The 72,089-nt window shown below is 40.6% G+C and overlaps 1 protein-coding gene across 1 annotated transcript; it reads right to left on the reverse strand.

Moving 5' to 3' along the window:
- Positions 1–3,498: 3,498 nt before the first annotated feature.
- On the reverse strand, positions 3,499–57,842 carry LOC109899534 (cadherin-10). The gene is made up of 12 exons (XM_020494856.2): positions 57,439–57,842; positions 48,855–49,207; positions 21,339–21,633; positions 19,140–19,259; positions 18,335–18,502; positions 17,518–17,705; positions 15,875–16,134; positions 14,563–14,699; positions 14,082–14,203; positions 13,881–13,989; positions 6,714–6,962; positions 3,499–4,631 (listed from the first exon to the last, which is right to left on the reverse strand). The coding sequence occupies exons 2-12, from the start codon at positions 49,068–49,070 to the stop codon at positions 4,138–4,140; spliced, it is 2,358 nt and encodes a 785-aa protein (XP_020350445.1). The 5' UTR covers positions 49,071–49,207; positions 57,439–57,842; the 3' UTR covers positions 3,499–4,137.
- Between the last annotated feature and the right edge of the window lie 14,247 nt (positions 57,843–72,089).

The following is a 72,089-nucleotide window of genomic DNA, read 5'->3' on the forward strand; positions in this document are numbered from 1 at the left end:
TGAGATGAGAATGTTAGCTAACCATGGAGACTTCATGAGTAACCATGTTGTGTCGCCATAAGGAATGGCACTTCAAAGAGATAAAACATTATTATATTGTAAAGCTAATCATGACCAACCCCACATGTATACTTCAAAGTTTGGACTGTGGCTTGGACTACTGTGGCTTGGACTGCTGCTTGGACTGCGGCTTGGACTGTGGCTTGTGCGGTGGCTTGTGCGGTAAGTAGATTATATATTTAGTTAAACTCCTTATTTATGTTTGTAAATCTGAGTACTCTGCATTGTCTGTGTCCTCTTAGAAAACATTTGCTTTCTAGAACCTTAAAGGGTTATTTGGCTGTCCCCAACAGTTTGAAGAAACCTTTTTGGTTCCATGTAAAACCCTTTCCACAGAGGGTTCTACATGGAACCCAAAAGGGTTCTACCTGGAATCGAAAAGGGTTCTACCATGAACCAAAAAGGGTTCTCCTATGGGGACAGCCAAATAACCCTTTTGGAACCCTTTTTTCAAAGAGTTTACCCACCATGAGGGAATATGGTGCCATTTTGGGACACATCCACTTGTTATATTGGATATGATTCCACTCGTTTCAAAATATGCATAGAGCAACATTATCCATAATTGTGCTTGGACTAAACAAGTAGGAAGTTAATGTTGAGTGTAACCTCAGAGGGAAGAGAGAGAAAGATAGCTGGAATGTAATACATTGGATGGGGGGAAAATAGAGAACTAATTCATCAAGAGAAAATATGTCCACAAAGGGAGAGCTGTTGATTATCTTATAAAATACCTCCCTTATCAGAGCCCCACCTGTTTTAAGCCCCACATTTTTAGCAGCAAAAAAATAGCTCTGATAAATTATATATTTTAAAAACAATTGGGGGGGCTTGCCTATTTTGCATGTTATTTTGTCATTAATGCGTGTCACAATATACAAAAAAATATATATAATTGAGTAAATAAAGCAGCATACAAACATGGTGTTTCAGCCTAGCTCAGTGCTTTCTGTGGTGGTGGGGCAGGCCAGCAGAAAATAGGAGCATTGTGCCGTGATTGGCTCAGTGTTCTGTCACTCATGGGGACACTACGTCACAAGTGAAAGTCCTTAGTAAAAGTAGACATCGAACATTTAAGCCCTTTGGGTCCTGCCATAGAGTTACATAAAAAGAGCCCTTCCAAGAAGGCTCAAGATCATTGGCCACAGATAAAATGGCGTCAAATCCGTTGTATGTACAGTAGCTTTGATTGGAGATGTAAACATCTTACTTTCAAAATCTTAGCTAATAGTCATCATCATAAATCTGTCGTATCTTACTATCATTAAATTGAAGACTCTCTGTAATTATTATTACACGATCAACTGATTAATCATGTAACTAGGAAGTAGGAAGTCGGAAAAATATTCAGATTACAAAGTTATCATTTCCTAAAATAACTTTTCAAATATTTTATCTGATCAATTAGTCTTCGAATTAATTAATTATTTACTTTACCTCACGTTAGTCTCATTCCAAACGTCGTAAATCTGCACGTACCTAGTCTTCACTATGAGTCATCCATACATCAATTGTCTTAAATCATTTATTTATTACTAACTAAGTAATTCACAGAAATGCACAAACAAACATGGTAAATGTGTTTACAAGAAATGATAGTAGAATGTGCCCTAGTGGGCTAGACAAAAGGGGAAGTGGGGGTCGACTAAGAAGTCACTACAGAGTTAATAATTATAACAACTGAAATGCTAATCCTTTACACATGAACGCTCACTCATTCGGGAACAATTGCAATCAATATATATATTTACGCTCAGTGTGTTGTCTTGATAGCTGGTGAAAAGTTAGTTTCTTTTGTAGAATTGTCTGTCTCTCTCCCTCTCTCGCTCTCTCTCTCTGTCTTGGTTAGAGGGGATAGTTCAGAGTAACATTCATTCATTTGTTATAGAATGGATGTTTCGGCGGTTGTCGTTCTTCGCGTTCAATGATACCGAATTCCTAGCTGCAGACTGGGGCATGCCACACCCAAAGAGGGCAACATCATGGCAAATATTTTTTTATCCTTGTCATAGGAGAAATAATGAAGAGAAATTATAGATAAAACGTATCAGTGCTCATCGGCCATTGAACATAAACATTACACAACAAGTTGCAAATTCAACAATCAGTGGATTGGAAGGAATCATTTGTCACGGATCCCCCCCGTACTGCTGCTCATTCTGTTCACCATTTCCAGAGGTTGACGTCACCGGCCTTCTAGGCTGCACTGAACTGTCATTACGCACACCTGGTTCCAATTCCTCACTGGTTGTGTTTGTATAAATATGCCCTTTGTTTCCCCAATTGGGTTGTCGATTATTGTTCCCATGTCCGTTGGTTGTGTGATTGCCTATGCATTGTCTCAGCCTGTGCTGCGTGTTTTGTGCATCGTGTATTACGGGTCTTGCCCCGTGTCGTTCTTCGAGGTTTACCCTCACTCTTTTGTTTAGGTACATTCCAGTGTTTTGTATACATGTTTGTTTTGGCTGTATTAAAAACCCAGATTATGTATTCCTGCGCCTGTCTCCAAATCCTTTATACCAGCGTGACATCAGTGGCTAACTGCAAGCATTGGAAAGCAACCACTAATGTTGGCCCGCTATTCAGTGGATAATAATTTGGTCTATTTTCACCCCTTAATTTTGCCTACTGTTCTAACTTGGTGGTGCACATATAGCCTGTAACCTGTTTTAGAGAAATGTAAACATTGAATATTGTAAGAGCTTTCATTGTCTGCTATTATGCCTCCTTTATTTATCCTACGGTTTTGACGTGGTGTGCAGGGAGTACACTGTAAGAACGGCCCATGTTCTGAATGCTGTCGCTGTACATTTCAAAAGTTCTGAACAAATAGTTATATTGACTATGTCCTTCGTCGCACGCTTATTAATGTCTTAATCGAAATTACGGATTGCCTCTTATCCGCTTGTCGTCCCATTATGCCATAGTTTGTACATCTTAATTGTCAGTAGAAACCACATTTGTTTAAGCAAGTCAGCCATATCAGCTATTTGAATGAACAGCTATTTGAATGAACTATTTCGCTGCCAGACAAGTCTCTGCTGATAGCCAGGTGTAGCAGTTGTAAGGTGTTCGGACTCTGCTGTTGAGACTCTGCTGTTGGGACAGCTTTATGTAGGCCCTAACAGTTTGTGGGCACATTTGTCACTGTTATAGTGCAATTCATGTATTGTTTAGTGCCGTGTTGTGTAGTCGCTTTGCTGGCATGCATCCTAAATTTTTTTATTTTTTTGCCACACCAAGATTTACATTCTAAAATCACCACTGGTTGTAGCTCACGTACAGTTTCATGTAGTTCAGATGTGGCCATGTAAGATTTACAATATGCATCATCTGCTGAACAGCAATGCTACCAAATTCCACTGATATGATGTATCATTGTATATTTTATAGAGGCCAAGGCATGGACTATGCCCTTATCTATGGAAAAATAGGGAAAAAGTTAAGTGTTTTTGGGGAATTTTTATTAATAAAATAAGTATAAAAATATAAATATAAAACAATATGACTTGGCAATCAAACAACATGAATTCAGTGTGTAACAGTTACCCTACAACGTACACGTCCTTATTACATTGTACACCTATGATGAAATGTATCCACAGTTTGACGAATAAACCTTACCAACCGTTCACATGAACATTGTTTGTCAAACAAAGATAGTGAATAGGATATAGTATGTCCATCATGGAAAAACAGTTCATACATGTAATCTATTTCAAATGTAATTTGCAGGAAAAGCTTTTTTAACATTTTTTTAAACTTTTTTTCATGAATATGTTTTCCCATAAACATTGATAGTATACAAGACTACTATCTCGTTCCTCAGTTACAAAACACATTGTCCACACCATTGTTCACAAAATGTCCTAAAATTCAAAGGCATCTTTACTGATTATACCAAAAACAGTAAAACTGTGAGAAATGTCACCACCAGTGTTGAGTGTAATGTTCAAGTCTTGAAATCTACTTGACCATTCATATGAATCAATGTATGGGTGGCAGGAAAGTGTGTGAGAGAGATTATTGAGACATGACGTTGATGATGAGCTGCTTTCGTATAGGCCTAATTATGATCTAGGTTTCTCTCGCCGTGTCCTTCCCTATATACATATCTGCTAGTTTTTTGAACGGGGGTCCCCAGTTGCTGAGGTAATCGTACTCCTGGTCCCCCTCCACACATCCTGACTCCAGGGAGCTGAGGGACTCGGCTAGCGAGCCGCTCCCCTCATAGGCGTAGGTGGCCAGGGAGTCGTAGGGCGGCGCGGTGGGGTCCGAGTCGTTCTCATGAAGCCTCCCATGAATGAATTCTCTGACGTCTGCGTTATCCTTTATAGGAGATGTCCTCTGGAAGGGAAATAGCATCTCTGGGATGATATCCCTGCGCAGCTTGTTAGCGTCCATCACCTCTGGGTTGCGCAGCGTGCCAATATCAAAGGCCTGGGTGTCCTCCTCTCCGCCCCCTTCATCGTTGTAGCTGACGACGTTGTCTCTCACATCCTCTTTGGAGATGATCAGAGGCTCCTTCTTCCTCTGCTGCCTCCTCAGGGCAGCGAACAGCACCACGATCACTATAGACAACAAAGAGAGAGAATAACTTGAGTATGAGATGGGAGAGGAGTGGGCTTCGATACATGTGTCATGCATTAAGGAGATTCAGAAATGCACAGAAGAGAGAAAGACGCATTTGCTATCAGTGATAAATCCGCTGCACTGCCGCGGGCACTCACCTCCTTTTATTAAAGATTCAGCAGAAAAGATTTTCTTTCTCTTTTCCGCTTAACTTCACATTCACTGTAGAAAAGCTGTAGCACTTGAAAGAGTGCCTCCTTTTTTCTCTCTCTCAAGTCAGACTACACTTACACACATGATTAAATGCATCTTACCATATTTTCATTTCTGAGCAGGACTTTTAATCAAAACTTGCCAGCATGAGCAGAAATTTGCATCCAGAGAGTGGCGCTATGAGAGTGTGGGATTTTTATGGGGTCCAGCTCATTATTTTCATGAAAAAGCACCAAAAATAGCTAAAATAATTCCAGCCAGTGTTACTCCCTCCTCCTCCTCTTCCTCCTCCTCCTCTTTCCACCTCTCAGCAGGTGCTGTAGTGCTCTACCTGCCTCCCACCTAGGTGTTAATTATAAAGCTCTCTCTGCAGGAGGGGCTCTTTAGAGGCCCTGTGACCAGAACTTTCTGACTGACCCATGCTGTGGTTTTGGGCGGTTTGGGGTGGCGAAGAGGAGGAGAAGCAGGAGGGCAAACCGTTCCAGCTCAGTGCTTACTGCCTGCCTGCCTGTCTGTCGGAGGCACAGTAGAGGTGAATTAGACAGCCTGTCATAGGGGTTCAAGCGAGAACCATTGGATAATGAGCAGATGTCATGATATTTCGCTCAAAAGGCAAGCATGGGGTTCAACCTTCAGCACTTCCAATCTGAGTGAGCCAGAAGCCAGAGCTACAGTTGAGCTCTCTTCAGTGTGAGACAGACAAGTGAAGGGAGACTGTGAGGAGGAACAGGCATGCAGTGGAAGAAATGTCAATACTTAATTTGCTAGCGAGGAATCAGTTGCTAGGTGAGGATGCAAACATGATTCTAGTTAAGTGGAGATCATAAAACAGGTGTTTGTGAAAGAAAGATAGCATACACATGAAGAGGTGAACACATCAATAGATGAGCTGGGTCTCTGCAGTATCGCGTGAGGAGGAAAATTAGCATACACACTCAGGCACATTAGAACCTGTGTAATATTGTGTATAACACAGGGCTAAGGGCTGTTCTTAGGCACGATGTGAAGTGAAGTACACAAAGAAAACTCAGTGGATATGTATGTTGCCGTTAGGTCACTGTCATGACTTTTAATGGGATAATTGAATTGATCAACATCTTAAATAGGCTCCTCCTGTATGATGCTGCTTTGGTGCACTGGGGTTATGCTTGGCCAAGTGCAGTACCAGGTTCAAAGTCAGTTTTTTGGCCATTACTTATTTATATACCCTTGAACATAAGCACTACATATTTTAGCTTTTTGCCGTGGAAAATGACATGCATACTTGCAGTTTTGCACTGTGTGCTTTTACAATACTGCATTAGCTCACAAAGGGGGTTGAAGTGGTGCTTCAAGGAAGTCAGGAAATAGCATGTGACCTACTTTAGCACGGAAAAACACAAACCTTTTTGTCAAGTGGATATATCCACTAATGAAAGCTTTCATCCCGCTACGCCATTTTCATGAGGAAACACACTGTATTTACACAAGCAACCAGCAAAGTATGCCTCAGCGAGTGGTCCTACATTCAACTATCTTTAGTTGAAGAATGATGATGAAAGGAATACACACAAAGAAGAAGGAGTCACAGGAGTAGCACAGTGGATTTAAGTGCTGTCGACGGACTTTGTGGCTACAGACCTGTTCAGGACAGTGCAGTATATTTATTTGTGGTAGAGTCCAACACAGCCCATAATAATTACCTCCACTTTGTAATACGTGAATTGGATACTGTGTGTTTAGACTTAAGAAGATTACTTGAGTGCTCTGACTCTGATTTGGGTGTCTCCCAAATGGCACCATATTCCCTATACGTTTGAACAGAGCCTTATGGGCTCTACACAAAGCCGTTGACTGTCTGTACCAGTGTAATTGATAGTAATACTTACTCAAGAGGATAATGACACAGAGCAGGATAGCCACCAGGGCTCCAGTGCTCAGCCCGGCAGACAGCAGAGCCTCAGTGTTGCAGGACTGCATGTTCCCCCGGCTGTCGCAGGCACACACATTCACAGTCAAAGTGCTGGTGCTGCTCTGGATAGGGTAGTCATTGTCCGAGATCACCACGGGCAGTAGGTAGGTATTCATCTCACGCCGGCTGAATCCTGCCCTCCGAGTCAGGATCCTGGCTGTGTTATCTAAGGGGTGGATTGCAGAGGAAAGAAATAGAGGATTCGAGAAATTAAAGGTAGTTTGTAATGTTTTGAACAAATGGCCCCCCTAAAGCTTGTATCGTTCCAGCTCCATAGGTTACAAAAAAGTACATAATACATCTCACACCATCACTGTAACAAATTGCTGTAAATTTACAGCATCAAATGTACAGTTAGCTACTGTAATTATATATGACAATACAGTACTGTAAAGAGCAATGCATGTTGGGGGCTCAATGGCATTCTGCTACGCTACTGTAAAATGACATGCAGCCAAAACAGGCCTTTTGGGATATTTCAAATACAAGTCTGGGAAAAGACCGATTGGAAAGAAAATGGTTCCTGCAGAAAAGAGAAGACTAATCAGCCTGTAGGCTCACCAAATAAACAGCAAAAAAAGAAATGTCCCTTTTTCAGGACCCTGTTTTTCAAAAATCATTCGTAAAAATCCAAATAACTTCACAGATCTTCATTGTAAAGGGTTTAAACACTGTTTCCTATGCTTGTTCAATGAACCATAAACAATGAATGAACATGCACCTGTGGAACGGTTGTTAAGACACTTTTAGCTACAGACGGTAGGCAATTAAGGTCACAGTTATGAAAACTTAGGACACTAAACAGGCCTTTCTACTGACTCTGAAAAACACCAAAGGAAAGATGCCCAGGGTCCCTGCTCATCTGTGTGAACGTGCCTTAGGCATGCTGCAAGGAGGCATGAGTAATGCAGATATGGCCAGGGAAATAAATTGCAATGTCTGTACTGTGAGATGCCTAAGACAGCGGTGTGTCACAGCATCATCGGACTGAGCTTGTTGTCATTGCAGGCAATCTCAACGCTGTACAGTACTGGGAAGACATCCTCCTCCCTCATGTGGTACTCTTCCTGCAGGCTCATCCTGATATGACCCTCCAGCATGACAATGCCACCAGCCATGCTGCTCGTTCTGTGCGTGATTTCCTGCAAGACAGGAATGTCAGTGTTCTGCCATGGCCAGCAAAGAGCCCGGATCTCAATCCCATTGAGTACATCTGGGACCTGTTGGATCGGAGGGTGAGTTCTAGGGCCATTCTCCCCAGAAATATCTGGGAACTTGCAGTTGCCTTGGTGGAAGAGTGGGGTAACATGTCACAGCAAGAGCCGGCAAATCTGGTGCAGTCCACGAGGAGGAGATACACTGCAGTACTTAATGCAGCTGTTGGCCACACCTGATACTGACTGTTACTTTTGATTTTGATCCCCCTTTGTTCAGGGACACATTATTCCATTTATGTTAGTCACATGTCTGTGGAACTTGTTCAGTTTATGTCTCAGTTGTTGAATCTTATTATGTTCATACAAGTATTTACACGTTAAGTTTGCAAAAAAATAAATGTGGTTGACAGCAAGAGGACATTTCTTTTTTTTGCTGAGTTTATGTTATGAACTTTTACATATGCCTATTGAGTGAACAGTATTGTCTCAGAAAGTAAAACAAGGGAGAGGCTTTTGACAAAAGGGCATCAGCCATCGCCGGTGAGTTAGCTGCGCATCATTGGGTGAGTCAGTGAAACTGGAAAGCTTTTTTAGGACTTCAATTTCCTTCTCATATTGTACAATACACTGTATGTGTCTCCACACACCTAGGCATAGGCTATTGATGGATTCAAGACAAGGTAGTTTTTATTGATCTCAGTTTGTCAGTGTCTAAGTAGGCTGTAATTTCAGTTGTGAGGTAATAAAAACAATTCTGCTAAAATCTTCAATTATATAAAATGATGTAAAATTGCATGAAATCCAGTCATAATCCGGTTCCTAGGCTACAAACTTTTTCCCCAATGTGTGCAACTTCTGCAAGCACCTCTACCCTACTGCTCTTTGCCAGTCCGCAAAATCTATAATAATGCTATTATAAAGTTTTTTTTTTTTTCATGCATTCTGGTACCTCAAAGCCCCCGAAGTCAGCCCTGATATGTGTAGGGGACAGATCGGCGAGGCAGTAAATCTCAAACCTGTAATGGTTGCGTGTCCTCTAGATCTGTTTTTCCCTGTAGTCACTGCCAGTTTAGAAGCCTTTGTTAAAGTCTCTACAAGTGCAAGTAATATAAAACACCAAATATGAATTGGTGTGCTGCAATATATACTGTAATTACATATTCAATATTAGCAATTGTTGTGATTGTATTACAATACAATTTAACAATAAAGTACTGTATTGTATTTGCTCTATATTTACAGAAGCATTGTGTAAATGATGGTGCATTGTGGAAAAAAATGTGTGGGAGGGGAAATCGCTGGCTTAATAAACATATTTTGAGGCGTGCCTTGTAAAGTGACTATATTCACCCGTTAGTAAGAATGCTGTACCAACTGAACTGACATGCGGTAGTTGTGTCTGAGCATTTTAATGTGCATAGGAATGATGGTAACTAGTCTTAAAATGTTACTGATTTGCTAAGATATAATGGCTTGCAAAAGCATTCACCCCCTTGACATTTTTCCTGTTTTGTTGCTTTACAACCTGGAATTTTAAAAAAACATTTGGGGGGTGTTTGTATAATTTGACTTACACCACATGCTTACCACTTTGAAGATGCAAAATATTTTTTCTTGTGAAACAAACAAGAAATAAGACAGAAAACGGAACTTGAGCCTGCATAACTATTCACCCCGCCAAAGTCATTACTTTGTAGAGCCAACTTTTGCAGCAATTACAACTGCAAGTCTCTTGGGGTATGTCTCTATAAGCTTGGCACATCTATCCACTGGGATTTTTGCCCATTCTTCAAGGCAAAACTCCTCCAGCTCCTTCAAGTTGGATGGGTTCCGCTGGTGTACAGCAATCTTTAAGTCATACCACAGATTCTCAATTGGAATGAGGTCTGGGCTTTGACTAGGTCATTCCAAGACATTTAAATGTTTCCCCTTAAACCACTCGAGTGTTGCTTTAGCAGTATGCTTAGGGTCATTGTCCTGCTGGAAGGTGAATCTCCATCCCAGTCTCAAATCTCTGGAAGACTGAAACAGGTTTCCCTCAAGAATGTATTATTTATTTAAATTATATTTAGCATCAACCATCATTCCTTCAATTTTGACCAGTTTCCCAGTCCCATGGCCTATGAAAAACATCCCCACATGATGTGGCCACCACCATGCTTCACTGTGAGGATGGAGTTCTCGGGTTGATGAAATGTGTTGGGTTTCCGCCAGAAATAGCGTTTTCCTTGATGGCCAAAAAGGTCAATTTTAGTCTCATCTGACCAGAGTACCTACTTCCGTATGTTTCGGAGTCTCCCGCATACCTTTTTGCGAACACCAAATGTGTTTGCTTATTTTTCTTTAAGCTTTTTTTCTGGCCACTCTTCCGTAAAGCCCAGCTCTGTGGAGTTTACTTCTTAAAGTGGTCCTATGGACAGATATTCCAATCTCCGCTGTGGAGCTTTGTAGTTCCTTCAGGGTTATCTTTGGTCTCTTTGTTGCCTCTCTGATTAATGCCCTCCTTGCCTGGTCTGTTTTGGTGCCATATTTATTCAATTTTTTTTATAATGGATTTAAAGTCTCTGATATTTTTTATTGACCAAACCCTGATATGTACTTCTCCACAACTTTGTCCCTGACCTGTTTAGAGAGCCCCTTGTTCTTCATGGGGCTCCTTGCTTAGTAGTGTTGCAGACTCTGTGGCCTTTCAGAACAGGTGTATACATATTCAGATCATGTGACAGATCATGTGATACATAGATTGCACACAGTTGGACTTTATTTAACAAATTATGTGACTTCTGAAGGTAATTGGTTTCACCAGATCTTATTTATGGGCAAAGGTGGTGAATACATATGCACACACCACTTTCCCGTTATTTATATATATATTTTTTTTTAACATGTCATTTTTTTTATTTTGTGTATGTCCATTACATGAAATGCAAATAAAAATAAATTTAAATTACAGGTTGTAATGCAAAAAAATAGGAAAAACGTGGGGGATGAATACTTTTGATGAATACTTTGGGGGGATGAATACTTTTGCAAGGCACTGTATTTTTGTCTGTTTTGCATTGTGCTCATTGCAAGTTTGGAAGCATCTGTTTAGGCCTCTAGAAGTACACGTCATATAAAACAACTAATAATCATACATATGCTGTAATTGCAAATATCTAGCAGACAAACTGCTTGCAGCAATCCCATGTAGTTACTGTAAAACACTAATATTATGATTAAAGTAGCACTTACTTTCATATAGTAGTCACATCTTACAGTATTTTACTGTAGCATGGCTCTGATATTACTTTAACCTCTACGGGATCGATGTCCCCCCGCGGGACGGTTGAGCCAATGTAGGATATGGGGGGATTAGCATGAGGTTGTAAGTAACAAAAACAATTCCCAGGACACAGACACATCTGATACAGGCAGAAAGCTTAAAAAGATGTTACTCTAACTACACTGTCCAATTTACAGTAGCTATTATAGTGAAAGAATACTATGCTATTGTTTGAGGAGAGTGCACAATTGTGAACTTGAAAATGTATTAATAAACCAATTAGGCACATTTGGGCAGTCTTGATACAACATTTTGAACAGACATGCAATGGTTCATTGAATCTGTCTAAAACTTTCCACATACACTGCTACCATCTAGGTGCCAAAATCTAAATTATGCCTGGGCTGGAATAATACATGATAGCCTTTTTCTTGCATTTCAAAGATGACGGTACAACAACAAAAAATGATTTATTTTATAAATTTTACCAGATCTAATGTGTTATATTCTCTTACATTCCTTTCACATTTCTACAAACTTCAAAGTGTTTCCTTTCAATGGAATCAAGAATATGCATGTCCTTGCTTCAGGTCCTGAGCTAAAGGCAGTTAGATTTGGGTATGTAATTTAGGTGAAAATTTAGAAAAAGAGTCAGATCCTGGAAGTTTAGGGCCTAAAGAACACTGGTGGTAAATTATTGTGAATATTAGAATAACGCACTTGTCACTACCCAGATGTGGGCAAAGATACATCAAAAAGTATCTTTCAACAAATATATAGAATCTTGAAGAGCAATGTATTATTAACTACTACAGCATTCTCAGTAATGGCTACAGAGATGTTTTACTTGTTATGACTGTGATATGTGTTTATTTATCAACCTTAGTTTAATGCATTGACTGTAAGTCAGTCTGGACAAGAGTGTATGCTAAACGACCAAAATGTGAAAATGAAAATTTGCAAAGCACACTGCTTGGTATTATTCTAATGACTTCCACTCTCAAATAATTTTATATTTTAATAAAATGTGGCCTTATTTGCGGTCAGAGCTCATTAGAATAATACCCAGCATTGTGCTTTGCAAGTGTTTATATTTACATGTACATTTTGGTCATTTAGCAGACACTCTTATCCAGAGCAACTTGCAATCAGTTCATTAAACTAAGGTAGATAAACATAGCATATGAATGTAACACTGTGGCAAGTAAAAAATGATGTTACTGTGTATGTTGTTGTAATTAAGCAGACTACCTGCAAGTCTATGTTGAAAGAGATAGATGGGATGGGCTGAGGAAAACTGAGGGTTGGGATGTGGATTTGGAATTGGAGACAAGTGGGAGTGGAGTTGCTGTGTGGGAGATAGCATGAGGGTCAAAGTAATAATAATAGATAAAAGCAAAATAAAACAATATAAAAAGTACATTTAAATGACACTGAATGACGGCAGTGTTTTTACAAATAATGCCGGTTTGCCTGAGACTGATCCCGTGCAGGTGTTTGTACACATGCATATCCACACACTCTCATTCAAATAAACATATACAAGAACACACACATACATATAATAGTGCCAGACATGCACGCAAACATCTACTGTAGGCATTGCTGTTACAAACTTCAAAGTGTTTCCTTTGCTGCAGCTGTACATAGTCTATTGGTAAATAGCCCACCCTTTTCACCTACCTCATCCCCGTACTGTTTCTATTTATTTACTTTTCTGCTCTTCTGCACACCAATATCTCTACCTGTACATGACCATCTGATCTTTTATCACTCCAGTGTTAATCTGCAAAATTGTAATTATTTGCCTACCTCCTCATGCCTTTTGCACACATTGTATATAGACCCCCCTTCGTTTTCTACTGTGTTATTGACTTGTTAATTGTTTACTCCATGTGTAACTCTTTGTTGTATGCTCACACTGCTATGCTTTATCTTGGCCAGGTCGCAGTTGCAAATGAGAACTTGTTCTCAACTAGCCTACCTGGTTAAATAAAGGTGAAATAAAAAATAAAAAATAAAAAATGATTCCAGTTGTCCTTGATGTCCTTTGTTTTAAATGTTTTATTTTGATTTTTGCATTGTTGTTTGCTGTTTTCTTCTGTCTTTTCCTTTTTCTATTTCGTTTATTCTCTTGGTTGTTGGTGCATTGGGGGGTTCTTGGGGGTGAGGAATGGAATTACATTTTTTTTTTCCTGTGGGGGACTGTGGGAGTGGTCTTGAATGGTTGAGTGACAGCTATCGGGGAACTGTGGGGTGGTTCATGTGAGCAGGGCATTGACCCTGGATGCTTCTGTGTGTCTCTCTGAATGGGAATCTGTTTGATGACTGGTATGATGTAGTTTGAGCGGCTTCAATGCAAGTATATTGTATGTTTCGGATATTCAATAAAACCTTTTTTTTTAAGTCTATGTTTAAACTTGAAAATACAAGATACATAAACTATTTCAAAATAAAATATAGGTACTTCAGGCCATTGATATCCAAATGACAAATAAGTCTTGACACATCTATATCAAATAACAGAAACGTGTTGCCAGTACAAAAATTACAAGACATCTTTTTGCAGTGAACAGTATGAACAGATAATGGCCAGATACAAATCATTCACTACTTGTAAATGCTACTAGTCAATAAAGAATTACAGAAGGCTAACGTTTACCTTCATTGTCAACGATAGTGAAGTTTGGATTGGAGGAGCTTATGCTGAAGACAAACTTATGTCCAACAAGGGGCTCATCTGTGTCAACCGCACTTATCGTCTGAATCAGCTGTGGATAGTGAAACAAAAAGGCATTCGAAAACATATGTACTTTCTTCAGGCTTTTCCTCAACATTCTTAGTATTATGATGTCTACTTTACCTGTCCTGATTGGACATTTTCACAGACAAATGTCTCGTAATACATGGCAAATTCAGGTGCATTGTCGTTAACGTCCAGGACCTTGATGAACACTGGGACTCGAGTGGTTTGGCGAGGGTTACCTAAACAAGATGTTTGAAGTGTGTTAGCAGGCCCATACAGTAGACCCCTCAAATTGAAATCTGGACCTTGAAGCCAGTTCCGCTGCTTTTAAAAATGTCTTCCCCTCTAATAAGGGACTGATTTAGACCTGGGACACCAGGAGGGTGGAACATATGCAGATTTGTTAATTTTTTATTTAACCAGGCATATGTGAACATGTGCAGCTTTTGCATCCCATTTAGGTGTCTTTGTCTATTTTCAAAAGTGCATAAATGTCTCTAGCATCAACAATTTGTGTAATAACAAAGGCCACAAAATTTAGCATACATGCACAATATTTTTTGCCAAGAAAGTAATAAAAAGAGGATGTTTATCTTACTTATTTCAGTTGCAACAACAGAGATGTTATGCCATTTTGACATCTCCCTGTCAAGGCCTTTCAGTGTTGTAATGGTGCCGTTAACAGAATCAATGTTGAACAGTCTCTCCAAATCGGTATGGCGGTCAATGGAGTATCTGCATAGAGTAATACAAATACATCATGTTTGATTGTGTAAAACTGTCCCTCATTTTAATTTCCCCATATTAATCGAGACATGATTCAAATCAAATGAATCATATGGACATGATGTTTTGCCCCAGACATAAAGCTGTAGTTCTTGTCTCCTGTGATAAATTCCATCCATACCATTCATTATGTTAGAGCATAATAACATAGGAGTCTATTAAAAAATACACTACAAATCACCTAATGTTGGCCCGCACAGTATGTATCATTCCTCTCCTTCTATTTCCTTTGTCAGGAAATAATGAGTACTTATATACCGCTGTCTCATTTATCATTGTCAACTTATATATTCGACTGACATTCCTCATTGTGCTGCACGAGCAGAGACTGGCATGTCTCCATGTTGGAGAGAGAGACAGACGGACGGACGGATAGATGGAACGGGCAGACAGACAGATGGGCAGGTAGATACACAGAGAGACAACAGACAGACAAATACACAGACAGACAGGCGCCATATGTGTGGAACAGCGCAGTGTGAATCGATAGAGAAAATTAGGCTCTTTGACTTTGTGCCGCTACCACACTGAGCTAGCTTACATAATTCTGTGGAAATAAACAGTGTCTGTATTCTCTTCACAGTGCCGTCAACAAGGAGGGACCCATCAATAATTAGCTTTTCTTCCAACCACCCTCTCTCCACACTGACACTCGGATACACTGATGGATTCGATTAGCAAAGCAAACCACATTTCCACATCCAAAAATGTAATGGTTGTTATAGACTTATTACCACACCAGGAATTGTTTATTTGTATTGCTACCTTTTATTCTTTGTTTCTTACACCATAATAGTTCATTAGGTTATGAAACAATCAAATTACCTAAATTAAAACATCTTTATTCAGCGAGGGAACATCTATAAACAATCAGTAAGTCAACTAATCAACCAACTACATGTAGTCAATCAATCAATCAATCAACCAATGAAATCCTGTGGATTATATGAATTTATAACAAAGATGCTGAGCCAGATCAGTTCAATGTACGGTCTGAGTCTCAACTGGCACCATACAACCTATATGGTGCACTCTTTTGACAAGCGCCCTGATGTGCCTGGCCAAAAGAAGTGCACTGCATTAGGGAATAGGGTGCAATTTGACATGCAGACACAATTACTTACTTGACTGAGTTGTTGTCAGCATCGGGGTCCCTGGCAGACACCACACCAACAAAGCTGCCAGCGGCTGTGTCCTCGTGCACCTCAATGATATAAGGGTTCCTGCTAAACACTGGCGGCTCATCCACATCCTCTATCGTCACCCTCACCATGGCGTCATCTTTGAAAGGAGGGTTTGGACTGTACATGAACCTGGGGTCCAGATAGGTGTTAGTCACCTCCACTTTGAATGAGTACGTCCTTTGTTTTTCATAATCCAGTTGCTATGAAGAAAATGAAAAAGATAAACCATCAATAATTATTCAATAGAATTAATTTACTATCATAACTGAAAGTAAACTGAAAGTTTATGCTTAAGTTGATAACCTTGGTCGATTATTGGTTGAAATAAAACTAGTGAATGAGTAAAGTAAAGCGGAGCTCCCCTACTTATCTCCACAGCTTTATACCTACTGTATCTATGAGTTTTGTTATACCTACTGTATCTATGAGTTTCTTTATGCCTACTGTATTTATGAGTTTCTTTATACCTCCTGTATTTATGAGTTTCTTTATACTTACTGTATCTATGAGTTTCTTTATACCTACTGTATCTATGAGTTTCTTTATACCTACTGTATCTATGAGTTTCTTTGTACCTACTGTATCTATGAGTTTCTTTATACCTACTGTATCTATGAGTTTCTTTATGCCTACTGTATCTATGCGTTTCTTTATACCTACTGTATTTATGAGTTTCTTTATGCCTACTGTATCTATGAGTTTCTTTATGCCTACTGTATCTATGAGTTTCTTTATACCTACTGTATCTATGAGTTTCTTTATACCTACTGTATCTATGAGTTTCTTTATACCTACTGTATCTATGAGTTTCTTTATGCCTACTGTATCTATGAGTTTCTTTATACCTACTGTATCTATGAGTTTCTTTATGCCTACTGTATCTATGAGTTTCTTTATACCTACTGTATCTATGAGTTTCTTTATGCCTACTGTATCTATGAGTTTCTTTATACCTACTGTATCTATGAGTTTCTTTATGCCTACTGTATCTATGCGTTTCTTTATACCTACTGTATTTATGAGTTTCTTTATGCCTACTGTATCTATGAGTTTCTTTATGCCTACTGTATCTATGAGTTTCTTTATGCCTACTGTATCTATGAGTTTCTTTATACCTACTGTATCTATGAGTTTCTTTATACCTACTGTATCTATGAGTTTCTTTATACCTACTGTATTTATGATTTTTTTTGCACACCTTTAGATATAAAGGACTGCTATCAGGGTGTCATTTTTAATCTGAGCCTATATATACAGTATGTACGCACCGTCTTCTTTTCACTTAGGCTCTCCAATTTGCATAATTGGCCGAGGCTCTGAAAAGTATGGCCCTGGCTAAGAAAAGAAAAGCTAAACCTGGTTTTCAAAAGTCTCAAAGACTCTTTATACAAATTCCCAGAAGGAATAAGGGTCTCTTGACAGTGAACAGGATTAAGTACTTTCATGAAGATGATAATAATAGAAGATGGGTTTAGTTTAGAGAGAGGATAACTATATACACAAAGTGGTATCTTGTGATTTGAAGCAGTTGGGTCATAAGCAATTAAAACATGAGAACATTGTACTGGAAGTTTAGGGCCTACCTTTTTTACCCTGATAACGCCCTCCTGTGTGTTTTGGTCGGAGATGATCGTGAACATATCCTGTCCGTCTCGGTCGACGATGCTATACTGCATCTCAGCATTCCGCCCCACGTCCGCATCGTTAGCCTTGATCCGACCTATGGCTGCTCCTACTTCAGCCGACTCCAGAGTGCTCAGACGAAACGTATCTGAGGAGAAGAAGAAAATACGATAAAAAGAATTGAATAGAAACAGAATAAGCAACAGAGTTTTATCCCCCAGATTCTTTGCACCCTGGGACGATGTGATTTGATGTGTATTTTTAAATGTTTGTTTATCTACGTCTCCTGGGGGAGAAATATATATAAAAGGTACTCCACTTTCAGCTTCAATTAAGTAGCGCAGATTTTTTATAGAGTTTGTCTTGTGTGGAAATGTTCCGGTTTGTTTTGTCATTAGTTGTGGGACTCCTTCAGAAAGGATTATTATGTACAGATTGTTCCCTTTTCGACTCTGATGCCAGTCCTACCCGTAGGCTACGTACATAGCACAATATCTGCCTTTTAACTGACGAAGTTTCAGCATAATTGTAGTGAATGGGTTATTAGTTATGTCATAACCCATTACTCAAAACCAACTTTTGACAGAGGTCAAACCAACACTGACTTAAGAAAGAGCTCACAGGATATCGTCGATGCATGCCAGATTAACAATTGTCGTCTCAGTTTAAAAAAAATTGCACAGTGATAGTGAAAAGAGAGCACATACATGTACAGCACTTTTTGTCTCCACGAAAAACAGAATATCAACAACGATGAGAAGAGAGAAGGTCTCTTACGGTTAGCAAAGCGCGGTGGGCTGTCATTCTCATCAGAGAGGGTAATGCTGACTGTGGTGGTCCCTGATAACCCACCCATCTGGCCAGCCATATCTTTAGCCTGGATCACAACCTGGTAGTTCTCCTTGGTCTCCCTGTCCATGTTAGGCAGGGCTGTTCTAATCGTGCCTGAATGAGAAAACAGACTATTATCAATATGACTGGTCAGGTTTAACTTGAGATTAAAATAATTTACAAGGACAATATCTACTTAATTTAGAGTAAATACATTTGAATTGCCAGTCCTCAATAGAATATGTGCAATATATCACAAGAATGTTGTAGTTATCAAAAGAAGGTATCAAAAGCCGAACACTACTGTAAAGTGCTATCTATAACCTAAAATGATTATTCGGCTGTCCTCATAGGAGAACCCTTTTTGGTTCCAGGTAGAACCTTTTTGGTTCCATGCAGAACCTTTTCCTCAGAGGGTTGTACATGGAACCCTGACACTGAAAAGGGTTATCCTATGGGGACAGCCAATGAACCCTAAGAGTGTATATTAACACACCAAGCCATTGAGTTCACAGCAGCCATTGTATTCACCCCCTATTAAAATATCCTTTCCAGGTGCCATCTGACTAACATAGAGATAGAGAGGCAAACCATGAATAAGCTCAACTCACTTATCATTCCCTAAACAAACACCCCATACTGAGTGCTGTTTGGTCTCTGTTTGCAGAGTAGAGGAGGAGAGATAATATACACACATGATGGCTTCTTTCAAGTGTTTGCATGCCCATTGTGGGTGTTGTGATTAGATTACCATTGTCTGAATCCACTGAGAAATATGGTTGACCCTGTAGAATACTGTACACAAGCTTGGCACTGTTCCCATATGTTTGATCATCAGCATCTGTCGCGGTGACTTGAATAACTGATGTGCCTGTGTAGGAGAAGATAGAGAACTTACAATACATAGCAAAGTATAGATAATGCACAAATTATATAATTTGGTGCGTGCTTCTATTTGTCCTATTTCACACATGTACAAGTGTGTATTAGTATATAATTGGAAATGTGTTTCTTGCATATCCCAACTCTCCCTGAGATACCCTCGGAGAGTGGTGCACGGCCATGGTCTGCCATTATTAACAGCGACCCTGGAACAATTAGTGTTAAGTGCCTTGGGTACATCAACATATTTTTCCCAGTTATTGGCCCAACAGTCTACTCGCTAGGCTGCCTTATCTCTGCATCCAACATAATGCACATCCATACATTCACGAAAATGTACATAGCTATACAGAGCAATTACTAGGAATGATCTAGCATGCATATAATAAAGTAATTATAAGCACAATAACATTTTACAAAATAATTTGAACTGCGATCCAGCTCAAAGGGAGGTAGAAGTTCTGTGAGGCCTTGTAATTTATGTTGCACAGTACCTAGTTAACCTTGCCTAGGGAAATATGAACAACACACAGCTCTTGTCATTATAAATATAGCTAAAAATAATAAATTCCCCAAAAAACATTTCCACAGAATGCATAATAGTCATCTATGAAAGGGACGTAAATTGAGCTGAAATGATTCAAGCTCTGCTAAGGGTGAACAATAGAGTACAGTTTTACATTTTTTGGGGCAAAAATGTAATTCTTGTTCTAATACTAAGCCTCTAGGGGCTGGTTTCCCAGATACAGTCCAAGACAAAAACTCATGTTCAACTGAAATTCTCCATTGAAAGTGCCACTTAGTCCAAGACTAGTCTTAATCTATGTCTGGGAAACTGGCCCCTAGAGTGTGGGTTCATAGCCCTTTGTTGTACTTACATTGTCTAGCCACTGCTCAGATTATGGTGGCATGCCAAGTGACATCCTATTCCCTATGTAGTGCACTATAGGGAATAGGGTGCCATTTGGAACACATTTGTCCTTGGCATTCGGGAGACCTCTGCAACGTCCTGGCTAAGTCTGACTATCTTCAAGCATACTAATGACTGCAGGAACAGCTGTCTGCAATGAGAATATGAAAGGGGGCTACCTGCTGACTCTTCACAGATGCCTGCTCTGACAAACCAGTTTGCACCCTCTAAACACATGGGATGCATCCCTATGGGCCCTGGTCAAAAGAAGTGCACTAGGGAAAGAGTGCCATTTGGGATACAACCATGGGCAGTTTGTTCATCTGTTTGGTGAAGCATTGGTGACCGTGACCAATGATTTGGTAATGGCTATGCACTTCACACACAAGAAATCCCATGATAAATGCATCACTCTAACATTACCGAGGGTATGTATGAATGCATGAATAACAAATTAATTAAATAATGATTGGAAGAAATGGATGGATTAATGAATTAATTAACAGACAAATAGAAACTGGAAGCATCAGCCTTTGAGGGAAGTCTGCCTGTTAGCACAAGTGGTTTACAGTGCTTTTACTGTACAACATTTACTTATACAGTACACCTTTTCACAGTGCCCAACCCAGAGCTTGTTGAGTCTGATCTTCAATAAATAATGGTTGGTTACCTCACAGAAAGACACATATTCAATGCATATTACCACTGCTGGATGTTTTAACCGCAACATCCTCTCTCTGGAGTCAGCCAGCAATTCAATCATTATGTGAACACAATAGAGAACCATTATTTTTCATATTGGCAAGTAAGTTTTACTTCAATGGTGATTACACTTTCTATTAATTTGTAGGCTCATGATTGGAAATTGATTCCAGTTCTCCTGTTTGCATGTTTAAAGCTTTGTTGGTATTCATGCCTACTGGTTAATCTATATTATCTGAATTCATTTGAGTGTGATGAAGCAAAACCTTCACTTTAATGATAGCTTCAATTTCAACCTTCCACTATTATTATATTGCCGTGTGAATGACATTATTTGAATGATATGCAGTTCATCTCTGCTATCTCTGCTTCTGTGAACTATATAGGTTTAAGAAAGAATTGTCATTCACATTTCTCCACAGAAATAAAGCATCACAAGAGGACCAACTTACTCACCTACGTCAGACATCTCTGGGACACTGGCGAAATAAAGGTCTTTAGAGAACTTTGGCTCATTGTCGTTGATGTCGTGGATCTTGATGTTAAATTCAGTATCAGCCTCCAGTGTCTCATTGGTCCTCTTGTCCACCACCGTAGCGTGGAGTGTGTATATGGCCCTCTCCTCCCTGTCCAACCTCTTAGTGGCGTGAATGTCACCTGAGTTCTCGTCTATTAAAAACAAGCTTCCCACCCCTTCTCCAGTGAGAATGTACTTCACGTTACCATCGCCCCTGTCCATATTCGAGTGCAGCTGTGGATAGAGAGAAAAGCTGTGTAAGAGTTTTTATTTGAGATGGAGAGAGCATTCAGTGTTAGTCAGGAAATGTGAAATGTACATGAAAATAAAATAACAAATACCGTTGGCAGGTTTACGTAAAGAACAGATTCAACTTCAAATGTGCCATTAAAACTTTACATCTGCCTTCGATTAGTCTCTCAGGACAGATAGTCATACTTTATATCTTGCGATCATGCGCTTGAGATCTTAAGCTCACAATATTGTCCTTGGATACATTCAATCCACAGATATTTGATTTCAGCTATTTAATTACTATTGGCTACCAATCACCATCCCTCAGAATTGTTTAATTCATCTGTATATTTGAGAAATGGAAAAACAAGAATGCTAGCTCACAGACAGCTCTAATGAAAATGGTTATTGTTTGTATCTTGTATGGTTCTTGCATGGACCTTACATTCCACCCATTAAATGACACAAAAATAAAAACATAAACGGTTTCTCAGAGACTGCTCTAAACATGTTTCATGTTTGGCACAGAACTCTCATCTAGAATATTGTATTCCAGCTGTTTCTTAGGAACATGAGTGTCTGCTTAAAGTGTGTCCTTCAAATTGATTGCAATACTTCTTATCCTGATTGTGACTGCCCCCTGAAGTGGTCATTTCTAAAGCAGGATGTCCCTGTCTGATCAAAATAGTTATATTCTGTGGGCAATTTCAAACTGACAATTTCAAACGGACAACCCTTGAGGTGTCATGTATTTCATGTTACAACACAGACACCAATACTGTAACAAGTACTACCCCTTACAAACAAGTCCTACAGGAATCATATGGTGGGAAAAAAACAGGAATCATGCAGGACGATTCCTTCCTTTCCTGTGGCCGGGTAAAAAACAAAACAAACATAGGGGGAAAATATCCTACAGCAAAAGGCAAAACCTTGATTGGAATGATTTTTGCAACAACTTTTCCTTGAAGCATCAACAGTCACAAAGCACAGACCAATCTTATTTTCATAATTCCATAATTCAAGACTTTGGTTGAAGACCAAAAATAGACAGAAGCTCAATCTGATACCATATGCCAAGTAGCATAAAATCATGTCACTTTGACTCTAAATCCATTTAGCTCCCTAATGTCTTCCGTCTGCGACGTTGCCTTCAGGGCAGATCCAAAAATAAAGATTTCTAAGGAGATTGGATGACAGAATGAGAAGACTTGTTTCATATTTTATGGGCTATTTGTTTAGCTGAATGGTTACTTCATTCTTAAAGATACTGGCCTTTGTACTTGCATGTTACCATACTGTGTAGGCCTACAGCATGGATGACCCCCTCCTCCCCCTCTGAGTGAGTTTTCATGAGGTTTCCTCCTTCTCAAATCAAATAAAAGTTTATTTGTCATGTGCGCCGAAGACAACAGGTGAAATGCTTACTTACAGGCTCTAACCAATTGTGCGAAAAAGGTATGTGAGTGTGTAGGTAAGTAAAGAAGTAAAACAACATTAAAAAGACATTTGAAAATAAGAGTAGCAAGGCTATATACAGACACCGGTTAGTCAGGCTTATTGAGGTAGTATGTACATGTAGGTATGGTTAAAGTGACTATGCATATATGATGAACAGAGAGTAGCAGTAGTGTAAAAAGAGGGGTTGGCGGGTGGTGAGACACAATGCAGATAGCCCGGTTAGCCAATGTGCGGGAGCACTGGTTGTTCGGGCCAATTGAGGTAGTATGTACATGAATGTATAGTTAAAGTGAATATGCATATAAGATAAACAGAGAGTAGCAGCAGCATAAAAGAGGGGCTGGGGGGGTGGCACAATGAAAATAGTCCGGGTAACCATTTGGTTACCTGTTCAGGAGACTTATAGCTTGGGGGTAAAAACTGTTGAGAAGACTTTTTGTCCTAGACTTGGCACTCCGGTACCGCTTGCCATGCGGTAGTAGAGAGAACAGTCTATGACTGGGTTGGCTGGGGTCTTTGACAATTTTTAGGGCCTTCCTCTGACACCGCCTGGTGTAGAGGTCCTGGATGGCAGGCAGCTTTGCCCCAGTGATGTACTGGGCCTTACGTACTACCCTCTGAAGTGCCTTGCAGTCGGAGGCCGAGCAATTTGTACCAGGCAGTGATGCAACCGGTCAGGATGCTCTCGATGTTGCAGCTGTAGAACTTTTTGAGGATCTCAGGACAAATGACAAATCTTTTTAGTTTCCTGAGGGGGAATAGGCTTTGTTGTGCCCTCTTAATGACTGTTTTGGTGTGTTTGGACCATTCTAGTTTGTTGTTAATGTGGACACCACGGAATTTGAAACTCTCAACCAGCTCCTCTACAGCCCCTTCGATGAGAATGGGGACATGCTCGGTGCTCCTTTTCCTGTCGTCCACAATCATCTCCTTAGTCTTGGTTACGCTGAGGAATAGGTTGTTAGTCTGGCACCACCCGGCTAGGTCTCTGACCTGCTCCCTATAGGCTGTCTCATTGTCACTGTTGTGTCATCGACAAACTTAATGATGGTGTTGGAGTCGTGCCTGGCCATGCAGTCATTGGTGAACAAGGAGTACAGGAGGGCACTGAGCACGCACCCCTGGGGAGCTCCAGTGTTGCTACCAACCCTCACCACCTGGGGGCGGCCCATCAGGAAGTCCAGGATCCAGTTGCAGAGGGAGGTGTTTAGTCCCAGGTTCCTTAGCTTAGTGATGAGCTTTGAGGGTACTATGGTGTTGAACGCTGAGCTGTAGTCAATGAATAGCATTCTCACACAAGTGTTCCTTTTGTCGAGGTGGGAAAGGGCAGTGTGGAGTGCAATAGAGATTGCATCATCTGTGGATCTGTTTGGGCGGTATGCAAATTGGAGTGGTTCTAGGGTTTCTGGGATAATGTTGTTAATGTGAGCCATTACCAGCCTTTCAAAGCACTTCATGGCTAGGTTGCAGGTTGCCTTTGTGTTGTTGGGCACAGGGACCACCCCCCCCCCCTCCCCTCGTCTTACCAGAGTGTGCTGTTCTATCCTGCCGGAGCAGCATATATCCCGCTAGCTGAATATCCATTTCGTCATTCAGTCACGATTCCGTGAAACATAGGATATTACAGTTTTTGATGTCCCGTTGGTAGGATATTCGTGATCGTACCTCGTCTAGTTTATTGTCCAATGATTGCACTCACCTTCTGCGGGTCCTGACGAGGCATCCGGCTCTTCGTCCTCTGCGTCGCTTCCTTTTGAGAATAATTGAGATGTCTGCCATGTGGGGTGTTTGGAGAATATCATGTGAGTCCGGCTTGTTGTTGTTGTTGTTGTTGTTGAAGAAATCTTCGTCTAATCCGAGGTGAGTGATCGCTGTCCTGATATCCAGAAGCTCTTTTCTGCCGTAATATGCGTTTGCAGAAACATTACGTACAAAATAATTTACAAATATCACGAACAAAACCACATAATAGCACAATTGGTTAGGAGACCGTAAAATGGCGGCCATCTCCTCCGGCGCCATCTTGTTCTTCTAGGAAGTGTTTCCTTGCCACTGTGCTTCCTGCTTGCTTTTTGGAGGTATAGGATGGGTACTGTTAAGCACTTTCTGACAAATGTTGAAGTGAAATGTCAATGAATTATTGTATAGATCTCAAGTGAGAGGCATGGGTTATTAAACAAATTGAACATTGTAAGCCTGCCTTGCAAGCACCACACCTCTACATATATACAATTAAACTTTACAGATAGCCATCGATACTGAATAGTTGATGGTGTGAACTCTACACAACCTCAGCCAATTGTTCTTCAATGGATGCTTGATACCTCCCCAATAACCCTCCACATGATCCGCAACACAATTGGAACAACTTTCGACAGTCCCAGACATGTTTTTAAAAATTATGATTCTCTCCCACAAAATCCTCCAACGTCTTACACTGTCACCAACACAGCCGCAAAATCTTCATATCGATGGCAATTACAACATGGCATCGTAACCATGAAGCTAAGTTACCCTCGGACTGATCCTCTGTGGCAGGCAGGGTATCTTTGCCAAATGTCAGCAACACACTCATGCTACCTGCTATGATGATGGTGGCACCGGAGTGGATGGCTGCAGTTCCTAACCAACTGTGCTACTTTGTCTGTTTTTTTTGCATTGTTTGTAATTAATTTTGTACATAATGTTTCTGCTACCTTCTCTTATGACCGAAAACAATTTCTGGACATCAGAACAGCGATTACTCACCTTGAACTGCACAAAGATCTTTTGTTTAATAAGTCCAACGCAAATTATATACTGCTTTGTCGAGACAAGGCCCAAATCCCCGTCATCCGTTTGAAGAAAACACAGAGAAAAGAGGGGGGAGGGTGGGGAGCCTTGTAAGAATTTGCCAGCGAGTAGGTAAACCACCACTACCCTCCGTATTATTGGAAAACGTGCAATCATTGGAAAACAAACTGGACAATATATGATTAAGACTATCCTACCCACGGGACATTAAAACTGCAATATCTTATGATTCACCGAGACATGGCTAAACAACGACATGGATAATATAGAACTGGTCAGCTTCTCCGTGCATTGGTAGGACAGAGCATCTAAGTCTGGTAAGACGAGGGGCGGGGAGGGGTGTATATTTGTCAATAACTGTTGGTGCACAATGTCTAATATTAAAGAAGTCTTGAGGTATTGCTCGTCTGAGGTAGGCAACCTCATGATAAGCTGTAGACCCCGCTATCTACCAAGAGAGTTCACATCTATATTATTCGTAGCCGTCATAAGCAAACAAGAAAATGCTCATACAGAAGTGGTGCTCCTAGTGGCCAGGGACTTTAATGCAGGCAAACATAAATCTGCTTTACCAGCCTGTCACATGTGCAACCAGAAGAAAAAAAACTATAGACCACTTTTACTCCACACACAGAAAAGCATACCAAGCTCTCCCTCGCCCTCCATTTGGCAAATCTGACCATAATTCTATCCTTCTGACTCCTGTTACAAGCAAAAACTAAAACAGAAAGAACCAGTGAGTCGCTCAATATGGAATGGGCCAGATGAAGCGGATTCTATGCTACAGGATTGTTTTTTGCTAGCACAGACTGGCATATGTTCCGTGATTCATCCAATGGCATTGAGGAATATAACACCTCAGTCACCGGCTTCATCAATACGTGCATTGAGGACGTCGTCCCCACAGTGACTGTATGTACATATCCCAACCAGAAGCCATGGATTACAGGCAACATCCGCACCGAGCTGATGGCTAGAGCTGCAGCTTTCAAGGAAAGGGACACTAATCTGGACGCTTATAAGAAATCCCACTCTCAGACAAACCATCATACAGGTAAAGCGTAAATACAGGACTAAGATTGAATCATACAACACCGGCTCTGACTCTCATCGGATGTGGCAGGGCTTGAAAACTATTACGGACTACAAGGGGAAACCATGCAGTGAGCTGCACAGTGACGCAAGCCTACCAGACGAGCTAAGGGCCTTTTAAGCTCGCTTCGAGTCAAGAAACACTGAAGCATTCTTGAGAGCACCAGCTGATCTGGACGACTGTGTGCTCACGCTGTCTGTAGCCGACATGAGCAAGACCATTAAATAGGTCAAATTTCACACAGGGCCAGACAGATTCCCAGTATGCATGCGTGGACCAACTGGCAAGTGTCTTCACTGACATTTTCAACCTCTCCCTGACTGAGTATGTAATACCTACATGTTTCAAATAGACCACCATAGTCTCTGTGCCCAAGAAAGCGAAGGTAACCTGCCTAAATGATTACCGCCCCGTAGCACTCACGACGGTAGCCATGAAGTGCTTTGAAAGGCTGGTCATGGCTCACATCAACACCATCGTGGTAGAAACCCTATACCCACTAAAATGTGCATACCACCCCAACAGATCAACAGATGACACAATCTCTATCACATTCCACAGTGCCCTTTCCCACCTGGACAAAAGGAACACCCATGTGAGAATGATGTTCATTGACTACAGGTCAGCATTCAACACAATAGTACCCACAAAGCTCATCACTAAGCTAAGGACCCTGTGACTAAACACCTCCCTCTGCAACTGGATCCTGGACTTCCTGATGGGTAATGGTAGGCAACAAAGCATCTGCCACTCTGATCCTCAACACTGGGGCCACTCAGGGGTGCATGCTTTGTCCCCTCCTGTACTCCATGTTCAACCACGACTGTGTGGCCAAACATGACTCCAACAGAATCATTACGTTTGCTGACAACACAACAGTGGTAGGCCTGATCACCGACAATGATGAGACAGCCTATAGGGAGGTCAGAGACCTGGCAGTGTGGTGGCAGGACAACAACCCCTCCCTCAATGTGAGCAAGACAAAGTAGCTGACAGTGGACTATAGGAAAAGGGGGGACGAACAGGCTGTCATTAACGTAGACGGGGCTGAAGTGGAGCGGGTCGAGAGTTTCATGTTCCTTTGTGTCTACATCACCAACAAACTATCATGGTCTAAACACACCAAGACAGTTGTGAAGAGGGCACAACATAATATTTTCCCCCCCAGATCCTCAAAAAGTTCTACAGCTGCACCAGTGAGAGCATCCTGACCGGTTGCATCACTGCCTGGTATGGCAACTGCTCGGCATCTTACCATAAGGTTCTACAGAGGGTAATGCATATGGCACAGTACATCACTGTGGCCAAGCTTCCTGACATCCAGGACCTATATACTAGGCAGTTTCAGAGGAAGACCCAACAAATTGTCAGACTCCTAAAACCCAAGTCATAGACTGTTCTCTCTGCTATCGCATGGCAAGCAGTAGAGGAGTGCCAAGTCTAGGACCAAAAGGCTCCTTAACAGCTTCTACCCCCAAGCCATAAGACTGCTGAATAATGAATCAAATGGTCACCTGGACTATTTACATTGCCCCCCCCCCCCCCCCCCCCCTTGTTTTTTACACTGCTGCTGCTCGATGTTTATTATCTATACAAATCAAATCAAATGTATTTGTCACATACACATGGTTAGCAGATGTTAATGTCAGTGTAGAGAAATGCTTGTGCTTCTAGTTCTGACAATGCAGTATTAACCAACGAGTAATCTAAACCTAATAATTCCAAAACTACTACCTTATACACACACAAGTGTAAAGGGATAAAGATTATGTACATAACGATATATGAATGGGTGATGGTACAGAACGGCATAAGCAAGATGGAGTAGATGGTATAGAGTACAGTATATACATATGAGATGATTAATGTAGGGTATGTAAACAAAGTGGCATAGTTTAAAGTGGCTAGTGATACATGTATTACATAAAGATGCAGTAGATGATATAGAGTACAGTATATAAATATACATATGAGATGAGTAATGTAGGGTATGTAAACATTATATTAAGTTGCATTGTTTAAAGTGGCTAGTGATATAGTTTTACATCAATTTCCATTATTCAAGTGGCTGGAGTTGAGTCAGTGTGTTGGCAGCAGCCACTCAATGTTAGTGGTGGCTGTTTAACAGTCTGATGGCCTTGAGATAGAAGCTGTTTTTCAGTCTCTCGGTCCCTGCTTTGATGCACCTGTACTGACCTCGCCTTCTGGATGATAGCGGGTAAACAGGCAGTGGATCGGGTGGTTGTTGTCCTTGATGATCTTTATGTCCTTCCTGTGACATCGGGTGGTGTAGGTGTCCTAGAGGGCAGGTAGTTTGCCCCCGGTGATGCGTTGTGCAGACCTCACTACTCTTTGGAGAGCCTTAGGGTTGTGGGCGGAGCAGTTGCCGTACCAGGCGGTGATACAGCCCGACAGGATGCTCTCGATTGTGCATCTGTAGAAGTTTGTGAGTGCTTTTGGTGACAAGACAAATTTCTTCAGCCTCCTGAGGTTGAAGAGGCACTGCTGTGCCTTCTTCACAACGCTGTCTGTGTGGGTGAACCAATTAAGTTTGTCCGAGATGTGTACGCCGAGGAACTTAAAACTTGCTACCCTCTCCACTACTGTCCCGTAGATGTGGATAGGGGGGTGCTCCCTCTGCTGTTTCCTGAAGTCCACAATCATCTCCTTAGTTTTGTTGACGTTGAGTGTGAGGTTATTTTCCTGACACCACACTATGAGGGCCCTCACCTCCTCCCTGTAGGACGTCTCATCGTTGTTGGTAATCAAGCCTACCACTGTAGTGTCATCCGCAAACTTGATGATTGAGTTGGAGATGTGCATGGCCACATAGTCGTGGGTGAACAGGGAGTACAGGAGAGGGCTCAGAACGCACCCTTGTGGGGCCCCGGTGTTGAGGATCAGCGGGGTGGAGATGTTGTTACTTACCCTCACCACCTGGGGGCGCCCCGTTAGGAAGTCCAGTAACCAGATGTGCAGGGTTGGGGTTGAGACCCAGGGTCTCGAGCTTGGTGACGAGTTTGGAGGGTACTATGGTGTTAAATGCTGAGCTGTAGTCGATGAACAGCATTCTCACATAGGTATTCCTCTTGTCCAGATGGGTTAGGGCAGTGTCCAGTGTGGTTGCGAGTGCATTGTCTGTGGACCTATTGGGGCGGTAGGCAAATTGGAGTGGGTCTAGGGAGTCAGGTAGGGTGGAGGTGATATGGTCCTTGTCTGAGGGCGCGGCTGGGGATGCCGTCGGGGCCTGCAGCCCTGCGAGGGTTAACACGTTTAAATGTTTTACTCACGTCGGCTGCAGTGAAGGAGAATCGGCAGGTTTCGCTAGCGGGCCGTGTCAGTGGCACTGTATTGTCCTCAAAGCGGGCAAAAAAGTTATTTAGTCTGTCTGGGAGCAAGAAATCCTGGTCCGCGACGGGGCTGGTTTTCTTTTTGTAATACGTGATTGACTGTAGACCCTGCCACATACCTTGTGTCTGAGCCGTTGAATTGCGACTCTATTTTTGTCTCTATACTGACACTTAGCTTGTTTGATTGCCTTATGGAGGGAATAGCTACACTGTTTGTGTTCGGTCATGTTTCCTGTCCCCTTGCCCTGGTTAAAAGCAGTGGTTCGAGCTTTCAGTTTCACGCAAATGCTGTCATCAATCTACGGTGTCTGGTTTGGGAATGTTTTAATCATTGCTATGGGTACAACATTGTCAATGCACTTTCTAATGAACTCGCTCACGGAATCAGCGTATTCTTCAATTTTGTTGTTTGAACGTATCCCAATTCACGTGATCGAAGCAGTCTTGAAGCGTGGAATCAGATTGGTCGGACCAGCGTTGAACAGACCTGAGCGCGTGAGCTTCTTGCATAGTCACTTTACAAATGATCTAGACTAACCTATATCCCCGCATATTGACTCGGTACCGGTATCCCATGTATATAGCCTAGTTATTGTTATGTAATCTTCTTGTGTTACTTTAGTTTATTTCGTAAATATTTTCTTAACTTTATTTCTTGAACTGCATTGTTGTGTAAGGGCTTGTAATTAAGAATTCCACGGTAAGGTGTTGTATTCGGCGCATTTGACAAATAAAATGTGATTTGATTTGATCACTTCAAAGGAAAACTCTGAAAAATATAGGCCTAAATAACCTGATGCTTCCTTGATAATATCCAACACCTCCGTCACCAATAATGTCAAGGGACACCTAATACACAGCACCTATAGGCAGTGGTGTAAAGTACTGAAGTGAAAACACTTTATAGTACTAGATAAGTAGTTTACAATACTATTTATATTTTTGAGAAATGTTACTTTTACTTCACTACATTCCGAAAGAAAATATTGTACCTTTTACTCCCTACAATCCCTGACAACCAAAAGTAATCGTTACATTTTGAATGTCACGCCCTGACCTTAGAGATACTTTTTTATTCTCTATTTGGTTAGGTCAGGATGTGACTTGGGTGGGAAAATCTGTTTCTATTTCTTTGTTGGCCTAGTATGGTTTCCAATCAGAGGCAGCTGTTTATCATTGTCTCTGAATGGGGATCATACTTAGGCAGGGCTTTTCCCACTTTCAGTTGTGGGATCTTGTTTTTGTACAGTTACTGTGTAGCCTGCAGAACATTACGTTCGTTTACCTTTTGTTGTTTTTTTGGTGTTCATCGAAATAAAGAAAGATGTACGCTTACCACGCTGCACCTTGGTCTCATTCCAACATCGGACGTAACATTGAATGCTTAGCAGGAAAATTGTTAAATGCACGCACTTATCAAGACAACACATGGTCATCCCTAGTGCCTCTGTCCTGGCGGACTCACTAAACACAAATGCATATTTTGTAAATAATGTCTGAGTGTTGGAGTGTGGCCCTAGCAATCCATACATTTTAAAAACAAGAAAATGGTTCCATCTACTCTGCTTAATATAAGGAATTTTTTATCATTTATTATTTTACTTTTACATTTGATACTTAAGTATATTTAAAACCAAATACTTTTAGAATTTTACTCAAGTAGTATTTTACTGGCTGACTTTCACTTTTACTTGAGTAACTTTCTATTAAGGTATCTATACTGCCTATAGGGAGGATAAAGCCCCTCTGGGAAAGACACCAAGGTTGCGTCCCAATAATCTCTCCTTCCTTCTGAACTGTGTACTCTTTCACTACGACTCCCCACACATTTAAAAACATTGGATTGGTGTAGGCATGGGCTAGAAGATGTTTCCATGTACCAGTCATTACCTTTCAAATCTATGAAGGGAAATGAACAAGTACACACTTCAGGGGGAAAGGAGAGATCATTGGAATGCAACCAAAGCTGTAAAGAGCCATACTACTAGCATGCACCTTTTCCACGTGACTGTATGGTGTCCATATTAAGAAAGAGGCACATGTACATGGATTTGTGAGTCTGTCCTATTATTGACAACGTGCACCTGCATGTGTCTCTATACCCTACTACTTCAGCAGGGCATCCACTTAAATCTCATCTGACCCATAGACACAAAAATAGCCACCAAATATTGATTTTGATGTTCAATGTAAACCATAATCTATCATGTTTGTATAATGCAAGTAGCCTACAAGACCCGGAGACATGAAAATGCAATCATTTCACGGAAAGACATAGGGGCATCTAAGTGCCTCTTTGTGTACTATTCATCGTCTTGAAAGAAAGTAGCATTACCTCAAGCAAGTATGATGAGTGACTGGCTTGAAGCTCATTACTGCACTGTTGATAATAGTGTCAGACGTGTATATTTAGCTCTATATCTCCTGGGCCCTCACATCCTAAATGACAAGCAGTGAGGGACACAACATCAACGTCATACATGAATATTAATATCAGCATACTCAGGGAGAAACGGATTACAGTGCCTTGCAAAAGTATTCATCCCCTTTGGTGTTTTTACTATTTTGTTGCATTACAACCTGTAATTTAAATATATTTGGATTTCATGTAATGGACATACACAAAATCATCCAAATTGGTGAAGTGAAATGAAAAACAGAACATGTTTCAAAAAATTATACAAAAAAAAAAATGAATAAGTGGTGTGTGCATATGTATTCACAGCCTTTGCTATGAAGCCCCTAAATAAGAGCTCATGCAACCAATTACCTTCAGAAGTCACATAATTAGTTAAATAAAGTCGATCTGTGTGCAATCTAAGTGTTACATGATCTCAATATATATACACCTGTTCTGAAAGTCCCCAGAGTCTGCAACACAACTAAGCAAAGGGCACCACCAAGGAGCTCTCCAAACAGGTCAGGGACAAAGTTGTGGAGAATTACAGATCAGATTTGAGTTATAAAAAAATATCAGAAACTTTGAACATCCCACAGAGCACCATTAGATCCATTATAAGAAATTGAAAGAATATGGCACCACAACAAACCTGCCAAGAGAAGGCCTTCCATCAAACTCATGGCACAGGCAAGGAGGGCATTAACCAGAGAGGCAACAAAGAGACCAAAGATAACCCTGAAGGAGCTGCAAAGCTCCACAGCACAGATTGGAGTATCTGTCCATACGACCACTTTAAGCCGTACACTCCAGAGAGCTGGGCTTCACGAAAGAGTGTCCAGAAAAAAAGACATTGCTTAAAAGAAAAAAATAAGAAAACACATTTGGTGTTCGCCAAATGGCATGTGGGAGACCCCAAAAATATGGAAGAAGGTACTCTGGTCAGATGAGACTAAAATGTACCTTTTTGGCCATTAAGGAAAACGCTATGTCTGACGCAAACCAAACACCTCATATCACCCCAAGAACACCATCTCCACAGTGAAGCATGGTGGTGGCAGCATCATGCTATGGGGTTGTTTTTAATCGGCAGGGACTGGAGGTTCCAGAGATGGAGGTTCACCTTCCATCAGGACAATGATCCTAAGCAGTCTGCTAAAGCAACACTCAAGTGCTTTAAGTGGAAACATTTAAATGTCTTGGAATGGCCTAGTCAAATCCCAGACCTCAATCCAATTGAGAATCTGTGGTATGACTTAAAGATTGCTGTACCCCAGCGAAACCCATCCAACTTGAAGGAGCTGGAGCAGTATCGCCTTGAAGAATGGGGGAAAAAAACAGTTGCTAGATGTGCCAAGCTTATATAGAGACATACCTCAAGAGACTTGTAGCTGTAATTGCTGTAAAAGGTGGCTCTACAAAGTACTGACTTTGGGGCGGTGAATAGTTATGCACGCTCAAATGTTCAGTTTTTTTGTGTTATTTCTTGTTTTACAATAAAAAACAAGTTGCATCTTCAAAGTGGTAGGCATGTTGTGTAAATCAAATTCAAACCCCCAAAAAAACATTTTATTTCCAGGTTGTAAGGGAATGAAATAGGAAAAATGCCAAGGGGGTTGAATACTTTCGCAAGCCACTGTATTTTCTGCAATCTGAAAACTGGGCTCAACAACAGTGCAACTTGGGGAAGAAAGTGAGAAGGATGCACACTGTGACCCAACTATAGTTTTGTCTCGAATGGCACCCTATTCCATATTTGATGCTTGGCCCTGGTCAATAGTAATGCACTATATAGGGAATAAGGTGCCATTTGGGATGCTGACTATGAATACAGCTGGGTCGTTCCCTAAAGATATTGTAAGTAGAAATTGTGCACCAATATTGAATTTTAATGGCATGAAATATTCATGTAATTGCCCTTTAATATAGACCACGTGAAGAATTCAACACCTCTTATTGTAATGTGAATAAAGACTTGCTTCAGTGCCAAAATTCATAATTTTCCTTCAGTACACATCTGTAACTTCTAGGAAGATTTGAACCCACTTAAAACCTTTTACTGCTGCGGGCTAAATCAGAGTCACAGAGTGTTTCTTGGTAGTTTTAAACAAATCTACTCTAAAACAAAGGTATACACCTCACACACATGGTTATGGATTTTAAAAAAGAAGACACCTCTACCATGTCAGATATAGAAATGAAATGTATTCCATTCTGAGTTTTCTTCCCAATATGACACTTGATGTACATCACAGAAGGGATGTGGGGATGGGATAAAAACATTTTTTTTTTTAAGAATAACAATAATAATTATGAAATAAAGAACCATTTTAATAACATTCCACCCATGAGGCCTCTAGAGGGTGATTTGGTCCTTTTCACCATCATGTAGTTATTTTGTTGCTTGTAAATGTAAATGAATGACTGCATGAATTAAATAATCTTCAGAAATTAAGATTATTTAATTCATGCAGTCATTCATTTACATCTGTCCCTCATTTTAAGGTCAACCCTGTTACTTGAATGAACTCTCGTTTTATGTTGAAACTATCCAAATTATATATATTTTTAAATAGATATAGTGTACATCTAAATCATAGTGTAAAAGCAGGAGAGTTGGTTCTTCTCTTTTTGGCAAGTATCCAGTGTTTTGTGGTGTAAAACTGAGCGGGTAGAACATAACATGTCAACCCTGTTACCAATAGATAGACAATTAAATTAAATTGTAAAGCTTGCATTCAACTGCCACTCCCTATTGCACACAGCACCCTTTGCATTCATCCTGTCAGAATGGGATTTGTGGCTATTTTAAGATGAAAATGTCAACCCTGTTACTGTCAACCCTGTCACTTTAATTAGCACTTCATAGGCACTTACTATAGTCATTTTCTTTAACCTCTAAATCTGGAAAAAACTGTTGAACATGAGCTCTTTATGACAGAATGTGAGGTGAAATCAATGTTTTTCTTGACAAAGTTACATTTTTCAAAAGGTACAGAATTGTTGGAACGACCCAGCTACAGTCTGTGAATAGTATTACTCATGATGTTCATTACTGAACATTTAAGAATATGATGAAGTCAATATAATAATTTCAACATAAAATGTACAGCACAGATGTAGAATCTTAATTTTATCACTTTTTGTTGCTGGGAATTCTTTTATTAGTTAGACTTTAAAATGTGAGACTTGATTTGCACTAACAAAAAAATTATCAACAACAGCAAACAACAAACAAATCTGAAACTATAATCTACATAGTAAATTATACTTCCTGTTGCTGCAAGATTGTTTTCTTGATTTATCAAACTGGCTCAAATTAACATCCTACCTCTGTAGCTGCTCCTAAAATGCATTCATATTACTAATTTATACACTGTGTCGTTTCCGTTCACACTGAACATTCCTCTGATGATTCCTGCAGTATGGCTGTGTCCCAAATGGTACCCTGTTTCCTATAGGCCCTGGTCAAAAGCACTGCACTATAGAGGGAATAGGGTACCATTTGGGACATAGCCTATGCTTCTCAGACTCAGTCGTTAATCCCATAAAGAGAGAACTGACAGGAAGAAAACAAAGAGGAGACCATCAAAGGGAGGTGAAGAGGGAACTCCATACTGTGGAGGCATACTGTCAGGTCTGCCAGCTAATTGGAGTTTGACAATCCTCAGACAACGCAGGCCTAAGGGATGTACTGTACAAAGGCTTGCAATTATTGAATTAAAAAAGGCAGAAAATACACAACATGCTCCAACGGTAAACACTAAAAGGTAATTATTGGAGGTCCGCTTATGGACAAATTCACAAGCCGTATGGATATTTGGCATGCTGGCACACTAGTATGGGGTAAACAATATAATCAAATAAAATTGTATTTGTCACATGCGCTGAAATGCTTACTTACAAGGTCTTAAACCAACAATGCAGTTTTAAGAAAATAAAGTAACACAAGAAAATAACAATAATGAAGCAATATACAGGGGGTACTGGTACCAAGTCAATTTGGTACAGGTTAGTTGAGGGTACAGGTTAGTTGAGACCCCTGTGCTGTATGGATTCATGCAGTATTATTGAGTCAATTCATGCATCAGTATGGAGTTGATTCATGCAGTATTTGTAGGTAATATAGAGGTGATTCATGCAGTATTACACAATCCATTCATGAAACAGTATGGTGTCAATTCATGCAGTGATTCAGGCAGTATTATGAATTCATGTAGTGGTATAGATTCGATCCATGGATCCATGAGTAAAATACAGTGCCTTGCGAAAGTATTCGGCCCCCTTTTTGAGAAGGCGCATGACTAGAAAAGTAGCATGAGTTTATTGTCTTCCTGTATTGAACACAGATTGTCCCGTCTACAATTTGATCGTTTAATAACGTTTAAAAATACCTGCAGCAAACTCTCTCCAGAAGTTCAGTGAGGATCTCTGAATGATCCAATGTTGACCTAAATGACTAATGATGATAAATACAATCCACCTGTGTGTAATCAAGTCTCCGTATAAATGCACCTGCACTGTGATAGTCTCAGAGGTCCGTTAAAAGCGCAGAGAGCATCATGAAGAACAAGGAACACACCAGGCAGGTCCGAGATACTGTTGTGAAGAGGTTTAAAGCCGGATTTGGATACAAAAAGATTTCCCAAGCTTTAAACATCCCAAGGAGCACTGTGCAAGCGATAATATTGAAATGGAAGGAGTATCAGACCACTGCAAATCTACCAAGACCTGGCCGTCCCTCTAAACTTTCAGCTCATACAAGGAGAAGACTGATCAGAGATGCAGCCAAGAGGCCCATGATCACCCTGGATGAACTGCAGAGATCTACAGCTGAGGTGGGAGACTCTGTCCATAGGACAACAATCAGTCGTATATTGCACAAATCTGGCCTTTATGGAAGAGTGGCAAGAAGAAAGCCATTTCTTAAAGACATCCATAAAAAGTGTCGTTTAAAGTTTGCCACAAGCCACCTGGGAGACACACCAAACATGTGGAAGAAGGTGCTCTGGTCAGATGAAACCAAAATTGAACTTTTTGGCAACAATGCAAAACGTTATGTTTGGCGTAAAAGCAACACAGCTCATCACCCTGAACACATCATCCCCACTGTCAAACATGGTGGTGGCAGCATCCTGGTTTGGGCCTGCTTTTCTTCAGCAGGGACAGGGAAGATGGTTAAAATGGATGTGAAGATGGATGGAGCCAAATACAGGACCATTCTGGAAGAAAACCTGATGGAGTCTGCAAAAGACCTGAGACTGGGACGGAGATTTGTCTTCCAACAAGACAATGATCCAAAACATAAAGCAAAATCTACAATGGAATGGTTCAAAAATAAACATATCCAGGTGTTAGAATGGCCAAGTCAAAGTCCAGACCTGAATCCAATCGAGAATCTGTGGAAAGAACTGAAAACTGCTGTTCACAAATGCTCTCCATCCAACCTCACTGAGCTCGAGCTGTTTTGCAAGGAGGAATGGGAAAAAATGTCAGTCTCTCGATGTGCAAAACTGATAGAGACATACCCCAAGCGACTTACAGCTGTATTCGCAGCAAAAGGTGGCGCTACAAAGTATTAACTTAAGGGGGCTGAATAATTTTGCACGCCCATTTTTTCAGTTTTTCACTTGTTAAAAAAGTTTGAAATATCCAATAAATGTCGTTCCACTTCATGATTGTGTCCCACTTGTTGTTGAATCTTCACAAAAAAATAGAGTTTTATATCTTTATGTTTGAAGCCTGAAATGTGGCAAAAGGTCGCAAAGTTCAAGGGAGCCGAATACTTTCGCAAGGCACTGTAAGTAACATAAACGTATATGACTTGCATTGGCAAGCCATAAATAACTGTTTTGCATAAGTTCTATATCAAAACAATCCACACTTAAAAAGCCATAAATAACTGTTTTGCATAATTTCTATATCAAAACAATCCACACAACATTTTCCATCTAAAAAAAGATTTCAGAAAATGGTTTATTCATGTCAAAAAGTCACACATTGACGAATACGCTGATTCGGTGAGCGAGTTCATTAGAAAGTACATTGACGATGTTATACCCACAGCAACGATTAAATCATTCCCAAACCAGAAACCGTGGATTGATGGCAGCATTCGCGCAAAAATGAAAGCAAGGCAGTCAAACAAGCTAAGCGACAGCATAGAGACAAAGTAGAGTTGCAATTCAACGGCTCAGACACAAGATGTATGTGGCAGGGTCTACAGTCAATCACGGACTACAAAAAGAAAACCAGCCCCGTCGCCTACCAGGATGTCTTGCTCCCAGACAGACTAAATACAGTGCCACTGACACGGCCCTCTATCAAAACCTGTGGACTCTCCTTCACTGCAGCCACTGCAGGCCCAGACGGCATCCCCAACCGCATCCTCAGAGCATGCGCAGACCAGCTGGCTGGTGTGTTTACGGACATATTCAATCAATCCTTATCCCAGTCTGCTGTTCCCACATGCTTCAAGAGGGCCACCATTGTTCCTGTTCCCAAGAAAGCTAAGGTAAATGAGCTAAATGACTACCACCCCGTAGCACTCACTTCCGTTATCATGAAGTGCTTTGAGAGACTAGTCAAGGACCATATCACCTCCACCCTACCTGACACCCTAGACCCACTTCAATTTGCTTACCGCCCCAATAGGTCCACAGACGATGCAATCGCAACCACACTGCACACTGCCCTAACCCATCTGGACAAGAGGAATACCTATGTGAGAATGCTGTTCATCGACTACAGCTCAGCATTTAACACCATAGTAACCTCCAATCTCGTCATCAAGCTCGAGACCCTGGGTCTCGACCCCGCCCTGTGCAACTGGGTACTGGACTTCCTGACGGGCCTCTAGCCACTTTAATAATGGAAATTGAAGGGAATTTATATAACAATGTATCACTAGCCACTTTAAACAATGCCACTTAATATAATATAATACCCTGCATTACTCATCTCATATGTATATGTATATACTGTACTCTATATCATCTACTGCATCTTGCCATCTTTATGTAATACATGTATCACTAGCTACTTTAAACTATGCCACTTTATGTTTATATACCCTACTTTACTCAACTCATATGTATATACTATACTGTATATACTGTACTCATTCATATATCTTTATGTACATATTCTTTATACCTTTTACACTTGTGTGTATAAGTAGTAGTTGTGGAATTGTTAGGTTAGATCACTCGTTGGTTATTACTGCATTGTTGGAACTAGAAGCACAAGCATTTCGCTACACTCACATTAACATCTGCTAACCATGTGTATGTGACAAATACAATTTGATTTGATTTGTATATAGAAAGACTGCAGTTTCTACGATCTTGTCCTTCAGAAATGAAGTATTGTTTAATGAGTTTGGTACCAACATAGAATAGTTATAATTCAATAGCAATGCATTCTTTAGGATTCAAGGTGAGCACAAGTAACAAGGTAACATGCAGTATTATAAGTAAGGCTTGGTGGTTCTCTTTTCTAAAGTTCTTGTTGCACAAAATGAGCCTTTGACAGAGGAGCATGTTGATGACTTAAATCCCCTTGCACAAGCACAGAGGAATAGCCAGTAATGTAGCAAAATCATTGGCAATTCTTGTCAGGTCTGTAGTGAGCATTGCTTAGTGCTGCAGAGGGGAGATAGGAAAAAAGAGCCCCGAAAGGATACAGAATAATTATGCTCTCTCTCTCTCTCTCTCTCTCTCTCTCTCTCTCTCTCTCTCTCTCTCTCTCTCTCTCTCTCTCTCTCTCTCTCTCTCTCCCTCTCTCTCTCTCTCTCTCTCTCTCTCTCTTTCTCTTTCTCTTTCTCTCTCTCTTTCTCTCTCCACTGATGTTGGTTTGAACATCTGTGATAATAAACAGGTTCATAATACGCAACAGTCACTTGCTTATATTAGAAAGAACGACATTCCAATGCACTATTTTTCCATGGATTGTTTACTCATCCAAACATCACCCACCTCAACATACAGTTCCAGTCAAAAGTTTGGGTTTTTCTTTATTTTTACCATGTTCTACATTGGAGAATAATAGTGATGACATGAAAACTATGAAATAACACATGGAATCATGTAGTAACCAAAAAAGTATGAAGTATGAAGCAAATCAAAATGTTATATTTGAGATTCTTCAATGTAGCCACCCTTTGCCTTGATGACAACTTTGCACACGCTTGGCATTCTCTAAACCAGCTTTATGAGGTAGTCACCTGGAATGCATTTCAATTAATATGTGGGCCTTCTTAAAAGTTAAGGAGGCATGTATAAGTAAAAAAGGCACATTTGATCATGTTTTTCATTAAAAAAAAACATATTAAACATCCTTTCTCCAAATGAAGTTACTATGTCAGAATTGCCAGAACAATCTGAGATACCCCAAATATTTTCCACTCCAGCTGGAGTGCTGGAAAGCCCTTAGTCATTAATCTATGCTGAACAAAAATATAAACGCATGAGCTGAAATAAAAGCATTTTTCATGAGCTGAAATAAAAGATCCCAGAAATGTCCCATACACACAAAGTTAATTTCTTTCAAATGTTATGCTCAAAATTGCTTACCTGTTAATGAGCATTTCTCATTTGCCAAGATAATCCATCCACATGACAGGTGTGGCATATCAAGAAACTGATTAAACCGCATGATCTTTACACAGGTACACCTTGTGCCAGGGACAATAAAATGTCACTCTAAAATGTGCAGTTTTGTAACACAACACAATGCCACAGATGTCTCAAGTTTTAAGGGAGTGTACAATTGTCATGCTGACTGCAAGAATATCCAGAAAAGAATTTAATGTTGATTTTTCTACCATAAGCCACCTCTAACATTGTTTTAGAGAATTTAGCAGTTTGTCCAACCGGCCTCACAACCTCAGAACACGTGTAACCACGCCAGCCCAGGACCTCCACATCCAGCTTCTTCCCTTGTGGGATGGTCTGAGACAAGCCACCCAGACAGCTGATGAAACCGTGGGTTTGCACAACCGTAGAATTCCTACACAAACTGTACGAATCCATCTCAGGGAAGCTCATCTGTGTGCTCGTCGTACTCACCAGGGTCTTCACCTGATTGCAGTTCGGCTTCAGTGGGTAAATGATAATCTTCGATGGCCACTGACACACTGGATAAGTGTTCTCTTCAAGTATTAATCCCGGTTTCAACTGTACCGTCGTGTGATTGGTTTTCTGATGTCAGCGTTGTAAACAAGTGCCCATGGTGGCAGTGGGGTTATGGTATGGGCAGGCATAAGCTACAGGCAAATAAACACAATTGCATTTCATCGATGGCAATTTGAATGCACAGAGATACCGTGTCAAGATCCTGATGCCCATTGTCGTGTCATTCATCCGCAGCTTTCACCTCATGTTTTAGCATGCACAGCCCCATGTCGCAAGGATCTGTACACAATTCCTGGACGCTGAAAATGTCTCAGTTCGTTCATAGGCTGCATACTCACTCATACAGACATGTCACCCATTGAGCTTGTTTGGAATTCTCTGGACCGATCTGTATGAAAGCGTGTTCCAGTTCCCGGCAAAATCCAGCAACTTCGCACATCCATTGAAGAGGAGTTGGACAACATTCCACAGGCCACAATCAACAGCCTGATCAACTCTATGCGAAGGAGAGGTCAAGTTGCATGAGGTAAATGGTGGTCACACCAGATACGGACTGGTTTTCTGGTCCAACAGAAATAAACTCCAGACACAAAAGCCATCTGATTACATTGCAAGTGTTCACACTTCATACTGAAAAAGTAGGCCTCCCTTGACGAGGGCTTGGCTTGTTAACCTCTCTAGGGTACGTGGGACGCTAGCGTCACATCTGGCCAACATTTTGTCAGGTTGCAGAGCGCCATATTCAATTACAGAAATGCACATTATAAAAATTCAGAAAATAAAAAATATTTGACATAGGTTTAAAGATTAACTTCTTGTTAAACCAACCACAGTGTCATATTTATAAAATGTTTTACGGCGAAAGCATACCTAGCCCAGAACATACCTAGCCCAGAACATAGCCCAGTTGACAAATTATTACAAACAGTAACCAGCCAAGCAGAAGCGTTACAAAACTCAGAAATAGAGATAACATTAATCCCTTACCTTTGATGATCTTCATATGGTGGCAATCAGAAGACAATCATTTACTCAATAAATGTTCCTTTTGTTCGATGAAGTCTCTTTATATCCAAAAACGTTTTATTCCGTAATCCACAGGCTCAAACTCAGTCAAAACAATCAGACAAAAAATCCGTAAAGTTCATAGAAACATGTCAAACGATGTTTGTATTCAATCCTCAGGTTGTTTTTAGCCTAAATGATCTATAATATTTCAACCGGACAATAACGTCGTCAATATAAAAGATAAACAAGAAATGGACATGCGCCTGAAAAAGCTCTGCGACACGTTAGGGTCCACTCGTTCAGACTGGTCTTACTCCCTCATTTATAAGAATACAAGCCTGAAACAATTTCTAAAGACTGTTTACATTTAGTGGAAGGCATAGGAACTGCAAATGGAGTCTTAAGTCAATGGATACTGTAATGGCATTAAAAAAAAAAAAAAAAAAACTTTTTCTCAGGTTTTCACCTGCTAAATCAGTTCTGTTATACTCACAGACACTATTTTAACAGTTTACCAGTTATATGCATATCATATCTTCTGGGCCCGAGTAGCAGGCCGTTAAATTTAGGCATGCTTTTCATCCAAAATTCCGAATGCTGCGCCCTACCCTAGAGAGGTTAAATACTCTCACTCATTGGCAGTCTGCTAGTGGCAGTCTGAAATAGCTCGCTGAAGATCAGGTGATAGTGAATTAACAACTCCAAGAGGCACATGCAGTGGAGTTTTCTGACAAATACACACCTGGGCCAATTTTCATAAAGTTTTGCAGAGTAGGAGTGCTGATTTAGGATCAGGGCATCCATGTTCATGTAATCATTAATAACTGATCTTAGATTAGCACTACCCTGAGACACTTTGTGAATTTGGGCCATTCACACTGTAAAGTTCACCTAAAAGAGAAGCCATTTCAGCATCATGAACAGTTTAAATCAATCCAGCACAATATTTTATATGATGTACATCTATGATGAGCCCTAAACGTCTGAGTTGTGTATTGAGACTGTCTACACCATGATAAGATACCAGATTGATCCAGTGTTTCGGTAAACCTGCTCCTAAAATGTACCAATATTGTTCTGGTAAATCACAATAGTACCATGAAATCTGAAGAAACGAGTTCTCAACAAACCGAAACAATCACATCATTATTTATCTTCCCACATTTAAAGATTTTACATCGGCTGATAGACAAACTCAACTGAGAGGAACACTGGTGTCTCTTCATTATGCAGACAATGCAGTCTAACTTACTAGCCTATCTATAGCTATATACAGTATTTAGCTGGTAGCCTATTTATATTACACATTGGAACTCAGACTCCACAGGTTTTTCCGTCTAATTACTCATAGGCTTACCAGTGTTCACAGAAGTGGGGTCGCTCTCATGAGTGCCGCTGGGTCTTAGTTTTCTGGGAGAGAAGAAGCAGGAGAAAGAGGGCCGACACTCTCACTAGAGGAACTGTCACTATTCTCGAGGGGAGTAAAGAAGAAGAGGAGCAAGGCCACTGTCATTGCCAGTCCTGGGCAGTGATGTCTCTGTCAGGAATGGGAGGTTGTTGGTGGTAGCTGCTACATAAGTAGGCCTACTAGCTTCTACCTGCAATGGTGTTTTGACAGTCGAGGACGAGGTGGTAGATTTGCTGATGTGGATATCTTCTGTAATGGGCACTAGCTTGATCAGATGAAGTATTTTTGCTGCATTTTCATGCACCACTTGGTCTTGCCTTTTGTCTGTCCATCTTTAAAACCTCTTTGGGATAGGGGGAAGCATTTTCCCTTTTGGATAAATAGCGTGCCCAATTTCAACTTCCTGCAACTCATGCCAAGAATATAAGATATGCATATTATTAGTAGATTTGGATAGAAAACACTCTGAAGTTTCTAAAACTGTTTGAATCATGTCTGTGAGTATAACAGAACTTATGTAGCAGGCAAAAGGTCACTGTCTATTCAATTTCATTGGGAAACCAGATTTCTAAGGCACTTGTTTGCAGTTCCTACCGCTTCTCACTGTATGTCACCAGTCTTTGGAAATTGGTTGAGGTTATTCCTTTGTGTAATGAAGAAGTACTGCCATCTTGAATTTTTGCCATTTGAAGTGTACTTTTTGAGAAGGCGCATGACTAGAAAAGTAGCATGAGTTTATTTTCTTCCTGTATTGAACACAGATTGTCCCGTCTACAATTTGATCGATTAATAACGTTTAAAAATACCTAACGTTGTATTACAAAAGTAGTTTGAAATGTTTTGGCAAAGTTTACAGGTACAGTGCCTTGCGAAAGTATTCGGCACCCTTGACCTTTGCAACCTTTTGCCACATTTCAGGCTTAAAACATAAAGATATAAAACTGTATTTTTTTGTGAAGAATCAACAACAAGTGGGACACAATCATGAAGTGGAACGACATTTATTGGATATTTCAAACTCTTTTAACAAATCAAAAACTGAAAAATTGGGCGTGCAAAATTATTCAGCCCCTTTACTTTCAGTGCAGCAAACTCTCTCCAGAAGTTCAGTGAGGATCTCTGAATGATCCAATGTTGACCTAAATGACTAATGATGATAAATACAATCCACCTGTGTGTAATCAAGTCTCTGTATAAATGCACCTGCACTGTGATAGTCTCAGAGGTCCGTTAAAAGCGCAGAGAGCATCATGAAGAACAAGGAACACACCAGGCAGGTCCGAGATACTGTTGTGAAGAAGTTTAAAGCCGGATTTGGATACAAAAAGATTTCCCAAGCTTTAAACATCCCAAGGAGCACTGTGCAAGCGATAATATTGAAATGGAAGGAGTATCAGACCACTGCAAATCTACCAAGACCTGGCCGTCCCTCTAAACTTTCAGCTCATACAAGGAGAAGACTGATCAGAGATGCAGCCAAGAGGCCCATGATCACCCTGGATGAACTGCAGAGATCTACAGCTGAGGTGGGAGACTCTGTCCATAGGACAACAATCAGTCGTATATTGCACAAATCTGGCCTTTATGGAAGAGTGGCAAGAAGAAAGCCATTTCTTAAAGATATCCATAAAAAGTGTCGTTTAAAGTTTGCCACAAGCCACCTGGGAGACACACCAAACATGTGGAAGAAGGTGCTCTGGTCAGATGAAACCAAAATTGAACTTTTTGGCAACAATGCAAAACGTTATGTTTGGCGTAAAAGCAACACAGCTCATCACCCTGAACACATCATCCCCACTGTCAAACATGGTGGTGGCAGCATCCTGGTTTGGGCCTGCTTTTCTTCAGCAGGGACAGGGAAGATGGTTAAAATGGATGTGAAGATGGATGGAGCCAAATACAGGACCATTCTGGAAGAAAACCTGATGGAGTCTGCAAAAGACCTGAGACTGGGACGGAGATTTGTCTTCCAACAAGACAATGATCCAAAACATAAAGCAAAATCTACAATGGAATGGTTCAAAAATAAACATATCCAGGTGTTAGAATGGCCAAGTCAAAGTCCAGACCTGAATCCAATCGAGAATCTGTGGAAAGAACTGAAAACTGCTGTTCACAAATGCTCTCCATCCAACCTCACTGAGCTCGAGCTGTTTTGCAAGGAGGAATGGGAAAAAATGTCAGTCTCTCGATGTGCAAAACTGATAGAGACATACCCCAAGCGACTTACGGCTGTATTCACAGCAAAAGGTGGCGCTACAAAGTATTAACTTAAGGGGGCTGAATAATTTTGCACGCCCAAATTTTCTGTTTTTCATTTGTTAAAAAAGTTTGAAATATCCAATAAATGTCGTTCCACTTCATGATTGTGTCCCACTTGTTGTTGATTCTTCACAAAAAAATACAGTTTTATATCTTTATGTTTGAAGCCTGAAATGTGGCAAAAGGTCGCAAAGTTCAAGGGGGCCGAATACTTTCGCAAGGCACTGTAACGTTTGAGATATTTTGTAGTGACGTTGCGCAAATTGGAAACTGTTTTTTTCTGGATCAAACGCGCCAAATACATGGACATTTTGGATATATATTGACAGAATTAATCGAAGAAAAGGACCATTTGTGATGTTTATGGGACATATTGGAGTGCCAACAAAAGAAGCTCTTCAAAGGTAAGGCATGATTTATATTTTATTTCTGTGTTTTGTGTGGTGCCTGCAGGGTTGAAATATGCTACTCTCTCTTTGTTTACTGTTGTGCTATCATCAGATAATAGCATCTTATGCTTTCGCAGAAAAACCTTTTTGAAATCGGACATGTTGGCTGGATTCACAACGAGTGTAGCTTTAATTTGGTACCTTACGTGTGTGATTTAATGCATTTTCCCCGGCAATTGGCCAAATGGGACGCGACTGTCCCACCTATCCCAGAGAGGTTTTAACAATGAACTCACTCTCCGACCTTATTCACCTAACTTTAAAAAAAAACTTGATAGCCAATTATGTGAGGAGGCTAAGCGGTCTGCCGTTGGCGCAGCTGAGAAATTGGCTAATTGGATGCATTAAACTATATTGTACCCATGTATATTGGACAAAACAAACAGTTTGCTTGCTACATATGGACATTTAAAAGGAGGGTTACTGTCAAAGTTATTTTATACAAAATTATATTACAATTTAGACAGTGTTGGTGGGTCCCCCCTCCTTGTGGGGGCTGAGGGGGTTTCTGCAACGCCAGTGGAGAGGAGGAAGATACTGTAGCTGTATGTGTGTTTAGGGAGAGGGTTGGTGGATGAGGGACTTGATTGGATGTGAAATAAATAAACCCTCCCACAGTGCACTGAAATATGGCTTGGTCCTGGGCCTTTAAGTGCCTGTCCATCATTCCTGGCTTTTCACCACATTTTCATCACAGACACCAACTCCAGAGTGAAGCTGATGGAATTAGAGGGCGTGATCACTATTCGCTTCCCCAGTAAAGCCAGCATGTGGGCTTTGTTTTTTCACCAACTTTATTCATTGAGACCTCTTGTCATTCTGACAGTTTAATTGTGTATGATTTTGGACACTGAGTGAGTCAAGAGCCAGCACATGTGATTGTTGTCATGCAAAGAAACTTGCCAGTGTGCCAGCCAAAGATCATCGTGAAGTGAAGTGAAATTTCATTGGCCTGACTTGATTGATTCGTTATTTTTCTCTCCATTACCCACTTTCCCTTCTTCCCTCTTCTCTCCATCTTTGTCTTCTTGTTGTTCCCCTGTCTCCAACCCGTCAGGATGATGCTATCTGCCAAACTGCTAGTCATATCCTCATACTCCACCCTGTACCGTGACACTTGTTTACTCCTGAGGATGAGGCAGGTGATGAAAGCCAGCTTCCTCTGAGAAAATTGGCTGTCGACAGTCACCTCGTTCCCCTCCCTCAGGATGATAACTGTAACATTGTCTCTAACACTGCGACTAGCTGTCTCTGTGTTAGCACTAACACTGGTGGCTTGACACGTCACTCCTTTGATCTAAAGTGGGGGGTTATAGCTCTGAGAAATATTTCCACTTTTATGCGTTCTTATCTGGTCCCTGACTGGCTAACACAAGCCTCTGTCAGTTGAAGAGCTGTGTCATCATGACAGTGGAGGCTCTCAGGCCCTTGGCGATGTGAGGGACTGGGTCAGTTATTTTGTCTAGCCGTTATGTCTGCCTCATGACTTGATTTGGTAAAGTTGTCTGTCGATTATGGAACATCTATTCCTCCTCCATGTGTCATGTTAAATCGCTAATTTGAGTGACGATTCCTAATTTTTTTACTCATTTATAACCAACTTTGTTGTTTTTGAATTGTTGTGTGAATGAGGGAAGATGGCTGGAATTAGTTGCCTGTTGCTAGGATATAGATGCCCATTCCCTTCACCTATGATCATTGGCCTAACATATTTATGGATACATTTTCTGAAACTATTGAAAGTTATGTCAAGTACAACAGGAACAGTCCTTTTGACTGAGTGTACATAATTATTTTGACATAATCGACCACCTCAAGGCAGCATACAAAGAATGTCCCATAAAAATGGTGCACAAAACCCTTACCTTGCCAACATACTGGTTGTCATTCCCTGTGTACTCCTCCAGAAGAAAGAATTGATTCCACATCCATCCTCGTTTGTAGCGCTGGAGTATCCTTCCATCATCCTTCTCCTGCGATGTTCCCAAGAGATTCACAGTATTTCCAGGTGCCACAGGCAGGGCATTGATTGGCTGCAGGATGGAGAGCATCAGTAGACCCAGGAAGTGATTGGTTATCATGGTATCCAATCACACGGGGAAATAGTTCTGTATGACTAATGAGTTATGGTAATGGGCTTCTGGTAGGATGCACGCTGGAATGAAATGTAACCAAATCAGGCATTGTAGTCTTCTTCCCTTTGATCCCTTATTGATCCCTGTGAAGAAGAAGAACATGGATAAATTAGAGAGATAACACAAGCAGGATATTGACTTGAGGCAGTCATATTGGGTTTCAATATCCCCCCAATGGTCATATTGTCTGATTGTGTCTAATACAGATGTAGAATCTTAATTTGATCACCCATTGCAGGATAACTTTTGCATGAAATAAAACATGTGTAGTGCATTTGAGGCTTTATAAAGACTTCTGAAGTTTGTAATTTCCAATTTCCAATCCAAACATGTACAATAATTATAATCCACATAATAATTCACATTCGTTGTTGCAGGATAATTTTCCTGCTCTAGCAAACTGGCTCATATTAAGATATTTTATCTGTATCAAGAGATAATTGGTTTCAAAGCTCTTTAGTGTTGCCAGTGTTATACATTGCTACTGTTTAATCTTCCTAGAGAAAAAACAGGCAACATAAACACGTCACCCCCCCACCCCTTGGGTCAATTGAGATTGCGTGTGACTAACACATTTTTGTTAATTACTATAGCTCCCACCTTGGCCCAATCAGTGTAATTTTGTAAATGCCAGATCTCTATAGCAAGCCTCATCATTCACCCAAACTTAGTCAAAATCGGGCCAGTGCCATCTGAAATATTGCGTGTGACTAATGTACGAACGGACAGACAGATGGAGACAGATCCTCAGTTCCCTGCCCAAATTCATCGTGGGGGACAATTATGAATTATATGGAATTAGAAACTTCCTTAAATGCATTCATTAATTATCTTGGGCTATATAAAATCCATTTTGCATTTGTCCAGCATTACGAAATTTAAGTTCGGCTAAAGGCAATGCTCCCGCATTGGCAGAGACTGCTTTCAAGGTAAACACTGCATATGTTGGCCCAATCAGAAATGACCTTTAAATGTCTATAGTGCAATCTGTAATGCTTCAGCGATACAGATTGAATAGAGCTTTTAGTAAAGGAATTATAGCTCCAATCGGCATCTCAAAGTCATACATTTTACCTAGGATTAGCTTAAACTAGCATAAACTTGCTGGTAGCCAAACTTGTAGCAGATTTGATCAATTTGATTTGTAGATTTGATTGGTACTAGAGTAATACAGTCCGGTAAATAATGCAGTCCAGAATAATATTTACCCACAAGGTGTTCAGGTCAAATTATTTGCCATAAACTGTCACGCCCTGATCTGTTCCACCTGTCCTGTGCTTGTCTCGCCCATCTTCCCCACTTATCCTTTGGGTATTTATACCTGTGTTTTCTGTCTGTCTGGGCCAGTTCATCTTTTTTGTTCAAGTCAACCAGCAATTGTCTCTGTTCCTATTTTTCCACAGTCTCCCTTTTTCACAAAGTCTGCACTTGGGTCTTACCTTGATTCCTGATATAAACATAAGTACCAATGCTTGGTAAATAGTGCATAAACAATAGTAAAGGATGAATTACAAGAGTAATTCGTTTTTGATTACAGTCAAGGATATGTTTTGTATTATTCTACAAAGGCCTACTGCAACAGGCCTTTTGCAATAGGCAAGCCTATTTTAATTTCCCTTACAATAAAACATTAAAATGTAATACATTGATCGATTGTTTTTGCAGATTTGAATAGTAATAGAGTAGTAGTAAGTAATACAGTTTAGTAACCGCTATTTTCTGTTTTCATCATTAGTTTTATTTTGCTAGCCAGTTGTGAAATGAAACAATAGATATTGACAAAGTGAATTATAATACCGCCAGGCTAGAATGAAATTGAAGGAAGTTAGCTAGCTTGCTAGCTACTTAGCTAGCTAGCTAGCTAACTCAACCACAGTTTTCCTAGCCTGGTTCAAGTTCAACTTAAGCTAGCCATCTTCCTGTTAATTGATACATGGTGACTGACCACTGACAAAGCTATATCTACTGGGCTTGCTGGCAGCCAAACCTTGGCTTCTAAAGGTAGCCATTGTATTATTGACTCCATGGCATGTAGACTATGTAGACAGTGGGTTGTTTAGCAACAAAACCGATGAGTGTGCAACCGTGTAGCAAAGAGGCTGGGTTGGCTTAGAATCAAAGGATTGTTGACAACATGTAAACTATATTTCCTCTCCAAATCTTTATTGAAATAATAAATACATTTGCACAATGAGCACTTGTTGTCTTTCAAGCACATTGTTAATTTTAGCCATACTGTATAATCATAGACGTGACAAGAGTCAAAACACCTCAAAACAAGAAAGACATGATATCATAACAAGAGACAATGAGCCACCTGCGAATCCCCACATGGCAGCTTCTTGTCATTGTTGTTAGCTGTCTGGCCACCCAGAATCATGAAAAATACAGACCTCTGCCCCCTCGAAGCACACACATCGTCTTTGTGACGTTGTCAGATAACCAGTCTGTAGTGCCTAGATGAAGCAGAATCTCCACCAGGGCCAGCCATGATAGGTAATTTGCGGATGCATGCATAATTTATGGACTTTGGAAAGTTAATCCTAATAAATCTTGTCCTCCTTTTATTAAAAGAGCCCATTTAGTGTGAAGCTGGTGGAAAGGCCATAGTACCAGCGCAATCCTGACAAGCATTCATTGTGTAACTCACGAGGGGCCTTGAACAAGCAATGACCATATTTGATCATGTCTCTGCTTTTGTTCAACAATCAATAAAAAAATGAACAAACAAAGGACCTTGCTTGTAGCCAAATTAGTAGGGTTCCATTGATGAAATTGAAGCACCGCCAGATGTAAATGCATGTTATCCCATGAATGCAAATCAAATAATTCAGCTAATGAGATCTCAAAATAAAACATTATTCATTCAGTGACTCTCAAACAGGCAGGTTATGGCTTATATCCAAATCTTAAAAGGTTAGGACAGCAACAGAGAGAGACAGTTGTGATTGGGAATACTGGTATGGTCTCAGCTGTCATCCAAGGTCAAGCCTTCAAAACATAAAGTGTAACTAAACCATTAAAGTTCATTTTCAGTCAGCAAGACCTCGGTCTAGCAGTTTCCCGGATATTTAACCTTATTAAAGTACAAGAACATAAAACAATCACAAATTTAATACAAATTTGCACTACATGAGGACAAAGTAATCATTTTCACAAAACATACAGTACGCTTAACAACATGTACTGTATGAACCAAGAAAATGTGATATCAACTGTAGGTGTCGCTCTCCCTACCACCAGATAGAAGATACAGAATGAAGCCACGCTGATTGGGGGATGTCGTGGGGTGCCAGTAAGCCATAAGCTGATGATGATGTGCTGTTATCACTTCACTACGTGCACAGGCTTTGCCATGAGTATGACAGGCGGCATGGCAGGCACAGAACCCCGGAAATCGGGAAACATTGGCTGGCAATTAATTTGGTCTGATTCCTGTGATTGCATTTTCTAATTATCATTCAAGGCTGTCCTTGAGTTTTAATAGCATTCTGGATATTAATCTTTGATGCACCATGTCTATTAAGCATTAGGCCAGTGTGTCTTTTTAAAATTCCTCCACACCCTGAGCAGAGCGTACTGACTCGATTTCTTGACCAGATGCTATAACTCCTCTCACTGAATCATCTTGATTTGATTCGTCAATTAAATGCCTACGGTATATTAACATTTTTGTTTATGATTATATTAGGTGGTAGGAAGCTTGAGAGGCTTGGCATGCAAACAGACAGAGATGCATGAAACAACAAATCATTAAATATGCTCTTAAAAGTTCAGTCTTTGAGTAGAGCATTTGGCAATTCATGGTTGTCCATTCTGGCAAAAGCTAGTGGAATAAACACTATTTCTATGAAGGCTTATATGGTTATCAACCATTTATCTGTCCTTTGAATATGACTTTTAAGAACACACACAGTGTTGAATAAGTTGGTAGTGTTTAGACTCAGCCTTAATATGGAATAAATAACCACCCTGAGACCAGCTAAGACCATTCCATTTAGCAATACACTGCAGATTGCTCCCTAAGCATCCCTTATAATGGAGTGTTTATATATATATATATATATATATATATATATACATATATATACACACAGTGGGGAGAACAAGTATTTGATACACTGCCGATTTTGCAGGTTTTCCTACTTACAAAGCATGTAGAGGTCTGTAATGTTTATCATAGGTACACTTCAACTGTGAGAGACTGAATCTAAAACAAACATCCAGAAAATCACATTGTATGATTTTTAAGTAATTAATTGGCATTTTATTGCATGACATAATTATTTGATCACCTACCAACCAGTAAGAATTCCGGCTCTCACAGACCTGTTCGTTTTTCTTTAAGAAGCCCTCCTGTTCTCCACTCCACCTGTATTAACTGCACCTGTTTGAACTCGTTACCTGTATAAAAGACACCTGTCCACACACTCAATCAAACAGACTCCAAACTCTCCACAATGGCCAATTGTAGACCTGCACAAGGCTGGGGTGGGCTACAGGACAATAGGCAAGCAGCTTAGTGAGAAGATCAATATGATGGTCAATCACACTCGGTCTGGGGATCCATGCAAGATCTCACCTCGTGGGGCATCAATGATCATGAGGAAGGTGAGGGATCAGCCCAGAACTACACGGCAGGACCTGGTCAATGACCTGAAGAGAGCTGGGACCACAGTCTCAAAGAAAACCATTAGTAACACACTACGCCGTCATGGATTAAAATCCTGCAGCGCACGCAAGGTCCCCCTGCTCAAGCCAGCGCATGTCCAGGTCCGGCTGAAATTTGCCATTGACCATCTGGATGATCCAGAGGAGGAATGGGAGAAGATCATGTGGTCTGATGAGATAAAAATAGAGCTTTTTGGTCTATACTCCACTCGCCGTGTTTGGAGGAAGAAGAAGGATGAGTACAACCCCAAGAACACCATCCCAACCGTGAGGCATGGAGGTGGAAACATCATTCTTTGGGGATGCTTTTCTGCAAAGGGGACAGGACGACTGCACCTAATTGAGGGGAGGATGGATGGGGCCATGTATTGCGAGATCTTGGCCAACAACCTCCTTTCCTCAGTAAGAGCATTGAAGATGGGCCGTGGCTGGGTCTTCCAGCATGACAACGACCCAAAACACTCAGCCAGGGTAACTAAGGAGTGGCTCCGTAAGAAGCATCTCAAGCCCCGAAACCAGAAGGATCTGGAGAAGGTCTGTATGGATTAGTGGGCCAAAATCCCTGCTGCAGTGTGTGCAAACCTGGTCAAGAACTACAGGAAACGTATGATCTCTGTAATTGCAAACAAAGGTTCCTTTACCAAATATTAAGATCTGCTTTTCTGATGTATCAAATACTTATGTCATGCATTAAAATGCAAATGAATTACTTAAAAATCATGCAATGTGATTTTCTGGATTTTTGTTTTAGATTCCATCTCTCACAGTTGAAGTGTACCTATATGATAAAAATTACAGACCTCTACATGCTTTGTAAGTAGGAAAACCTGCAAAATCGGCAGTGTATCAAATACTTGTTCTCCCGACTGTATATATATATATATATATTAGGCCACTGATGCCCACATACTCTTCTACAATAATCAAACTTCAGTCGCACACACAAATCTTGCTCTGCAATCAGCAAACTTTTACAGACAACCAGTGGTGCATGTCCCACAGTTTGAGAATGTCTTATTTATGTTACATTCCACCAAAATATGACCAAATACATCATGGGCTATATTTGGTTCATGTGATGTCCCTGTGGATAGACCTATCTTAACAAGACGGAGCGATGGTTTGAATACGTATTTGCCAAAAACAATTTGTGGTTCTTCTTTTAACAAAACTGTGCACTTGAGATTAAGGCAGTTGTGGTGCAATGAGGTCAAGGACTATAAATGCCTGTTTTGTGATTGACAGACTGAGTGGCTTTAGCTACTGATTGCACACTGACAGACTACACAATTGACAGACCACCACAGAGCCTAAGTGCTACTACAGTAGGGGTGGTGATGCAGCTGTGAAAAAGCGGCAGACCTGAAAAACGTGTCCACTTGGTGGAGCCCTAGACCTTTCCAACATCGCAAGCATCCTGGCTCCCTGCTGCAGTCTCTGGCAAGGCTTGACAACTCTTTACAGAACCTGCTGCAATTTTGAAATGCAGATTTGAAATGCTGTCTTCACTTTGTACCTTGAAAACTGGTCCAAAAGGAGGTCAACTATACAATGTGTGAGGCCATGAACAGACAAAATCCTTCCGATTGCATAAATTGTCACTTAGAGTTAGTGGTGTGATTTTGATGCACTAAAACTGAACGGAAAGCTTACAATTTCATTCACAATTTATTTTGCTGTCCATGTCAGTTCATTGATTATATTTTGTATTATGTGTTTTAGATGAGCCCCACTACACAAAATGTACTTTGTTGCCTGATCCAAGCATTTTATAACAATGACAACCCTTCTGATCAGCATGTGATTTTTTTTCCAGATTTTCCTATATATATCCAACATGTTCATTTAGAGTTCGGTCTGTCATGTTTCAATTTGAGCCTGTTGAAAGCTTTGATTGAGTATTTGGGAGAGAGAGAGAGAGAGAGAACCATGCAGTGTCTGTGTGGGAGGGATACAGGGTTTTGCTATTATTCATTCGAACGCTGAAAGGCCAGTACATATCTGACAATAATAATTCATGAAAATGTTAGTGGTTAATTTGTGTTAAACAATAATGGCATTACCCAAATGACCCAGTACAAACTGCACCCTTATAAATCACGTGTGACTACAAGGCAGTCTCTACCAAGCCCCATAGCACACAACAGCAGATAGGGAGAGGAAGAAAGATGAGAGAGAGAAAGAGACAGAGGGATGCAGAGATGGAGAGAAAGATAGAGACAGAGACATGGGGATGGAGAGAGAGAGAGAGGGACAGAGAGATTAGTTCTGTGCTGTAGGGTATATAGAACATAAACATCCTAACATACTCATTGCCCCTCTTATTGCATTGCTCAAAACCCCACAATGAACTCTTTCACCCTTCCATGCATCTGAGCTGAGATAGGAGCAGTAGTGCAGTGCCTCACCATCAAACCTGCTCACACTTAACTACATGTAAGGTTTTGCCATTGCTACCACACACACACAAATCACTCTTGTAGCTGACATAAAAGTCTGAATATGATTTAGCTTATTGGAAGCATGTGAGGCCGGTCATGAAACATTTAATCAGAGTGATACACTGGAGGAATCTGTAAATCTGTCCTATGAGCTAGCACAATACTAGTCCTATTTTGTTTAGGAAGTCTCTAAATTTACAGGTAACTGCCGAAAATAATGAAACTTGAGTAAATGAGGGATAGGTATAATTCAAAGTATATTGAAGTACGTGCTTTCACACGTGTGGTTCCAGAGTTAATTAAGTAATTAACATCCCATCATGCTTAGGGTCATGTATAAAAATTACCAGTTGCCCATTGTTTTGGCTACCATGGTTAGAAGAAGAGATCTCAATAGGTGTCTCAAAGGAGCATGGGGGTTTAAAGTGTGTGTGTATGTGCGCACACACATGTCAGTCAGTCACCAGATCTCAACCCAATTAAACACTTATGGGAGATTCTGGACAGTGTTTTCCATCAACAAAACACCAAATGATTATTGTGGAAGAATGTTGTTGCACACCTCCAATAGAGTTCCAGAAACTTCTAGAATCTATGGCAAAGCGAGAAGCATTGAAGCTGTTCTGGTGGCTTGTGGTGGCCCAACGCCCTATTAAGACACGTTGTGTTGGTGTTTCTTTTATTTTGGCAGTTACCTGTATGTAGCTGCTGCCCTTCAACATCCATAATTCCACTGTACGAGCACTGTGCCAGTCCTAGTTTGTTTTTATAAAAAGTCTCTGCATTCATGAGCACTGTGTTCATCCTATTTTGTTTAAGAAAGTATCTGAATGCATTTACAGATTTTGATAGGAAATGTAAAACCTGTAGTGTATTTGAGGTTTAAAAAATGCTTCTAAAGTAATTTCCACTTTGTAATTTTCACTTTGAAATTTCAGGCTTGATTTTCTGTTCCAAAAAAATGTATCAACCCATGTATGAACCCCTACAAAAATGTCCATTAATCATAATTCAAATAATAATTCACATTTCCTGTCAAATTAATATCCTACGTGTAGCTACTGCCCTTCATCAGGCACTTTTTATTTTGAAGTTTCCTAAGACTGCAGAGATGGAAATGAGAGATTTGATATAACACCAGAGATTTGATATAAAAAAATCCTACAAAACAGAGAATAGAAAACAAAAAAACAGAACCTTACCTTTGTTATTCACAGCTAGTAGTATTGTCCATCTGTGTTTCTGAGTGTCATGGTACTGTCTCCTCACTCCTCGCGTAGCAGTGCTTAGCGGTGGCACTTATTCTATCTCTTCTTGGCTGCACTTACATCCAAGACTGAACAGTACTGTGAGCGCTAGTGTGTGTGTCAGTGTTTGTGTGAGCCTACTGCCTGCTTCCTCTGTCTCTCTCTATGCTCTTCTCCCTCTACCTCCCTCTCTTGCTCCACCTCCTGCCTCACATTTGATCTTCTTCCCCCACCCACTTTCTATCCTCTCTCTTCCTGTCTCTCTCTCTTTTTTCTCTTTCCCTCTCTCCTTCTCTTTGTCCATCTATCGCTCTCTCTCTCTCTTTCTGACTCTCCCTCCCTCACCCTCTTTCTCTCTCGCTGCACCACTTCTCGCTGTGGATGTCAGGGAGGCTGAAGCAAAGGGGACTCTGCTTCTGATTGGCTGCCATTCTCAAGTTTGCGATGAAGAAAGAGAGGGCAAGGGAGAGAGAAAAAAAGAGAAAGAAATGAAAAGGAAGCAGAGGGGAAAAGGATAAGGGAGAAAAGAGAGTGCCCTTACTCACAGTGAGAAGCAGCATTTGACTAAAGCAGCAGTGGAATTGAGGATGGGGGAGTTAAAGTTTATGCCTTTCGAGGGGGTCCACTATTGAATCACACATTCATACATGGCAACACAGATAGACAAAACATTTATCAAAAGGAAGTTTGTTTTGAACTGTCTGTCCTATATCTTAGTGATATAAGAAAGAAACTAAACTACCTTCAGATGAGGCTTGTGGGCATCCTAGAGAAAAACAACCAACACATACTTGGTCAGTCTCACTTTTCAATGGAGGGGTCATATTAGTGTATAGCCCAAACGGTTCCGACGCTAAATAGGTTTTCGTGAGAAGATAGATTTTTGCAACATTCCACCGCAGACGTGGAAGGCCGTCATCGGCGGATGCGGTAGATTGAGACGCAGCCCATGCAACAAAAAAAAACATAACTCTCGCTTTAATAAACAGCATTTGATGGGGATTTTTCATTATACTAACTAGATGTCTGCTCAGGTGAGGACATCGAGCTTCACTCAGTTGATCTACATGTGTGAGTGGGATTTTTGGAGTAGCGGACACTTTTTGGTAACATGACATCCTCGCCGGTCACAGTCCCATTCACAAGGGGACAATAGCAAAGATTTGAATTGTTTTATTTTTTATTTGGTGAAAACAAGGTAGATTCGCCTTCCCTTGCTACTAGTAACGAGCAGCTTGGCTAAAAACATAGCAAGTTAGCTAGCCTTTTTAGCTTCCATGTGAAATAATCAGATTTATAATGAAAAAACTATGCTGTGGCAAATATTCTTATTCTTTGCAGGTGTAAACTAAAATATTATCCCAATTTGATATGCTGCTTGTATATTTAAGGTAGGACTCCTGGAAGGCACAGAATGAACTCCATGTGACTGCAGGGAGAAAAGCAGCTCTGTAGAGAGGAGGCACCCGAGTCTAACCTAGGTTGTCCTGATCAGTCCAGCTCCACTGTGATGTTTGATGTCTCAAGCGATCAGCCCTATCTAATATCATTTCAATGACAGTGGAATGAAGGAGAGAAAGGCCATAACTTGTGAATCACCCTCTCAGAGGGGGGGGGGTTCTCCAACTACATCTCCATTGCTCTCTCGTCTGCCTGGGTGACTTGGCCAACCGGACTGCAGTGAAATTGAGCGCGTGCGCTCAGGCAGTTAGTCCAGGCAGGCAGCACTCCGTCATGTCTTTTCATTATGTGCTTCATCTTGGATGCATATCAATATAGCTCTTCCACAATCCCCTGCCTTTTGAAAGTGATATAGCATTTTAATTCAGTTGAGGGAAATGGAGAGAGTTAATATATCACAGGGGTGTTTGATTCTGAGTACAGAGAAAAAGAGAGTAAGAGAGAATGAGCAAGAATGAGAGTGAGAGAGAGAGAGCGTGATAAAGCATCAAATGCCAATACACATACGTGTACCCTGAGCTGATAAACAATGTGATGGAGTACCTTTGAAATGCATGGTATGCCACTCAGGGTCTGCAATCTCAATGAATAATTTAAGGTAAGCAGCAGCTGTACCACTAGCCACCCTCATCCCACCGCAAGTTTTATCTCCCACTATCAGTGTGAATAGATGATTAACTCAAAGTCCCAAATTGCACCCTATTCCCTACATAGTGCACTACTTTTTACCAAGGCCCATAGGGGGAATTTAAGACGCAGTCAAATTCTTACTGCAACAAATAAATAAATTAAAAAGCAAACAAGCTAAACTAATTAACACAGGCACAGGCACTGAGGTACCCTTTCTCTGATGTGAAGCCAAGTCCACATCCTTCATAATTTACAATGTAGTTGTGTTGTTTATGCGGCCATGAGAGAGAGATAGTGTACGTGTGTACCACGACTGTGTGTGTATGCGTGTGGATGTCTGCACACGTGTGTGCATGCATGTGTTTGTGTATGTGTGGGTGTATGGGTGGGTGCCACCATGCCCCTGTGTCCTACACTAACAAGCCAGGGCAAAAACCAGGCTATTTTGTACATATGTGCATATCATTGGTTTTAATCTACTTGTTATTTACACCCCTGGGAGGTTACTTATGTTGTTATTATCGAGCCCAAACAACACAGTGCAATCAGAGAAAAACAGCCAAATTGTGTGTCTGACTCAGGTTTACACCATTTACAGCATGACTATGTGCGCCAAAACTCTCTCACACAGACGTTCACCGAATCATGCCCCTGCTCTCCCCGAGGTGCAAGACTTATACGTAAATCTTAAGTACATTGCTGGTTAGCTTAGTAAAAGTACACTGCTGAAAATGTGTTGCATTAAAAAAAAATGCATATTCCAGGGGCAAAGAAACAATTTTCTCCCAGTAAGAGCGTTTCAAGGATGCTATCCCAATTGTCTGACTGCATACCAAATGGCACCATATTCCCTATATAGTGCACTACTTTTGCCCACACAAGTTAAGCTTTCAGCGAAATCCTATATGGTAGTCTGGTCCCAGACTGTATTTAGCCAACTGTTCTATAATTGTCATGCTATTCATGTTTGTCATGGTATGACAATGAACAAACATTGACAGGTTGTTGGCTTAAGCACAAACAGACTGGACCACTAAGCTAATCCTATGGGGCATTATGTATTACATATTCAAATATTGTAGAGAGTTGTCTCTTTTCCTATTTTTATTATGCTTATTTCAACTTGCTTTGGTATGGACTTTTATATTGACCTATAACAATGTATTCATACCAAAAATGTAAGCAACTCATTGCCATGTCAACATGTTATGTCACCAGGACACAGATATTTTCACCCAATTGATAGGAAGGAAAATGTGATTATAGTTATTAGTACACAGTAAACCCCAAAATCCATCCAGTAAAGTGAACTTCAAAGTCAGTAAAAAGTCATTATAGCTTAAAATGCTTATGTGGTACTGACTCAAAGCAAAATGAGAAGTCACATCAACTCTATTTTCAACATCTATGTTTGTTTGAAGTCAGGATAACCAATTATAACTTTTTCCAAGCATGCTCTACTGCAGGTATATTTTGGGGATAATTTTTTTTATTTTTACATATACATTGACTGATTAATATTATGCTACACATTGATAAATAACATAAAAATTTTCACAACTAATCAAATCATTTAGTTAGATTTGTTGCCTTTGCTGAACTGGTTGTTCCAGTTCAAATGAGTCTCCTCACACGGTTACTAACCCTAACAGTCATTGTGAATGCAGGTTGTGGATGAATAAAAATGTCAACTGTTATCCTAACTCTGGCTGGATTCTAATAGGAGTTTACACATCATTTTGCAAGCCAGGATAATATGACTTCAGGGTTGGGTTGCAAAATGAACGTACATTTTCCAGGTTTGACAGAAATCCCAGTTGGAATATTCCTGGACATTCTTTAAACAGGAACTCTTAATAAATCGTGTAATTTTTGGAAAGTTAATAGAATTTTGCAACCCTACTTACAGGACTGATATTATGGCTTGTAGAGTAACAGGACACTGTAATAAGTTAAAGCTAAAAAATAAAGCCGTATGAGATATGTAACAGATTGCATTCAAGCATTTTATTATTAAGCTATCATTCAGCTTGGACCTCTTTCAGTGAAGGCCACAGAATTGCTAATGAATGACTTCAAGCACGATGTTTGTCATTAACGAATACAGTCATGGGTTGTAACTCTACAATTCACTCGAAAAGGCAAGGTACACTGGGAAATTATATTGGAGGGGTGGCTTAGTACAAAGATGTCAAGCTAATACAACTCAAATCTGGATCCCCCAGTGACACTTGGTTTGAGTAATGACTACAAAATCACAAGTAACCATACTCAGATATATTAAGAGCAACGGGTTTCCTCTAACAGGTTTAAGTAATGACAGCATATTGGAGTTTACAGTGTAGGTACAGAGATGAGAGGTCTCCAGAAGGAGAAGTGGGCTGCTTCAGAATTAACACAACCACATAATGAAACAATCATTTCATGACGTTTGACTCGAGCAACCGTGGCAGAAACTCTTCTCTCTCATTAGAATTGTGATCTGCCGAGAACTCAATAAATTTGTTACCGTCGACATCATCAAACAGAGGAAGGTTTAGGTGATACTTGTAGCTGTCTGTTCCTGAGACCAAACATGTCTCTTAGTACACACACACACATACACACATTTCACACTTAAAATGGACCCTGATATACTGTAACAAACTGTCACGAATCCCGTTTCCTGAGTCTGATATTTGCCAGTGTTCTGTCCTGGAGTGTTTTTTCCGGCGTCCTGGAACGCACCCTGTCTGGTTGCCGGGCAATGTAGCCAGTTGGGAGTTCTGATTACCCGCACCTGTATCCCATCAGCTATCTGCACACCTGGTCCTGATCATCATCTCTTTTCTTCATAAGCCCGGACCTGACAACCATTCCCTGCCGGATCGTTAGCCATGAACAGTATGTTGTGCCATAGTATCAGCCTCAAGTTGGATAGAATTTGTTTTGTTGTTTTGTACGTCTTGCTTGCCTTAAACTTACCTCCGTTTGTTCTGTCTTCAGTTACTCACCCGGATCATTTACCCCATTCCCGCCTGGTCGTCAGAGGATTCCGCTTCCCCATTGGATCCACCTATTTACTCCCATCAACTCACCACCGCTGCCCGCTACGCCACCTGGATATATCTACCCATTCACATTCAATTGTAAATAAATACTCACCTTCTTCCTACTCTCCTTGTCCTGGTCTGCTTCTGGGTTCAATTTTGAAGAAACGTGACACAAACTGTTAATGAAAGGTTATCTGAAGTCATCTCTTCCTAAGATATGTGGGGTAGTGATGTATATTTAATTATACAACAGGTGGGTCTAATCCTGAATGCTGATTGGTTAAAACTGCATTCCATCCTGTGTCTATTCCACAAGTTACCACTGGCTGAAGTTATGATGTTGAAATGCCTTACTCTGTTCCATCTGATTGCACAATCCACTGTCTTATCAGCCCAGCCAGGCAATTTATGAACTTGATCTCCAACATAAAAAGCATTTAGACATGATCTCCCATTTCTTTTAGACTAGAATTAGATTTTAATTTGTATTAAACTTGCTGTCTGTCTCACCAACATTTGCAACATTGTATCCATATTGAAATTCAGTCTACTGCTGTCCCGTAGTAATGAACGTGTCGGGAGATGGTACGAGAAAAAAGTAGGCAGCATTTCTCAGCCAGTTGAAATCAAGAATGCGCTGGCATCATTTTATTTTATATACAAAGAAATGTCAGTAGAAACAGGTAAAATTAATTGAAATACAGCTAGTTTGCTGTCTTTCCAGCTTCAGTGTGCAGTGATTGTGTTAGCTTTGTTGGCTAGCTCCTCTAAACAACAGTGCACTGGCGAGCGAGCACATTTTCTAAAAACTGTGCCTCATTATTTCATTCATATAGATTACAAATAAATGGCATTAGAAAACAGCATAAACAAATACGGCTACTTTGCTATTATTCCCTCTGTATTTTTTTGGACGTGACTATATGTTAGTCGTAGTTGGCTAGCTAGCAAGCAAGGGATAAGAATGTTGTCAGCCAGTATGGCAATGGAACATTTAGAACAAACAACTGGATCGCGTCCATAGATACAAAACAAAAAGACTGAATGACTAAAAGACTGGTCAAAAAGACTGGTCGGGTCTCTGGCAACTGAACCGATAGATCGAACCACCAGCCGGCTTGGGTAGCAAACCTAGATTTGTCTTGTGGAAGGATGAATTAATATAAACGCATCAAAATAACATTTTTAATGAAAATATGTCAATAATTGTCTGAATATGTTGGCAACCCATTGTATAGAAGTGATAATTGGAGAATATACAGTGCATTCAGAAAGTATTCAGACCCCTTGACTTTTTCCACAATTTGATACGTTACAGCCTTATTCTAAAATTGATACAATTACTTTTTCCCCCTCATCAATATACATTTTCCCCCATAACGACATATTCCATCATTCTTAAATTAAAGAAGTTTGGAACCACCAAGATTCTTCCTATAGTATGCCGCCAGGCCAAACTGAGCCATCGTGGCAGAAGGGCCAGATGGTCACACTGATAGAGCTCCAGAGTTCCTCTGTGGAGATCGGAGAACTTTCCAGAAAGACAACCATCTCTGCAGCGCTCCACCAATCAGGCCTTGGTAGAGTGGTCAGACGGAAGCCACTCCTAGGTAAAAGGCACATGACAGCCCGCTTGCAGTTTGCCAAAAGGCACCTAAAGGACTGTGGTCTGATGAAAGCAAGATTGAACTCTTTTACCTGATTGCCAAGCGTCACATCCAGAAGAAACCTGTCAACATCCCTACAGTGAAGCATGGTGGTGGCAGCATCATGCTGTTGGGATATATTTCAGCGGCAGGGCCTGGGAGACTAGTCGGGATCAAGGGAAAGATGAACAGACTAAAGCACAGAGAGATCCTTGATGAAAACCTGCTCCAGAGTGCTAAAGACCTCAGACTGGGGCAAAGGTTCACCTTCCAACAGGACAATGACCCTAAGCACACAACCAACACAACGCAGGAGTGACTTCGGAACAAGTCTCTGAATGTCGTTGAGTGGCCAAGCCAGAGCCCGAACTTGAACCTGATCGAACATCTCTGGAGAGACCTGAAATTAGCTGTGCAAGCGACACTCCCCATTCAACCTGACAGAGCTTGGGAGGATCTGCAGAAAAGAATGGGAGAAACTCTCCAAATACAGGTTTGCCAAGCTTGTAGCGTCACACCCAAGAAGACTCAAGGCTGTAATCGCTGCCAAAGGTGCTTCAACAAAGTACTGAGTAAAGGGTCTGAATACTTATGTAAATGTTATATTTCAGTTTTTATTTATTTATACATATGCAAATATTTCTAAAACCTGTTTTTGCTTTGTAATTATGGGGTGTTGGGTGTATATTGATAATACATTTTTGTTTAATCCATTTTAAAACAAGGCTGTAATGTAACAAAATGTGGAAAAAAGTCAACGGGTCTGAATACTTTCCGAATGCACTGTATTGGCACGGTTTGCCGGCCTCTCAGGCTTTATCACTTAACTAATGCTGTGGATCTTAGATTTCAAATTTGCTAAATTGAATTGGGTTCAATGCAACTGCCTCCTTCCATCATTAGTCTACCCTGAAGAGTCTACCCTGGCCGTATGAGGACATACAGTATAGCTTTCAAGTTGTTTCAATCCTCAAATAAAATGTAGTTCATTCAACAACAAAAAATATAAACTTTGAATCCTTTATTCAGTCATAGGGTGTTAAAAAACGTTAAAATCATTCAAACATGTCTTCTAAATATACTCCCCACTAATTGTGCTGTTTTCATGTTATCAATGTTAAGCTCTTGGATCAAAAGTGTTTTGGAGAATGACATCATTTTCTCACTTATGCACAAATTCCCACTAATGTATGGTGACATTTGAGGTGAGTGAGGTTGTGAGCGGGAAGCAGGAAGAAGTGTTGCATGGTTTTACGAGGCCAGAAGATGCCTCTGACTTCATCCCAGCCAAAGTGCTGACACTTCATTCAGCCTTACTGTGAACACTCACTTATGAAAATGTTCAGTTGGTGATACATCCGCTTTATTGGATAAATTACCTCTCTACCATAAAACTTTACTGTCCCCTCACCTTGTCATTTACTATTTTCTTGCACTACTCTGAGTAAAATCTCTTCTCAAACCGTAGTAAAAAAAGTACTGAAATGCTACTGTAGCCTACTGAATGTACGGAAATTACTGAATGCATATATTGCAAACTCTAATTCAATAACTCCTACATTAAATTTAACTAAACTCACCTCACATTTCTTACAACAACATTGTTGAGAGCTCACTTGGGTCCAAACCAAGCCATAAAATCTATATTTTCCCCCTTTCATTTTATATTTATATAATATTCGTTTTATCCCTCCCACCAGACTTTTATATTCCTCTCATATCCAGTTAACATTTTAATCTGAGTGGGATGGATGATGGATCCTGTGTGATCTGAGTGAAAGGCAGACTGGCTGGGCCCCGTCCCAGAGGATGGCCTGCAAATACCCTGCAGGGTTTATTCACCAATCAGATGGGGAGGAGGAGGTGACTAACATTTCAATGTGTTATCTAAGTGTCTGTGTGTCGCGTTTGAGTCTCAGTTTCCAGCCGACACCTTTCTGGTTCCCCTAGAGGTTTCCCAAGGATCACTTCTCTCTCCCCCACATAGAGGAGAAGGAATGAAAATATACAGAATATCTCTGTAATGTATATGGTGTACTGTAGATAGGACCTTATCAACATAGCTTAATAATGTCAGGGTTCTGAATTCTGATATGCAGCCGCACCAAGGCAGGTACAGTAGGTTGGTAACATATTTGAAAGACTATGCCATCTTGTTTTGTGTAGAATTCTGAATTCAGACAGCTGATGTCCAATACACATTTAAATATTAACATCATATAAATGGCAATAAGTCTGCATTGTTTTCCTCACCTATGATCTCTCTACTGCCTTCTCTCTGCATAGATCAACAAGAGCACCTGAGAATAAAAAAGTGCTACCTTGTCATTTCCCCGCATTTTTACCCTTGGAAATGTGTTATATTGTCATGTACTGTCTGTCTTTCTCTTTGTGCTTAGCCACAAATTCATACAATAAAAACACAGACATGGACTCTGACATGTACATGTGCCAAACATTTTTTTTTTCCCTGTTAATTAATTTTCTAATTAATTTGTAATTCCCTAACCGAGGAGCTGATTAACCAGCAATCAAGACCGAGGCCTTGGGATTTAAGGGTGTGCACAGTCTGACTGTGGGTCCCAAATAGCACCCTATTCCCTATGTAGTTTGTAGTGCACTACTTTTCACCAGGCCCCATAGGGCTACCCTGTGTCCTAGCCCCATATGATAAATGTATTAAAGCACCTACACTCAATTTAATCTCATTTACCCTTATCCATAAACATAATTATTACTAACCGTAGTAGGATGGCTGCATACCTGAGGCATAGAACATAACACCAGCAGCATTGTATTTAATTGTGCATGGCTTTTTGCATGATTAGAAATACCTTGTATTTTACATGTGTTTTATTTTCCTTTAATTGATTGTATTTCATTGATGTAATAGATTTGCAAATATTTACACATACAGCATCTATCAAGACATGTCTATCCACCGGGCCACCATTAGGAAAATATATTCAGCTGCTATTGTAAGTCGCTCTGGATATGAGTGTCTGCTAAATGACTGAAATGTAAATTCAAAAATCTACTGGTACTCCTCAGGCCAGCTGATATGCCCATCATGTCCCAAATGGCACCATATTCTCTGCATTGTGCAGTACTTTGACCAGAACCCTATGAGTCCTGGTCGAAAGGGGTACACAAGGGAGTGGTGTACTATTCAAACTACAGAAATGCATACCATGCTGATGGAGTTATGTCTTAGGCCTCATATGCATGCAGCCATCCTACTATGGTTAGTAAGTATGTGTTCCTGCACTGAAGGCCTTCTGCCTGTCACACTGGTCTAAACCTGGGAAGGATTATCAGTCTTTGTTTAGATAAATGACAGGTTCTGTCTGAGATACAGTGAACCACAAGTGTGACAAGGGCTATCTATGGGAATGTCAGCTCTGACCAATGGCCCTGCTCCAGCAGGGATGTTATCCGCTCAGTCTCCTTCTACCAGGCCCATGATGCATCCCAAATGACATCATATTCCCTACATACTGTAGTGCACTACTTTTTGACCAGGTCCCATCAAGCCTAGAGTGTGTCCCAAATTGCACCATATTCTCTATATAGGGTGCTACATTTGACCTGGGCTCCAGTCAAAAGTAGTGCACTATATAGGGAATAGGAAGCCATTTAGGATGCATACAAATGTGTCAAAGGCTATTTCACGAGAAGGAAGTGAGTTGGAAACAGTAGCCATGGAACAAAATGGAAGCAGATTGGACCTAACATTTTATGTTAATGAATTCTGAAGCACATTTTCTCATACCGATCAACTTAGTTTTGAGGAAAACAAAACAAGTGTTTGAAAGTGGGGGCATCAACTGAAAATGATGTGACAACATACCGACTGCATGGCTTCCAATGACATAAATACACTCATCCCATCATTGGACGATGTGTGAAATTCAGCCAAAGACATACTGTAGAAAGACATACATTTGATATTGTTTCCCAAATAATGTTGTGCCACATTAGGGGTAAAACTGGACGAACAAATGAATGGGCACAGTGAGTCAGATGTGTATGCGCTCTAACAATGATGTCCCATATTACTGTTTCACATTAGTAATCTGTTTGCTCGGTTGTAGCATCAATGTCACCCAATGTTATCAATTCTTTCAAAATAAAGCAACATTGTCAATCCTAAAAAACACTATTTTGTAATAGGAATAGGAAATGATCGGAATAAATACAAGTAGCTTGATTCTAACAATATGATTGCTCAATGACACCATACCTATGTCTAACAATTGATCATGAAGTCTATAAAATGTTCCCTTGGCATCCCATATTTTGCAGATGGTTAGCATGGAGACGAGACGTGATGAAGTAAATTTGCTGAAGGGCGCAGGGCTATTGGGCTATGCAAAATCCTCCTCGTTGACCCAGTGTTCGACAGTCCACAACCCCAATTCCTCATCCCCTATGATCACATTCACCTCCAGGACAAGCAAGATAAGAAAACGAATAAAACTGTAGTCACGCCATCTTATCGTCGCTACAATGACTGATTTATAGCTTCAATATTACCTTGATGATTAAATCTCCTCAATGGCATCTATTCTCTGCTTTTTCTGTCACCTGCAATATGTACAGTGCATTTGGAAACTGTTCAGACCCCTTCCCTTTTTCCACATTCTGTTAAAATAACAATAAATTGATCAGAAATACAGATTACAGTGGCTTGCCAAAGTATTCCCACCCCTTGGCATTTTTACTATTTTGTTGCCTTACAACCTGGAGTTAAAATAGATTTTTGGGGGTGTTTGTATCATGTGATTTACATAAGACAAAAAAAAAATGAAAACTTGAGCGTGCACCCCTCTCAAAGTTAATACCTTGTAGAGCCACCTTTTGCAGCAATTACAGCTAGCTGCAAGTCTCTTGAGGTATGTCTCTATAAGCCTGGCACATCTAGCCCCTGGGATTTTTGCCCATTCTTCAAGGCAAAACTGCTCCAGCTCATTCAAGTTGGATGGGTTCTGCTGGTGTACAGCAATCTTTAAGTCATACCACAGGTTCTCATTTGGATTTAAATGTTTCCCCTTATCCACTCGAGTGTTGCTTTAGCAGTATGCTTAGGGTCACTGTCCTGCTGGAATGTGAATCTCCATCCCAGTCTCAAATCTCTAGAAGGATGAAACAGGTTTCCATCAAGAATTTCACTGGATTTAGCGCCATCCATCATTCCTTAAATTCTGACCAGTTTCCCAGTCCCTGCCGTTGACAAACATCCCCACAGCATGATGCCTCCACCACCATGCATTGCTGTGGGGATGGTATTCCCGGGGTGATGAAAGGTGTTGGGTTTGCGCCAGACATAGTGTTTTCCTTGATGGCCAAAAAGCAACATTTTTGCCTCATCTGACCAGAGTACCTTCTTTCATATGTTTGGGGAGTCTCCCACATGGCTCCCATGTGGCTCTCCAAACAACTGAGCAAGAGGACAAGTGCATTAGAGTGTCTAGTTCGAGAAACAGACTTACAAGTCCTTAACTGTCAGCTTCATTAAATATTACCCTCAAAACACCAGTCTCAACTGTCCAGTGTCTGTGTTCTTGTTCCCATCTTAATCTTGTCTTCTCCTCTTCACTGTTTACGTTGAGACTGGTGTTTTGGGGGTACTATTTAATGAAGCTCTAGTGAGGCATCTGTTTCTTAAACTAGACACTCTAATGTACTTGTCCTCTTGCTCAGTTGTGCACCTGGGCCTCCCAGTTCTCTTACTATTCTGGTTAGAGCCAGTTTGCACTGTTCTGTGAAGGGAGTAGTACACAGCATTGTACCAGATCTTCAATTTCTTGGCAATTTCTCTCATTGAATAACCTTAATTTCTCAGAACAGGAATAGACTGATGAGATTCAGAATAAAGGTCTTTGTTTCTGAGCCTGTAATCGAACCCATAAATGCTGATGTTCCAGATACTCAACTTGTCTAAAGAAGGCCAGTTTTATTGCTTCTTTAATCAGTACAACAGTTTTCAGCTGTGCTAACATAATTGCAAGCAGGCATTCTGATGATCAAGTTGCCTTTTAAGATTTTAAACTTGGATTAGCTAACACAATGTGCCATTGTAACAGAGAAGTGATGATTGCTGATAATGGGCCTCTGTACGTCTATGTAGATATTCCATAACAAATCAGCTGTTTCCAGCTACAATAGTCATTTACAATATTAATAATGTCTATACAGTATTTCTGATCAATTTGATGTTATTTTAATGGACAATTTAAAAAAAATGATTTTCTTTCAAAACACGGACATTTCTAAGTGACCCCAAACCTTTGAACGGTAGTGTAAGGTCCCACAGAGCAAAAACCAAGCCATGAGTTCGAAGGAAGAGCTCTGAGACAGGATTGTGTCGAGGCACAGATCTGGGAAAGGGTACCCAAAACGTCATTGAAGGTCCCCAAGAACACAGTGGCCACCATCATTCTTAAATGGAATAAGTTTGGAACCACATAGATTCTTCCTAGAAGGAGAAGGGCCTTGGTCAGGGAGAGGACAAAGAACCTGATGGTCACTCTGCCAGAGCACCAGAGTTCTTCTGTGGAGTTGGGAGAACCTTCAAAAAGAACAAACATCTCTGCAGCACTCCACCAAACAGGCCTTTCTGGTAGAATAGCCAGGTGGAAGCCACTCCTCAGTAAAAGAGAATCAAGATCCTCTGGTCTGATGAAACCAAGATTGAACCCTTTGGCCTGAATGCCAAGGGTCACGTCTGAAAGATACCTGGCATCATCCCTACAGGGAAGCATGGTGGTGGTAGCATCATGCTGTGTGGATGCATTCCAGAGGAAGGACTGGGAGACCAGTCAGGATCGAGGGAAATATGAACGGAGCAAAGTACAGCGAGATCCTTAATGAAAACCTGATAGAGAACTGACTGGGGCAAGGTTCACCTTCCAACAGGACAACAACCCTAAACACAAAGCCAAGACAATGCAGGAGTGGCTTCTGGACATGTCTTTGAATGTCTTTGAGTGGCCCAGCCAGAGCCTAGACTTGAACCCGATCGAACATCTCTGGAGAGACCTGAAAATAGCTGAGCTGTGACGCTCCCCATCCAACCTGACAGAGCTTGAGAAGATCTGCAGAGAAGAATGGGAGAAACACCCCAAATACAGGTGTGTCAAGCTTGTAGTGTCATACCCAAGAAGACTTGAGGCTGTAATTGCTGCCAAAGTTGCTTCATCAAAGTACTGAGTAAATGGTCTGAACACTTATGTGAAAGTGATATTTCATTTATTTATTTATTTTTATACATTTGCACAAATTTCTAAAAACCTGTATTTGCTTTGTCATTATAGAGTAATGTGTGTAGATTGATGACAAAAAACTGCAACAATTTAGTTAATTTTAGAATAAGCTTGTAACATAACAAAATGTGGAAAAAGTCAAGTGGCCTGAATACTTTCAGAATGCACCTGTACATAATATATATATATATATATATATATATATATATATATATATATATTTAGCACACGCATATCCATAGCGACTGTCTGCCTCCTTCAATTCTACCCCTTCTTTCTAAATGTTTTCTGCAGACAGCTATAGAATAGCATATAAAACTCAACTTCCACAATGTACCTCTCTACTTTCATGTCTCATGAGCAGTGACAATAGACTGCCAATCCTGACTCACCCATTAAGGAGAGGCTTACACATTTCCTCTCAGTGGGCTGCCAGCATTCTGCTCTTGTCTTAGTATTTTCTTTGAGACTTGTCATGTACAGATAAATAAAATCAGGAAGTATCGAACTACACTGTTCTTTCACACTGGCTCCTCTGACAATGCAGGAGACAAGCTAGGCAGGAGTGTGAA

The sequence above is a fragment of the Oncorhynchus kisutch genome, linkage group LG11 (genome assembly GCF_002021735.2).
Source record: "Oncorhynchus kisutch isolate 150728-3 linkage group LG11, Okis_V2, whole genome shotgun sequence".
NCBI classification, from domain to species: domain Eukaryota; kingdom Metazoa; phylum Chordata; class Actinopteri; order Salmoniformes; family Salmonidae; genus Oncorhynchus; species Oncorhynchus kisutch.

Excerpts from the sequence above, each read along its gene's own strand:
- LOC109899534 (XM_020494856.2), bottom strand. The coding sequence starts at position 49,070 with ATGATAACCAATCACTTCCTGGGTCTACTGATGCTCTCCATCCTGCAG. Across the intron at positions 18,503-19,139 it reads CTCAGTGGATTCAGACAATG|GCACGATTAGAACAGCCCTG; the intron begins GTAATCTAATCA and ends TTTCTCATTCAG. Across the intron at positions 4,632-6,713 it reads CTGTGTCATTATCCTCTTGA|TGATCGTGGTGCTGTTCGCT; the intron begins GTAAGTATTACT and ends TGTTGTCTATAG.